Consider the following 72,089-nt stretch of genomic DNA (forward strand, 5'->3'; position numbering starts at 1 on the left):
AATTACTGAATTCTGTCTAATTGCTGCTGCTAGTGGTTCAATAAAAATTGCAAATAGTGAAGGGGAGAGTGGGCATCCCTGCCTGGTGCCCCTCAAGAGACAGAAGCTGGAGGATGTCTGGTCATTTGTTCTGACACAAGCTGTTGGGGAATTATATAATATTTTTAACCAGTTTATGAAAGAGGATCCAAAACCAAATTTGTGTAAAGTTGCAAATAGAAATTTCCAGTTAACTCTGTCAAATGCTTTTTCTGCGTCTAAAGAGAATATTGTAGTTTCTAGGTTTTTACTGTATGAGTAGTCTATCAAATTAAGTAATCTACGTGTATTTGTTGATGAGTGCCTACCTTTTATGAAACCAGTTTGGTCAGGATGAATTAAGAGGGGGGTTATTTTCTCCAGTCTCTTTGAGAGAGCTTTGCAGATTATTTTAAGGTCTAAATTTATAAGGGATATTGGACGATAGCTTGAGGGATATACAGGGTCTTTGCCTGGTTTTAGCAGGAGATTAATGTTTGCAGAATTCATATTTGATGGAAGTCTGCCCTTTTCTTTAATTTCCAACAACATTCTGTAGAAAACTGGTGCTAGAATCGACCAGAATTCTTTGTAGAATTCTGCAGGAAAGCCATCTGGACCTGGAGCCTTATTATTGTGCATACTTATCAGGGCTTCCTGGAGTTCACCTGGTGTCAGTGGTGAATCCAGTGCCATTGCTTGAGTGTCCAATAATTTTGGAAGAGTTATGTTGTCCAAAAACTGATCAATTTCTTTTTTAGATGGGTTTATTTGTGGTGAATACAACGTTTTATAGAAATCCCTGAAAATGTTGTTTATTTGTATCGGTTCATATAATGTGTTCCCAGATGAATCTTGAAAAGCACATATAGTTGTTTTTCTTTATTTATTTTTAGCTGGTTTGCTAGAAATTGACCGAATTTATTACCATGTTCATAATTTTGTAGGCGTAGTCTTTGTACTAAGAATTTTGTTTTTTTATCAATTATCTCATTTAATTCTAGTTTTGTTTTGCGTATTTTGTTCAATGTTTCCTGATCTTGGTGGGACGCGTAGGCTTCTTCTAGTGATTTGATGTTTTTTTCTAATTCCTGAATATTTTTGTTTTCTTTTTTCTTTTTATGTGATGAGAAAGAAATTATTTTACCTCTCATCACAGCTTTCCCTGCTTCCCATAGAACAGAAGCTGATGTTTCGGGAGTGTCATTATAGTCCAAATATGAAGTCCACTCTTTTTTAAAATATTTAATAAAGTCTTCATCTTTAAGTAGTGATATATTAAATCTCCAGTTTTTTCTTGGCGTAGTATTATTCTTGTGCATTAGTGTTAAAGATACAGGACCATGATCGCTGACAGCTATAGGGTGAATCTCAGTGTCTGAAATGTCGTTCAGCAATGAGCTGCTGACCAAAAAATAATCCAGACGAGAGTAGGAGTGATGGACATGTGAGAAAAAAGTATATTCCTTACTGGTGGGGTGAAGGGAGCGCCATGCATCGCAAAGACCAAAGTCGCTCATATACTGTTTGATTATATTTGTGGACTGCCAATTACGCTGAGTTCCCGCTGTATTGAGCCTATCCATGTCTTCATTTAGTCCAAGGTTGAGGTCACCTCCAAGAACAAGTGTGCCATCTAAGTGTTCAGAGAGTGCACTGAAAAAACCGTGAAAGAATGAGGGATCATCAACATTTGGACCATATACACTTGCAATACATAGCTTTTTATCACGTATAGATAGTTTAATGATTAAGAATCTACCCTCTGGATCTATAACTGTATCGAGTACTGTGAAATTAATATTTTTATGTATTAAAATTGCTGCTCCCCTTTGTCTAGAATTATAACAAGCTGAGAACACATTGGGAAACTCAGGTGTTTTAAGTTCATTCGAACCTCTAAGAGGTCTGTGGGTCTCTTGTAAAAGGACAACATCCGCCTGTAGTTTTTTGAGTTGGTTAAATATTTTTAACCTCTTTTCTCTGGAGCCAGCTCCATTTATATTCCATGTAATGAACCTCAGTGTACCCATAGATGTTTGTGTATAACTAGGGATGTATGCTGTGTGCGTCGCTTAGACAGGTGGAGAGAATACGTCACTTGTTCATAAATAAAGAGAAGGAGAGAGAGAAAAAATGTGTGGCGAGATGCTCCCTGAGTCTGACTTTGTGTATGCATAGTTACTAATATGAGTAGGCTTGGCTTAAGTGTGTGTGTATCTTATATGACTGTGTGCGCTGTCTGACTGATGTAAATGTGCTGCCGTTGAGCGCATGGTGCGTATGTGTCGAAATAAAGGATGTTTGTGGATGAGTGTCGAAGCAGGTGATCGAGGCAGTGAAAGGAATAAAGAAAGAAACCAAGGACAGGGGTGAGCAGCATAAAACCAAGAGGGGGAAAAGAGAGAGAGAAAAAAAACGAGAAGAAAAAAAACAGAAACAAAACGTAAACATTCCAATTAAATCACTGACGGAGAGTGACGGTGTTAATTCTGCTATGAAATCACACTTTAAGATGCGATTTGATACTGGTAAGTTAAACAGATGTTAATGCAAGTTAGTGTGAGTGGATAGGGAAATGGTGTAGCTGATTCTTATCTGGTGTGAGGTTAATACAGCCACGGAGTGATGTTGGGGTCGCGGTGGAGCTGTCCGTCCACGTACAGCCGGTCCACAGCGATGACAGCGCGGGAGCCCTTCTGGATGAAGCCGCGTCGGATTGGGAAGAGGACCCTGCGTCGTTCCAAGATCTCTTTGGGGAACTGGTCGTTCACGCTGAAGTCCGTTCCTTTTAAAAGAGACAAATGAACAAAGCAAACAAAAGGAAAACGAGCAACCACAACTCCAAATAACGTCCATGTTCAAAAAGGAGCAGGAAGAAGCATAAGCTCAATAAAGGACTACCGTATTAAACACTTTTACTAACCTCAGGCAGACGGACAGGCGCTCTGCAGGTGGGATTGAGCGCCTGTAATTGGTGTCTAGGCGGGCGATTCTGGGACCGACGCGGGACAGCAGGTCCTCAAACTGGCCGAGTGAATGACGGTGATAGCGCTGGAATCGGCCGTCATCCAGGCGCAGCTCCTGGAGCAAGTGGTGAAACTCACCAAACTGCTCACACCTCTGGAGGACCTGATGGACCCAGGTACGGCAAGGATGTCCTTTACGCCGCTACTCTGCTCTCCACAGTAAATAGAGAAGGGAGACTCTCTCTTCAAGCGCTAGCTCGACACCTGCCATCTTGCAAAGATACCGGTCTGGCAAAACTTCCTCCCACATCCCTCCCACATTTCCGGTTCACGCGCGTTAAAATATGATATTTTGGGGCGCGATGGATTTTTCTTGGACACGCGTAGAGGTGCGAATGTGCACGCGTCAAGTTAGGGGCATTTGGGGCTTTTTTCTCGCGCCCATCGCGTTCGGTGTGAACACACCGTAAGACTAAGGTCAAAATAAACAGACGACCCAACAATGGCATGCAGAAAACATACATACATGAGGTGATCAGGGGAAGTGGAGACACATGGGGGAACAGCTGACTGACATAAACCTAATGACAGGACCAGGAGAGGAAAGCTAAATACAATGAACAAAGAACACATGACACTGTCAGAATAAAACAGGACATACTAAAACTAAACATGACAACACAACTTAACAGACCTAATACATGATGAATAAATACAAAACCCCAAAACATAGCAAACCAGAGGAACAATAAACAATAACTGCCCAAACTAAAGACAGATAGGAAATGACACAAAACTAATCACATAACAAAATGAGACAAATACAAACATGAACTCAGAGCGCTGGGTCAGAGACCCAGCCTGTGACAGTCCCAGATGATTTTAAGCCTCTGGGAGTGCCCCCAAGAGGGTATCAGAATCAGAATCAGAATCAGAATACTTTATTGATCCCTGGGGGAAATTATTTTTTGTTACAGTGCTCCATTTTAAACCAACATTAAGACAAGACAGACAATACGCTAACTAAGAATAGTACAATATATACATATATATACATACATACATACATAAGTCACTTATAAATAAATATTTGGAAAAGAAACATGTGTAGTTGTAGCAGCAAACAGTGTGTTAAGTGGATGCGTTGTACAGGGAGATGGCCACAGGCAGGAATGATTTCCTGTGTCGTTCAGTGGTGCTTTTCGGTAATCTCAGTCTCTCACTGAACGAGCTCCTGTGACTGACCAACATGTCATGGAGTGGGTGGGAGGTGTTATCCAACATTGTCTTTATCTTGGACAGCATCCGCCTCTCCGACACCACCTTGAGGGAGTCCAGCTCCATCCCCACAACATTGCTGGCCTTACGGATCAGTTTATTAAGTCTGTTGGCATCTGCGACCCTCAGCCTGCTCCCCCAGCATGCAACAGCATAGAGGATCGCACTGGCCACCACAGACTCATAGAAAATCCTCAGCATTTTCTGGCAGATGTTGAAGGACCTCAGTCGCCTCAAAAAATAGAGACGACTCTGGCCCTTCCTGTAAAGTGCTGTGGTGTTTTTAGCCCAGTCCAGTTTATTGTCAATGTGTACTCCAAGGTATTTATAGTCCTCCACAATGTCAACACTGACCCCCTGGATTGAAACAGGGGTCAAGTGTTTCCTGGTCTTCCTGAAGTCCACGATCAGTTCCTTGGTCTTTGCCACGTTGAGCTGCAGATGATTCTGCTCACACCACGTGACAAAGGAGTCGACCACAGCCCGGTACTCCGTCTCATCATCCCTGCTGATGCATCCAACCACCGCAGAGTCATCAGAAAACTTCTGAAGATGGCAGGTCTCTGTGCAGTGGCTGAAGTCTGTGGTGTAGAGGGTGAAGAGGAAGGGGGAGAGGACAGTCCCCTGTGGTGCCCCTGTGTTGCTAATCACCTTGTCAGACACACACTGTGGGAGACGTACATATTGTGGTCTTCCTGTCAGGTAATCAACAATCCAGGACACCAGAGAAGCATCCACCTGCATCGCTGCTAACTTATCACCCAGGAGGGTCGGCCTGATGGTGTTGAAAGCACTGGAAAAGTCAAAAAACATGACCCTCACAGTGGACCCCCTATTGATGATCTACCTAATCACACGAGCCAAGGTGTGAGAACAGGATTTAATGAATCAGTAAAAAAAAAATGATTTGAATCGGGAAATCAAGTTTTTAAACCCACCCCTATTTATAACACCAACCCCATCCATAGCTTTGCCAGTTACAGATGGGACTTTATCAAACATCAGTGGTTCTCCAATATCACTGATTTCCAGCTAAGTCACAGTGCTTTTTATAATAACAATATCAATATCAATATACAATAACAATAACAACTGACATTTACCTGAAGAATGTCAACTTTATTATGTAAAGATGCATGTGCATTGTGCAAACTGGATATTGACACTGAATTTTGAAGAGCAGAAATCTGAAATTGGAAACAATATAAGAAAAAACAGGATTAAATAGCACACAGTTTAGATAATCCCTATAAATCACAGCTATTCCACCACAGCCAGAGCACCTCAGGGAATTCAAGAATTTATCATTTTCCAGGCAAAGTTCTAAGAGTAGACAACAATCTTCTCATTAAAGGCTAGTATGTCAGCATGCTGAGAATGGTTATATCTGTATACAATCAGGAGCCTGTCCATGCTTTATATGTTAGTAACAGAAGTTGATTCTGAATTTCACTGGAACCCATGGAAGGGTTGCAAGAATAGCTGTGACATTTGACTGGCAGCTAATTTTGGTTTGCAGCCTTGCCACTGCATCCTACGTTAATTGGAAATGAACGGGCAGGAGAGCACGGACTTGACCTGGGAGACATGGAAGATATTATGGATACGTATGTTGCGAGGCAGCTTCAGACAGACAGACACCGGGTTAATCAGGGCCTCAATCTCAAACGGGCCGATGAACACCGGGGACAGTTTCTTTGACTTAGCACGAATGGGAATGAAGCGTGAGGAGAGCCATACCTTTTGCCCAACTGTATAGTCAGGAGCAGGGATCCGGTGGCGGTCGGCGAGCGCCTTGTTGCACTCTGCTGTCCGTAGCAGAGCGGCTTGGGTGGCCCGCCAGGCCCGGCGGCACCTGCGGAAATTATGTTGTACAGGAGGGACAGTATGCTCACCCTCTACGGCTGGGAACAGGGGCGGTTGGTAGCCCAGGGAGGCTTCGAGTGGCGACAGTCCAGTGGCCGATGAGGTCAGGCAGTTGTGGGCGTACTCAATCCAGGGAAGCTGCTTGCTCCAAGTGGTCTGGTTGTGCGAGACAACGCAGCGGAGTGCTGCTTTGAGCTCCTGGTTAGTCCGCTCAGTCTGTCCATTGCTCTGAGGGTGGAAGCCAGAAGAGAGACTAACTTTGGCACCGATCTGCATGCAGAATTCCTTCCCAGCCCAAGAGGTGAATTGGGGTCCTCGATCAGAGACGATGTCTTCCGGAATGCCATGAAGCCTGAAGACATGGGCGGTGAGCAGCTGGGCGGTCTCCAAGGCCGGAGGGAGCTTCGGGAGGGCGATGTAATGAGCTGCTTTAGAAAAGCGATCAACGATAGTTAGAATAGTGGTGTTACCTGACGACGGTGGGAGCCCCGTAATGAAGTCCAGGGCTATGTGGGATAAGGGCTGCCCTGGCGTGGAGAGCGGTTGAAGAAGCCCGGAGGGTGGTTGGTTGGAACGCTTGTTCCGGGCACACGCGGCACACGCCAAAACGTACTCCCTGGCGTCCTTGTCCAAGGAGGGCCACCAGAAAAATCGCCGGAGGAAGGTGATGGTGCGGTGGACGCCTGGATGACAGGTGAATCGGGCAGTGTGGCCCCAGTGGAACACCTGGGCACGGACGGCAGCAGGGGGGCCCGGGTCGGGGTCAGTATCCTGGGCCTCTCGTACGAGAGCTTCGACCTCCCACGTAACAGCTCCAACAACACAGGCAGCTGGTAGAATTGGTTCAGGATCAGAGTCTCCCTCCGTACTGGTGAACTGATGGGAGAGCGCATCGGGCTTCATGTTGCGGGACCCAGGTTTTTAAGTGATAGAGAAATTGAATCTTGTGAAGAAGAGGGCCCACCTGGCTTGCGGGGAATTAAGGCGTTTGGCGGACCGGCTGTACTCCAGGTTTTTATGATTGGTCCACACAATGAAAGGGTGTTCCGAGCCTTCAAGCCAGTGCCTCCACTCCTCCAGAGCCAGTTTGACCGCTAACAACTCCAGATCGCCGATGCCGTAGTTTTGTTCTGCAGGGGAGAGACGATGAGAAAAGAACGCACAGGGATGGAGTGTACCTTCGAATCGCTGTGACAGAACAGCTCCCACTCCGGTGTCTGAAGCATCCACCTCCACCACGAACGGTTGCCTAAGATTGGGCTGACGGAGGATGGGGGCAGTAGCAAACTTCTCCTTTAGCAGGGAAATGGCCTCCTGAGCAGAGAGATCCCACTGAAATGGAACTTTGGGGGAGGTTAGTCTGGTAAGTGGTGAAGCAATCTTACTGTAGTTCTTTATGAAGCGTCGGTAGAAGTTGGCGAATCCTAGGAACTGTTGGACTTGCTGGCGGTTCGGTGGTTGGGGCCAGTCCACCACGGCCCAGACCTTCTCTGGGTCAGGTTCGAGATCTCCATGAGAGATCACGTAGCCTAGGAAGGCCACCGTGTCAACGTGAAATTCACACTTTTCCCCTTTCACGAATAGCCTGTTCTCCAGGAGGCGCTGCAGGACCTGCCTCATGTGTCTCTCGTGCTCAGCCTGGGACTTAGAGAAAATGAGAATGTCATCAAGGTACACAAAAGCACATCGATTAATAAAATCCCTCAAAACATCGTTAACCAGAGCCTGGAAGACCGCGGGCGCGTTGGTTAATTCAAAGGGCATGACGAGATACTCGAAGTGTCCAATCTGTGTGTTGAACGTGGTCTTCCACTCATCTCCTTCTCGAATTCTCACCAGGTGGTATGCGTTTCGCAGGTCTAGTTTGCTGAACACTGTGGCCCCCTGGAGTAGTTCGAAAGCGGAATTCAGGAGGGGAAGAGGGTACTTGTTCTTTACAGTGATCTTGTTGAGGCCGTAGTAATCTATACACTGCCGGAGTGTTTTGTCTTTTTTGTCAACAAAGAAGAAACCTGCCCCCACCGGGGAAGATGACGGACAAATTATTCCAGCTGCCAGAGAGTCATTGATGTATTTCTCCATGGTTTCCCTTTCGGGCTGGGTGAGGCAGTAGAGGCGGCCAGAGGGCAGAGGCGCCCCAGGGAGATCGATGGCACAGTCATAGGGCCGATGTGGTGGGAGAGAGCTCGCCTCATCCTTACTAAAAACTGCCGCGAGGTCATGATAGACAGGAGGAACTGAAGATAACTCTGGCGCTTTTGAAGGCTTCCCAGGGAGGGGTGAAGGGACAGATGGAGTGGCGGCCCGAAGGTAGTTCATGTGGCAGTCCGTACTCCACCCCATTATTTGCTCTTTCTTCCAGTCAATGTGTGGGTTGTGCTGTGAAAGCCATGGATAACCTAGTACGAGCGGGGTCACTGGAGCCTTAAACACACAGAGACAAATGTTCTCAACGTGGTTACCGGAGAGGGTGAGTGTGACAGGCAAGGTGATGTGCGTTATGTCTGGCAAACGGTGACCGGACAGGGCGAACACGCGGAGGGGATGAGGCAGTGGCCGGGTGCTAATGCTAAACTTGGAGACTAGAGACACATCAATGAAATTCTGTTCTGCACCAGAGTTAATTAACACAGAGAGGGAATGTGACGTCGACCGGAGGGTGAGTTTTGCGGACAGCAAGAGACGGGGAAGAGGGTTTTTGCCAGACAGATCGCAAACCAGTACCCTCTCGATTACTGGCGGGCGCCCCCTTTTGCCAGTGCCAGGCAGGCAGAGATGAAATGCCCTCTGCAGCCGCAATACAAGCACTCACCCATGGAGAACCGGCGTTGACGCTCCGCCGGAGTGAGTCGCGAACGCCCCAGCTGCATGGGTACCTCTTCCTCAGTTCTTTGTAAAATGGCGCCGGTGAGGTCGGCTGCCGTGCTGGATGCTCTGCCCTAACTTCCCATGCCCAGTATCCTGATAGCCAATGTTCAATCCATCGAGAACAAGCTTGATGACCTCAGAGCCAGAATCAAGTTCCAGAGAGACATTCGGGACTGCAACCTCCTCTGCTTCACCGAGACTTGGCTGAACCCAGCGATACCAGACCACGCCGTGCAGCCGACTGGGTTCTTTTCGGTTTACCGCATGGACAGGACAATGGAGTCGGGGAAGAAAAGAGGTGGTGGAGTATGTTTGATGGTGAACAACAGATGGTGCAACAGCACAAACATCTCCCCACTCACACGCTCTTGCTCGCCCAATCTGGAGCTTTTGATCGTTAAGTGTCGCCCTTTCTATCTCCCTCGGGAATTCACTGCGGTCATTGCCTGCACTGTTTACATTCCGCCTCACGCGGACTCGGACACTGCCTTATGTGAGCTACATGAGGCTCTCACACATCAACAAACACTTCACCAAGATGCCGCACTCATTGTTATGGGAGATTTTAACAGAGTGAATCTCAAACGGACATTTCACAACCTTCACCAGCACATCAACTGCCCCACCCGGGGCACGAGGACATTAGACCACTGCTACACCCCGTTCAAGAACTGTTACAAGGCTCAGCCCCTGCCGGCATTTGGAAAATCGGACCATTCCGCCATCTTCCTCATGCCTGCCTACAAACAAAGGCTAAAGCAGCGACCACCAATCAGGAGGGAGGTCGCTCGCTGGATGGACCAATCGGTGGCCGCGCTGCAGGACGCACTGGATGACGCAGACTGGGACATGTTTCGGCGCAGCTCTGATGACATCAATATGTTTACGGAAGCGATTGTGGGATTTATCGGGAAACTAGCGGACGACACAGCAGAAAGAACTATCATCCGAACGTTTCCCAACCAGAAGCCGTGGGTGGATAAAAACATCCGCGACGCTCTGAGATCACGCACCGCTGCCTACAATGAAGGGCTTGTCTCCGGTAATATGGACCTATACAAGGCTGCGTCCTACAACGTGTGCAGCGCGGTCCGAAAGGCAAAGCGGAGCTACGGGGAAAAACTAGAGTCACAGCTACGACAGTGCGACTCTAGGAGCCTGTGGAAAGGACTGCGGACTATAACGGACTATAAACGACCAGCTTCTTCAATGATGAATGCAGATGCTTCACTGGCTGATGAGCTGAACACGTTTTATGCTCGCTTCGACGCCGCAGCAATTAAACCAACAAACGGCTGTGCGCGCTCGGAGTGCACCAGTGAAGAAAATGCATTCGTCATCACAGAGCATGCCGTGAGGAACACCTTCAGGAGGGTGAACACCAGGAAGGCAGCAGGACCAGATGCAATCCCTGGCTGGGTCCTGAGAGCCTGCGCTGATCAACTAGCACCGGTGTTCACGGAGATCTTCAACCTCTCCCTGGCCCAAGCTGTGGTTCCCACGTGCTTCAAACAGTCCATTATTGTCCCTGTTCCAAAGAAACAACAGCCCACTTGCCACAATGACTACCGTCCAGTAGCACTGACTTCAATTGTGATGAAGTGTTTTGAAAGACTGATGAGAGATCACATCACTTCTTCACTTCCTGCCACCATCGACTCACTTCAGTTTGCTTACCGGACTAATCGTTCCACAGACGATGCCATATCTCACCTGCTCCACACATCCCTGAGTCACCTGGACACTGGCAGAGGGAATTATGTTAGGATGCTGTTCGTGGACTACAGTTCAGCATTCAACACAATAATTCCCTCTAAGCTTTTCACCAAGTTGACGGATCTAGGACTCAGCTCATCACTGTGTCAGTGGATCCTCAACTTCCTCACAGACAGACCCCAATCAGTGAGGGTGGGAAAACAAGTCTCCCCCTCCATCTCACTCAGCACTGGAGTGCCTCAGGGCTGTGTTTTAAGCCCCCTGCTGTACTCACTGTACACTTATGACTGTGTAGCCACATCAGACACCACCTCCATTGTCAAGTTTGCTGACGACACTGCTGTTGTGGGCCTGATCTCCGACAACATCGAGACGGCCTACCTGGAGGAGATTAGGAACCTGGAGACCTGGTGCCAGGAGAATAACCTCCTCCTAAACATCAGCAAGACTAAGGAGCTGATCGTGGACTTCACTACAAAGCAGGCGAGGAATTACAATCCCCTCATTATCAGTGGCACGCCAGTGGAGAGAGTGGACAGTTTCCGATACCTGGGTGTCCACATCACTCAGGACCTGTCATGGTCCTGTCACATCAACACCCTGGTTAAGAAAGCCCGTCAGCGTCTCTTCTTCCTCAGAAGACTTAGAGACTTCCATCTGCCACTGAAGGTGCTCAAGAACTTCTACTCCTGCACCATCGAGAGCGTCCTGACGGCAAACATCTGCACCTGGTTTGGGAACATCACCAAGCAGGACAGACAAGATCTGCAAAGGGTGGTGCGCTCGGCAGAACGCATCATTCAATCAGAGCTCCCTGACCTGCTGTCCATATACACCAAGCGGTGCAAGTCCAAAGCTAGGAAGATTATGATGGATCTCTCCCATCCCAACAATGGACTCTTCTCACTGTTGAGGTCTGGGAAGCGCTTCCGCTCCCTTAAGGCCAAAACAGAGAGAATGAGGAGGAGCTTCTTCCCCCAGGCTATTCGGGGCCTGAACCAGGTGTAGGACTGGACTCTCCCAAACACGTCACTATAAGACTGGACTCTCACACACGTCACCACATGCACCACCACACATTTCCTATAATCCTATAATTCCTATAATTTATAATCCTTATCTTTATAATCTCTTCTGCTATTTGCACATTCTTTACTGTAAATTCCTAAGTTAATTTGTAAATTTTTGTAGTAAACTGTAAATTGTAAATATTGTAAAACTTTTCTTCTGTCATTTAATGGTCGGGCATTGTACAGCTACAAGCATTTCACCCCCATCTCATACTGTGTATGGTTGTGTGTGTGTGACAAATAAAATTTGAATTTGAAATTTGAATTTGAAAGCTCTAGCCTCCCGTGCGTCGGGCTGGAGGTCCAGAGAAGCCGGAGGCTCTCGAAACGGCTGTCTTCGTGAGCTCCGGCGCGCCCGCGGGCGATCATCCACCTGAATACAAAGGAACATTAAGGCATTTAGAGAGGCTCATCCTTGAGCTCTTCACGGATATTATGTAACAGGGTGGTCTTCAGAGCTTCAGGTCCCCACTTGGTCTGTGCAGCTAGGGTTCAGAAATCAACAGAAAAGTCAGTCATGCTTCGCCTACCCTGCTTCAGATTAATCAACCGATAGCCGGCAGTCTCCGCACTAGAGACTTTGTCAAACACAGTGTTACATCAGTGTTAACTCGATGGATGTGGTACTGGTGGTTCACAGCGGGCAATGTGATTACACACAAGAAACGATATAGAAAACATATAAAATAGACAATGTCTTGATTGCATAGTTGAAAAGATCGCCATCTATGAAGGCTAAGAGCACTATTTGCATGGTCACTCATTCAGGCTGGGGTATATGCTAATATTATTTTTCTCCTACCTGTCAGTACATGAAGTTTTTGCACCATTAAGTACCTAACTAGGAATGAATGAATACTGCAGTATTATGTTGAACATTTATTTATGGGACATGTGCCTGTTGTTGCACTCTGAGTGTCCCTTTCACAGCTCAACATTTTTTAACCAGAGTATTAAAATAAATCACAAAGATGAAAGTACTAAGATTAGCGGCAGACAACTTGAGTAATACCATCCATCAAGAAAGCTGGCGTGACTGTGATCGTTACAGCTATATCTGTTAATTTGTTTGGAATGGGTAAATGGCAAGGATTACCAATAGTTTTTAAGCACAGTGCCAAAGCTTTGGGTCCCTCTAGTGCAGCAGCTTTTCACTGACTTTATTAATCACAGGAAATGTTTAGAACAAAGCACCACATATTTCCAACAGAAGTACCCATGTACATACATATTATTGTGCAATCTGAGTGCTTTATGTCTGGCTATTTGTATTGCATTAAATGCTAGCTTGCAATTAATTATACTATTGCAATTATACTAGTTAGGTCATTTTAAGTGGCTGTATCTGTAGCAGAGCTACAGAGCAATCAGCCTCTCCGATCCTCTAACCAAGGTTTCCTACCTGTCGCTTGCTCTGATTTCAAAACTAGAGGTAATCGTGCTTTGGAGGTTGTTGCACCCAAACTTCGGAACAGCCTTCCTGAGTCAATTAGGTCGGCTGACTCTACTAACTGTTTTAAACGACTACTGTAAACAAATTTTTACAGGTTAGCTTTCCCTTAATCTTTGCGCCTTTATTTTCGGCCATAGTTTGGAACTGGTTGTGTATATGTGAGTCTGTTGAAATGAATGTCTGACTGTGTGGTTGATTGTGTCTGCATGTTTTAACTTGTATACTTCAGTGTGTGGGTTTTATTCAAACTGTGAAGCACTTTGTAACCCTGTGTTGTGCTATACAAACAAAGTTATTATTATTATTTCAGATAGAAAATGAATGAGAATTTCCTACTTTCAAACTCGTAGTTCCAATGTGTTTTTATAGTCAGGAGTGCAGAAACCCATGAGCTAACAGCATCCATGAGACTTTGTCCTGTCATCTATAATCTGGGTGACAGAGAGCAGGATCACAGTGTCCAGCCCTAGTGATGCATTGCAAAGACTAGGTATTGATTAGCTCCTCTGGTTTGCATTGATACATCATGTCATCTTTGTTTTCAGAGCCCAATCCAGGACACAAGCACTTCCACTGAACGCTCACAAAATAAAAACCCATGGCACTAATAGTGAGCTGCAAATGTCTGCATGATGATGGATCAGGCCATCTGCACAGGCCCAGGACTGGACTGTGGAGTGCAATCTTCTTCAAACAATCCTGACAGGGGCGTCCATCATCACAAAGTCATGTGGATGTACCCGGTCCCTGATGGAACGAAGCCTGTTTACATCAACACAGCGACAGCAACTTTATTATTTTCATCCTTTTAAATGTTCCACTGTTCTTTACATACACAAGTTCATTATTGTCAGGTTATACATGCTAGGAGTCATTCTTTGTAATGGAGTCCCCATTTACAGGAACAAACTGCAGTCTATTGATACAATGCAGTATATTTACTACCTACAACATGCTGTAATAGCGGTAAGATAATATTACAGTCAATATTGTGGAGAACTGCACTGGCAGGACAAGCAGGGAGCTGAGTCCCCCGTCAGAGGCCATAAGAAGATTATTTGTAACCTTCACTAATTAATTATTATCTAAAGGTTTTTTAATTACATGGGTTACGCAGATAAAACCACTGTCACTTGTAACAGGAACAGGAAGTGATAGTCTACTGCAGAGAGACCCAACACCAGGTGAGGTGTTGTATGGTGTGTACTAGTTAAGTCTGTGACACCAAGACTTTCGCACAGTCTCCCAGTACATCTTTGGTTAGCAGACCATCTGGACTCGTAGAAAGCAGCAGTTTTGTTTAACTAGGCTTTTAAACTACATAATTACTTCACTTTCACTAATATTCCTTTTTTATCTTACCGTTTTGTTCTATAATGCTGTGCAGCTGCTTATTGCCCTTTATAAATAAATTTTTCTTACTTTTCCTTTATTTAGTAAATAATAAAAAATCAGAAATAAATACAAAAAACACAAGTAAAAGACAACACCGTGGGTGTGTGCATGTGGGCTTATTTTACTTTTCACTTTTTCATCAGCAGAGTCTGATGAATATGACAGAAGAAAGTTAGCTTCTAAAGGGAAAAAAGGGAATATTAATATTACAGGTAGCACTGTCACCTTATGAAAATGATTGTGATCAGTAAATGGAAGTAGTGTGTTGACTCTAGCATGAAGGAGGAGACAGGACACAAAAAACACCAGTGGGAGGCCATTTGTGTTTGTTTTCAGGAGCACTGCCTGATTTTGGCTCCTTTTTAAGTTACCTCTAGACCTAAACAGGAGGGACCAGGATCAATGAGCACATGGACACTTACCACATGGAGAACATTAGAGTTTGTGTGAAGCACCCACAACTTTGTTGTACATGTACGGTGACAACAAAGGGCTATTCTATTCTAGTCTAAGATACCACACTGTTCAAACTTAGTGTTCCTCACAATCACGGACTGACAATCACATTTTTCCACTTTTGTTAATCACTAGAACTATGCCACTAGATGCACTGATTTCTTTAAATTAATAAGAAAACTGTGGTGTAGTGTGAGTACTAGCACTTCTCCCAGTGTTTCAGTCATTTCTAGCTCAGGGAGTAAATAGTAAATGGACTACATGAGCAAAGCCAAGTGTTTTGTCTTATCCAGCCAAGCACATTTGTCTATGCTTTTCTAGATTAGTGCTTTCTATCCATCCAGCTGCATCGGAGAGCAACTTGAAGCCATAGGATATTTGGCATGTAGACTAGAGCAGCCGGGGAACGAACCACGAACGAAACCTTCCGGTTAATAGAAAGTAGATTAATAGTGCTTTATTTACAGATTGAAATTCACTTTCTGCACATTTAAATGCTGTGTCCATTACATTTCATGCCATTCTGGGCGAATGGCATGGGCGACCGTGGCTCAGGGGGTTGGGAAGCGTATCTGTAACCGGAAGGTCGCCGGTTCGATCCCTGGGCTCTCTGTCCTGGTCGTTGTGTCCTTGGGCAAGACACTTTACCCTACCGCCTACTGGTGTTGGCCAGAGGGGCCGATGGCGCGAAATGGCAGCCTCGCTTCTGTCAGTCTGCCCCAGGGCAGCTGTGGCTACAACTGTAGCTTGCCTCCACCAGTGTATGAATGCGAGAGTGAATGAATAGTGGCATTGTAAAGCACTTTGGGTGCCTTGAAAAGCGCTATATAAATCCAATCCATTATTATTCTATACAATGTAATGGGATCTGTCAGTGCACAGATAGTTTCCCAGTTTAAACCCCCAGTTTAGCTGCAGGCCTTCTGTGTGGTTTATATGTTCCCTGTCAGCTGAGTTTTATTTCTATTGTAGACCCAAGTGCTGGCTAAATCAAAACCCCTCACATTTCTACAGGCTAAAGCTGTGTGCAAAGACTAAAAAGTGCCTGTTACTGATGCCTGTGGTTGTGTCAAGCTCTCCCAAACAGATGGTCAGGACAGCAGTGGTCCTTAGGCTAATCAGAAAATGGGGAAATACCAGAGGAGAGAAGAGCGAGATATTAAAGGAACAGATTGAGTAAGCTGGCAGAGTGGGAAACACATCGAGAAAGTGTCCTATAATCTAGAAACTTCACAGGGTTCAATCTGGTTTATTAGAGCTTGCTTTCAAGTGTCTCCAACTTGATTTTGGTCTTCTCCCACCTAGGACTGAAGATGGTTTCCGAAGTGAGCAGACATAAAATAGAGGAGTGAGACAGAGGAAGTGAATGCAGAGCTACAGAAGAGTTTTATTAGACATGCTACAGAGGTAATGCGGAACACATAAGAGACACCGTGAGAGGGGAAACTCAAAAAACAGAAAACCAAGTTGAACCTCCGTTGTTAGAAAAAAATTTTATCCTTTAATTGCACCAGCTTGAGTCCAAATCCTTACATTCTGAACTACATTAAAAAAACAAAAACATAGCTTTGACGATAAAAAAAAAAAAAAAATGTATATACACCAGGATTAGTTCAGAACAAATGCCTATGAAATCAGGTTTGTGATTTAAAAATAAAAGAATTCAGTGAACACTTTGAATCGTGGACATCTTCCCCATATACACAACAATTAAAATGCTCTTTTTTGTTTATATGATTTAACACTAAAGGCACCGAAACTTTGGTCCAACTGAGTAGCCCTCTCAAGTACAGTGTCACATGACAATGCAATCACAGTGGACTCATCTTTTTACTGCTTCCACAGCATGCAACACTTATGTGAGAGCCTATCATCATGCATGCTTTAAAGAACACTGTCACCAACTATTAAACCTCACTGCTATAGAAAAGAAAAGCAAGGAAGGCTTCAAAATCACATAACAAAATACTTTACTACATTGTCATAGTTTCTTATGCATGGATTGTGCTAGAACAATCTTCCACTGAACATCCCTTTGGAATAAAGGCGTTCCAGTTAAACTGCATGTCATAGGCTACCAAAAACATTTTACCTCAGGAATATTCAGCTCTCCTGCTGCTAAACTAAAAAGGAAAATGTCATCTAAAATTGGAGAAGAAACACGGCTATGCCTAGTCAGAGGCACAGCTTCTAGACTGTTCTGTCTAGATGAATAGAAAACATCTTGCATTCTCATCAACTCATTAATACTAATGTGCCTCGGTAGGAGTTTGATAAATTAACATATCCAACTGTAGGAAAAGATAGTTGAGTAAGGCACACGAGTACTGTATCTTTTCATTTAAAAATGATTCACCGATTTACATCCAACTAACGTACAGGGGGACAACCAACCATTTCAAGGTTCTGCTTGACAAAAAAATATGGAGAGACACTTCAGAAAGAGCTGGGGAGATCCAATGTTGTTCTTTTTAAAGAAAATAAAAGGATATCAAGGAATGATACAATCAAGATAACTGATTCAATCTATGTGGTCCCCCTGGTGTTCAGACAATCTAGGAGCTTGAAATAGTTCAACCATCACAGTCATAGTGTCCGGAGCCTGTGGGTCACATTCTTAAATGGTGGACTTGGAGAACGAGACTCTCAGGTGCTGGTTGCCTCCCATGTTATAGTTGTGAAGGTCGATCAGTGCCTGGATGGCTTCCTCCACTGTTGACATCTGGATCAGAGCCATCTTGCGATCTCTTGAAAACACGAAGCAGAGACAAATGCCACAGATTAACTAGATGGATGGAAGTGGCAGGATGGAGGTTTATGGGAATCTTTAACAAATGTTAGCCTGGACTTGTCCAGTAGGTAGGACAGCTGTACATACTGGAAAAATTTGAATGCTTTCACAGTGCCTCCAGTGTTGGAGAAGAGCAGCCGCAGGTCATCTTCTGTCACATCTTGTCTGCCAAAGTGAAAGACACAGACTCTAATCATACATGATTTTAGCATCAGCTCTTTTCTCCAAGTCTAATCATTTAGCAGTTTTAATATAAACTGTTAACAATGAGATCTGTTCATTAGCCACCACACCAAGAACACAGTTAATCTCTTGCATTAACAGCTGTGCTAGTTAGTAGGAGTATTTCAGAAATCCTTCGGTGGCATGTCCTCTGTGTGATGCCAACTGACCATACCAGTACTTACGGGATATTGGAAAGGTGAAGAGTGGCAGAGGGTGGAAAGATGTTCTGGAAGTTCTTGGAACCTGGTTTCTTGAAACGATGAAGTGGGGAGTTGGCAAAATCCTTGGTCAGACCTTGATCATCCAGGCCGTCCCGAGGCAATGCCACCGTCTGGTGCTTGGACAGTGTCACCCGGATGATCTTCCCGTACATCTTTTGTCCATTCAGGTGGCTCATAGCTTTAGTGGGGGTAAAAGAAATATCAGTTGGATGAATGCTATGTATCAACAGATCCCAAAGTTTTTACATTCCTATGCCATTTTAACACAGTGAAATCTTTCAACACATCCACTCAGATGTAATGTAAGATGGCGGTGTGCATGGACGCAGCGGCTCGTCTGGGGACAGGTGAGAGTGGAAGTTTTGTTTGTTTTGCAAATCCAACATTCTGGCTGTAAAACTTGCAGCCAAGAGACCTTACTAAAAATCAGGGCAAAGTACGTTGTTTGAACTACAATCCTTGCTTGCAACAAGAGCAGGGTGATCTGGCCAAAAATATTCATCATGATATACATTTGAAAATTTGCGATAACGATATAACTGACGATATAATTGATGCGAGACAAAATACAAAATACAACTCCACAACTTTACTAGCGCAAAAAACCCATCCATTCATTTTCACTTAAACAAGCAGCTGTTTTTTATGTGCATTAAAGCTATATAAAAATGTAACAGTGCAAATGCAAATTCCTTGCTGAATGTTTAACCAAAGGGCATTTCCAGTAGAAATGGGCTGACACATCCTCAGCATAACCATGTATGATATCCACTAAAGTTAAAAAGAGGTGCTTTGCAACATTAAACTGCAGTGTGCCAAATAAAAAAGTCAAATACGTATTTTTCGGACCATAAACTTCACGGGATTATAAGGCACATTAAGCGAAACAAAGCAGTCAGATAAATCAAACTTTATTAAACTCATTCTTCTTGCTTCCTCCACTTCTGTACCATCGATTCATTAATGCTGTATTCTATCACAGCTGCTCTGTTCCCATGTTGTTGCAGTATATTAATGACTAACCTCGTATTGTGGATGGATTATCTCAGTTGTTCTCCTGACTGAAGTTTGGTCCGTTTACAGCATCTTGCCATGTGACTGCATTTGTCTCTAACCATCGGGAACCCTCATGTTAACTTTTATCGAGTGGAAAAGTGTTAGTGTTCGTCCTCCAGCTTCACTGTGTTTATGTTATGCTAACATAGCTGTGTCGCTAGCGATCACATAGCACATGATATACCAGCTAGCCCAACTTCAGTAACCCTACAAACGTCACTGCTGTTTAGTTTTGTCTTCATTTATGTTGGAAGTGATAGCAGAGCTGTACATTTGAATTTTTTCAGAAATCTCTCAGTCAGAACATGCTATATCATGTTTAGGTGGAAACTAGCAAGCTAACTTCCTGCTAACTTCTAAGTCTGTTAAATGTAATAAATTCTGTTTTCATGGATGCCTGGATGTTAAACTTAATTGTTACACATGATAAAACAGCAACACTGATCATTTTATTAAAGATGAAAGAATTTAGACAGTTTTTAACTCTCAGTGTGTCGCAGTGTTCGTTTGACTTGATGGAGTTTAGGACCCAGATTACTCCCAGATTTACGAGCACCTTAGTCCGACAAATACAGTAATAACGACGGCCCGCTTGCATGTTCTACAAAAAAAAAAAAAGTGCTTTGGTGGGTATCTGACGGACAAACACCAAACCAGTTCCACATCACTGAAGTTGCACCATTTTTACAAACTAATTCTGGTTCATCCGTTTCACTCAACGATCCGCTTTCCCCCTTCTCATTCTCCGTTGCCGCCATGTGCATATGAAAACAAATGCACTGCGCATGCGTGTTTTAACCATATTCTATCGCGATGTGTGTCCACATCTCCTCAGCCTTCAGGTCCAGACCAAAAAGGCTATGCAGCGCCTGTACCACCTACGACAACTGAGGAAGTTCAGGGTCTCTCCAAAGATCCTCAGGATTTTCTATACAGGCGCTGTGGAGAGCATCCTCACACAGAACATGACATCGTGGTTTGGGAACAACTGTGTGAAGGACCCCCCTAAACACACACACCTGCCCTCTCACATCATCTATAATTGACTGAGACAGGACTCTCTTCCAGACACTCTAAACCCAGGCACAATGTACATTTCAAATTCCTTTAATTTTAAATATGTTTATATTGTCTGTATGTGTATATATATATATATATATATATATATATATATATATATATATATATATATATATAGTATGTATTAGGGGTGCAACGATATTCGTATCGATATTGAACCGTTCGATACAGTGCTGGTGGCACGGCAACTCCTCCGGTTTCATATGCAAAACAAATTATTGCGCTAGCTTACGCAGTTCCGGTTCTACAGGCATTTAAAGGGTTAACAATAACAATGTATTGAATAATGACTTTAAAAAATAATATAAAATAGTGTGCAAATACTGATAACAGTGCAAATGTTTGCAATATAAAAAATAAATGAAAAATGTAAACATCTATGTTTAGTGAACTTTGCAGTGTTGCTCTGTGGCGCAGCTATGACACCGTAGCAAAGTTTACACACTGTGTCTACTTGATCCACGTCTGACTCCACGAACCCATAATGTTTCCACACTACTGAAGTTTTTTTTTTTACCTCTCTTTTCAACCATAGGCAGTCACTCTCCTCTCCAAATAACTTCTGCTTAACTTTCCGAGCTTCCCTTGGGTCTTCTTAATTGTTGTGACACGTGTTGGAAATGCAGAGAGGTGCGCTTGATTTGCCACACGGAGCAGCGCGAGAGTAAAGCACGAGGGAGGGGCTAATAATCGGCTCAGTCATTTTTAATGATCATTGAAAGCCCAGATCGTAATTGTGATTAAAATTCGATTAATTGAGCAGCCCTAGCTAAACGTAGCCAAAACGAAAGAGATGATCATCAAGATATGTACATTACATATCTCAATCAACAGTCATGGTAGTGTTTTAGTTTAAGGTTTTAATTATCTATCATTCTCACACAGTTGTTATTGTTATTGTTATTATTTTTATCAATATTTTGTAATTCATTTTGTATTTTAGTTTATTCAAGTGACTATTTTATAGCAACATGTCTGGCATGTATGATGTACAAGTGTCTGAATGTGGGGGATGAGCGAGAGAGATAAATATGAAGCCATCATACCAGCTCGGACGTCGCCCGGACAAGGACAGCAGGGTCAGGTGTTGAGGAACCAGGGCACCATGAATGGAAGTGGGCTACTGGAACGGCATCGGTGGGCAAGAGAAAAAAAAATAGGGCACTGTTGGAATGCTACTATGTAAGTAACCCCAGCGGAAGGGGTTATAGGAACAGGATGGCGGAACTATGGAATCGTCGATACCCAGCATCCACATTGATGGCAAATCAACTAGTACCTCAGTGTTCCAATATTTGGAAGAAGGGACTACTCTCATGGCTAGAGGATGGCAAGGGGGAGCCAGGATGACAGGTCAGGGGGAGTCATCATCACCCCCAACTGAGATTGGGTACCAAACCCCAAGTGCAATGGAAGAAGGATCATTGAGTGTAAGAGGAACTGACCTAATAGGATCATGGCCAAGCTTGAAACCTGGATCCAGTTCCTAAGACTAAGTGAAGTACCCTCAGAAGATCTACTAGATGATGTGAATGCAGCACTACAGACAATACCTACCGCCACCATAACCGAGACTAACCAGCTGATCTACACCACGGCAGCAGTGATCAGTGAGATGCTTAGCTACAAGTTGAACAGCCACAAGGAGCAGTACCCTCCATGGAGAAGGAGACTAGAAGTAAAGATCAAGGTAGCACAGCGGGAGGTTAGCCAACTATCGGAGTGGCAGAAAGGTGCAATAAAAAAAGGTGCTTAAGGAGTACAGCAAGCTGTCCATATCTGAGGCCTTGGAAGCTGCCAACAGAACCATCCAAGGTGTACTCCCAGTAACAGGGGAACAATATGAGAACAGTACCACCAAGGCTGGAGACGGAACAATATTGTAAGAGCATATGGGAGAAGGACGCAACCCATAACGCCAATGCTCAGTGGCTAGTGGATCTGAGGGCAGACTACAGCAATCAGAATCAGAATCAGAATACTTTATTGATCACTGGGGGAAATTATTTTTTGTTACAGTGCTCCATTTTAAACCAACATTAAGACAAGACAGACAATACGCTAACTAAGAATAGTACAATATATACATATATATACATACATACATACATAAGTCACTTATAAATAAATATTTGGAAAAGAAACATGTGTAGTTGTAGCAGCAAACAGTGTGTTAAGTGGATGCGTTGTACAGGGAGATGGCCACAGGCAGGAATGATTTCCTGTGTCGTTCAGTGGTGCTTTTCGGTAATCTCAGTCTCTCACTGAACGAGCTCCTGTGACTGACCAACATGTCATGGAGTGGGTGGGAGGTGTTATCCAACATTGTCTTTATCTTGGACAGCATCCGCCTCTCCGACACCACCTTGAGGGAGTCCAGCTCCATCCCCACAACATTGCTGGCCTTACGGATCAGTTTATTAAGTCTGTTGGCATCTGCGACCTCCCTGAACAGCGGCAGACATCCAAGAAATGGCCTCCAGTATGAAGAGTTGGACAGCACCAGGCTCTGACATGGCTCAAGTCTACTGGCGGAAAAGGTGACTGTGCTGCAGCAAGGCTTCTGACAAAAACATCTAAGTACTCCCATGTGACACCGTTGCTTATACAGATGCACTGGCTCCCTGTTGAATTCAGAGTCCATTTTAAGATACTGGTTCTGACATTTATAGCTCTTCAAGGACAAGCACCAGCCTACATCATTGAACTTTTACAGCCCTATGTCCCTAGTAGGTCCCTGAGGTCTTGTGATCAGGGCCTACTTGTTATTTACAGCATACAAGGCTGAAAACCAAGGGTGATGGAGCTTTTGCCACTGTGGCCGGCAGACTGTGGAACTCTCTTCCTCTCAAGATCTGCAGACTCAGTGGTCACTTTTAAAAAAACAACTAAAAACACATCTTTTTAGAAGTGCATTTTGTTAACTTTTGTCTCTTTTTGTTTTATACCTTGTGAAGCACTTTGGGGCGATCGTGGCTCAAGAGTTGGGAGATCGCCTTGTAATCGGAAGGTTGCCGGTTCGAGCCCCGGCTTGGACAGTCTCGGTCGTTGTGTACTTGGGCAAGACACTTCACCCGTTGCCTACTGGTGGTGGTCAGAGGGCCCGGTGGCGCCAGTGTCCGGCAGCCTCGCCTCTGTCAGTGCGCCCCAGGGTGGCTGTGGCTACAATGTAGCTTGCCATCACCAGTGTGTGAATGTGTGTGTGACTGGGTGGATGACTGGATATGTAAAGCGCTTTGGGGTCCTTAGGGACTAGTAAGGCGCTATATAAATACAGGCCATTTACCATTTGTGATCTTTTATCTAGAAATGTGTTATATAAATAAAATTTTACTTACTCCCTGAGTGTGTGGCAGTACAAGTGAACGAGCTGCTAGTTGATTAGAGACACATGGAATGGCTAATCGAAGGCCAGACAGTCCTGATCCCCACGGACCCCCAGAAGGGACCGGTCCCTTCCATCTAACAACCAATAATCTGCCTGAGTACCACATGTAAGCCTGTGTCAGGCATCATAGCGGCTAAGATGAACAGGTACATGGGTCAGTATATGGCACAGAAAGGATTTGGAAAGAATACCAGAGGCGCAAAATACCAGCTACTGCCATTAATTAATTCTTCCATCTTAAATATGATCAACCCATCTCTAATCGGCTATGTACCACAGGCTTTTAAGGTGGCTGTAGTTAAACCTTTACTCAAAAAGCCATCTATAGACCCAGCAGGTTTGTATCATATCTATCTAATAGATTCCAATTGGTACATGTAAATGGAGAGCCCTCTTCACACATTAAGGTCAGTCATGGTGTTCCACAGGGTTCAGTGCTAGGACCAATTCTGTTTACACTAGCATACATTTTCACTGCTATGCAGATGACACCCAGCTCTTTCTATCCATGAAGCCAGGTAACACACACCAATTAGTTAAACTGCAGGAATGTCTTAAAGACATAAAGACCTGGATGGCCGCTAACTTTCTGCTTCTTAATTCAGATCAAACTGAAGTTATTGTACTCGGCCCTGAAAATCTTAGAAATATGGTATCTAACCAGATTCTTACTCTGGATGGCATTACCTTGGCCTCCAGTAACGCTGTGAGGAACCTTGGAGTCATTTTTGACCAGGACATGTCCTTCAACGCACATATTAAACAAATATGTAAGACTGCGTTCTTCCATTTGTGCAACATCTCTAAAATTAGAAATATCCTGTCTCAGAGTGACGCTGAAAAACTAGTTCATGCATTTATTACTTCCAGGCTGGACGACTGTAATTCATTATTATCAGGAAGTCCTAAAAACTCCCTGAAAAGCCTTCAGTTAATCCAAAATGCTGCAGCAAGAGTCCTGACAGGGACTAGAAAGAGAGCAGATTTCTCCTGTATTGGCTTCCCTTCATTGGCTTCCTGTTAAATCCAGAATTGAATTCAAAATCCTGCTCCTCGCATACAAGGTCCTAAATAATCAGGCCCCATCTTATCTTAACCTCTTAAGCCCCAAGGGAGTTTCTGAGCTTCCTGCTCGAAAATGTAACGCCCAAATTTAATTTATTATTTCTCTGCAGTTACAAACTCTGTCCTTACAATATTGGTATCAAAATAAAGCTAACACTTGGGAAATTTCATCAGTGGTGTAAATATTGAAGCAGATATTACTGTGTCAAAGTTACTGAGACTGGAACACAGAAAAAGTAAGTAGATTTTATCCTCACCTAATTATTTCTTTTTAATTTTTAGCATATAACCCATTGAAAAATATGCCTCAGATCACATTTGGTTCCAGAAATTCAGTAACCAACATATAAACATCATCTGTGCAAAGATTTATGTTTCTAAAGTGAAACAATGAAAAACTACAGCCCTGTCAATACATGAATATCCAGACGTTGTACAAAAATGTCCAATTTTGGCACACAATTGGACACCATGCCAGTTGATTTTTTTTTTAGCATATAGTTAGGGCTGGACCAAGTGACCCTGAATCCTCCCTTAGGTATGCTGCAATAGACGTAGGCTGCCGGGGGATTCCCATGATGCATTGAGTTTTTCCTTTCCAGTCACCTTTCTCACTCAGTATGTGTTAACAGACCTCTCTGCATTGAATCATATCTGTTATTAACCTCTGTCTCTCTTCCACAGCATGTCTTTATCCTGTCTTCCGTCTCTCACCCCAACCAGTCGCAGCAGATGGCCCCGCCCCTCCCTGAGTCTGGTTCTGCTGGAGCTTTCTTCCTGTTAAAAGGGAGTTTTTCCTTCCCACTGTCGCCAAACTGCTTGCTCATAGGGGGTCATATGATTGTTGGGTTTTTCTCTTTACCTATGAAGCGCCTTGAGGCGACTTTTGTTGTGATTTGGCGCTATATAAATAAAATTGAATTGAAAATGCAAGCTCCATGAACGCACACAGCTGTGGATTCCAGCTGCATTCGTAGTTCTGCAAAGACTCCCATAGAGTCGAGCTTTTCAGTTCAATCAGCTGCATTTCGATGTCCTCTGTGTCCAGGAAATTAAGGCAAGACAAACCCAGCTGCTCATTAAAGCTTTCTGGTTTGATCAGAAAAGAAAACATTGGTCCATACGCCTGTGAATTCTGTCTCGAGTCTACGGATGTATCTGTATATTTCCATGGTGCCGATGCAGCGCTGAGCAGACAGCTCCTGAAGCATTTGAAGTGTTGGAATGTGGAAATTTCAACATCGCTTGAAAAAACTGCCAGCTAGCAACGTCCCTCTCACCAGTTGGCTAAGTTATTTTTAGCCAATTACAAGTTGAATCTGGTAGTTGGGGTTACCGTCATTAAGAAGCAGCACAACTAATGTGTCTATGCGAGCTAATTTGTGATATGCACCGCTGGCCCGGCCTTTTATTTTTTTAATGCACCTGCTCAGATTAACTCACTGCGTGACGTGCCCAGGGCTGTGCTGGGACAAAAAAATCAGCCTGGGCATTTTGACTAGAGACTGGCCCACCAAGTATTATAGGAAAAGCCATAAAGCCTTTGAATGAAAACAAACGCTGTTGTGACAGTGATGTACAGTCTTGTTGGTATATGTATGATTTCTATACATTTTACATCTGATAAAAACTTTGGTTGTAAGATTCAGATAATTATTTAATAAAAGTGAGACATTTTAAGTGAGAATAACAAAGAAAAGTATTTCTTTGTGCCCCCCTCTCCCTGTTAATGCCCTACCTGGCCCCTGGCAAAACTTTGCAAGATCCGCCCCTGCACAGTTACCAGCTGTCAGCTACTTAGAAAAGGATCCTGGTGTTATTTGTCTCTCAGAAACAGTTCATAACTTCCCTTCAACTCACTCATGTCACCTAAAAGGTAAACCTGTTTCTCCATCACCTGTTCAGCTCTGATGATCCAGTAAGGACATCTCCTGGTTTCATCTTCATGTTTCCCTCTCACCAGATAACCAAACCATATCATGACCAGCAGCTTTTTTACAGCTGTGGCTCCAGCAAACATCAGCTGATACTAGAAATTAATATTAAATAAATTCTAACAACAGCTGATCAAGCTTAAACGTGCTGCTGTTGTTTAACGCGACATGCGCTGGTTTCTTCTTTCTGGCGCAAAGTGGGCGATAAATAAACACGAGAGAAAAGCCGATCAGCTGATCATTGATCAGTTTCATGATTGAAGTAGAAACAGGAGAGAGAATGAGAGAAGAAGAGCCAGTTATGCAGCGTAAATACACAGAATAACTCCAGCTTTGTGTCTTTTTCTATTCTAGCTGAAGTACGGGACAAACTGTGTTCCTTTTCAGCTCAATACAAAACGTAATATTTTCTCTGAATACGTGACGATTCCGTTTTTTACGGGACGGTTGGCAACTCTACTAACTAACCTTATGAATAAACAGCACAGAGGCACTAATCATAGCAGCACAGGAACAAGCTCTGAGCACAAGATCCATAGCGGCTGGGGTCTATCACACCAGGCAAGACCCCAGGTGCAGGCTGTGTAAAGATGCCCCTGAGACAATCCAGCACAGAAGTGCAGGGTGTAAGAAGCTAGCAGGCAGGGCATACATTGAACGCCATAACCAAGTGGCCAGCATAGCATACAGGAACATCTGTGCCATGTATGGCCTGGAAGTCCCAAGGTCAAAATGGGAGACGCCCCCAAGAATGGTGGAGAATGGCCGAGCTAAGATCCTGTGGGACTTCCAGATACAGACAGACAAAATGGTGGTGGCTAACCAAGCTGGAAAATTACCAAGTGCTCAGAGAAGAGCTCAAGAAGATGTGGAGGGTGAAGGTAGCAGTGGCCCCAGTGGTAATCAGAGCACTTATTGCAGTGACTTCCAAATTAGGCGAGTGGCTCCAGCAGATCCCAGGAACAACATCGGAGATCTCTGTCCAGAAGAGTGCAGTCCTAGGAACAGCTAAGATACTGCGCAGGACCCTCAAGCTCCCAGGCCTCTGGTAGAGGACCAGAGCTTGGAGGATAAAGACCGCCTAAAGGGGCGAGAGGGGAATGCATTCGATCTCGAACAAAGCACTAAAAGGATTTTGTTATGTTAAATAGATGGATACTTTATTGAGCCCATAAGGGAATTTTTTTGTGTCACAACAGCATGATAAAGTAAAAATAGTAGAGTCTACAATACACAACAATAAACAACACAGTTAAAATAAGAGTGTCACAGGTGTCCAATAAGGGCCTTATATTATGAGATATAATTCCTGCAGTATACAACAGTGACAAAAAACAATGAAAAGTAAAAATGGTTTAAATAGTAAAGTAAAAGTTGGTTAAAAAAAAGTAAATGTAAGACTGGCGTTGTGTAAGAGAGAAGTGTAAGTTGCATTTAATAAATAAAATGTAGACTATAAATCTGCCTTAGAAGTGTGGAGTAGAGCAGGTGCGATGGGTTATCCATGGTGGAGCACAGTCCCGTCTCTCAATGACTCAAATGCCTCCAAGTTCTGATTTATGATGCTTCCAGCTTTGCGGATTACTTTATTGATCCTACTGCCATCTCCGGCACTGACGTATCACTGCAGACCCCACCCACCCTGGCAATGGACTGTTTAAAATGCTTCCATCTGGTAAGCAGTATAGAAACATACAAACATGCACCACCAGACTGAGGGAGAGCTTTTCCCCCAGATCTGTGAAATACATCTAAATTCTATTTGTGACTTCCTGCACACATAGATAGTGTCCATTCAACTGTTTTATAGTGCACCTCAAATCAACTCCATGCCTTTTATTTGCTAAACTGACAATGACATAATGAAGGAATTGCCCACACCTGGCCATGGAATCGACTTTGAGTCAATTAGCTAATTACTTTTGGCACGTGTTAAGGAGCAAAAACTCTTAAACCCTTCACCCAATTTCAATGTGGATACCCTCAAATGGAAGCTGAAAGTCTACACATTGTCCATATCGGTTATATAACTGTAATTGGAATAGGTTTCTGTAAACACGTATTTTTTAAAAAACAAACACACAAAAAAAACAACAACTTGTGTCTGATGTGTGCCGAGGTACCAAAACAAAACTTCGTTATGTGTGAACATATAATAACAATAAAAGATGCTTGCTCTTCTTCCAGACTTCTCCACATAGTTCCTCACCACTCCTGCCCAACCTTAAAGACGTGGTCGGCAATCCAGGAGACAGGAGAAGTGGTGATACCCACCCCGAGCAACTTCTCACTTGAATTGTTTTTCCTTGGAAAGACAAGTAATATGATTCTCACAATGCTACCAGTTCCACGCATGTGAAAGCGAGCATGTTGCAACAGGCAGATAACAGCATCATCCACCCCCACAAGAGGCTGGTAAGTGAACCGAAGAGTGTTGATAGCATGTTTCACCTGGAAGCTAAGTCGGGCAAGAACCAGTCTCTCCAGCACCTTGATGACATGTTAACGTCAAGGTAACTGGTCTGAAGTCATTCAGACCTGATGCGACCAGGGTCTATAGCTTTGCTTTGGTGTAGTCCCTACACTTACGCTCTTAGCTGGACACCAATCACTAGGGATGGGTAGCGGTATCTGGTGCCATTATGGCACCGGTTCTGACATAACCGGTAGTAACCAGACCGAAAAGCAGCGCACATTTCAGTGCTTTTTTTTTTTTCTTGAGATGTCATACACTTTGGATTCTAGCCAATCATTTTACCTTTCCAAGGATAGTAGGCGGTACGGTACGTATGTTCTTTTAGAGCAGAGCTACAGATTAAAAATGGTCAAAGCAGTCAAAAGTCTGGCTGTACACAGCAAGAGATGCAAACTCAGCAGCCTGCAACAAGTGCTTTAAGGTGATAGCTGCAGAAAAGGCTAACATTGTTATCCTTTTACAAAAAAAAAAAAACCAAACACAGCTAAACATGAGAGGTTTTAGGACAAAGTTTGTGTTTTCCATTGTTTAAGCACCGGTTCCAACCAAAGGAGGTATGTTGTATCAACAGAAAAGGCTAACTTGGTTATCATTTTGCAGAAAAAAAAGAGACTGCTAAGAGGTTTATGGACAAAGTTTGTGTTCTCCATTCTTTAAGCACCGGCACCGTTTCAAAAGTACCAGTTTGGCACCGGTATCGGATAAAACCTAAACAATACCCATCCCTACTATCACAGTCCGGTATGAGGACTGGCAGCAGGGGACCCAGTACTGACCCTGTTAAGATAGAGAGTCAGTTCATTGTTCGTGCTGTGTGCAGGCTACTGCCAATTTATCTGATTGAGGGCATCAGCTGCATCTCTCCACACCTCTTTGGTGTTATTCAGATGGACTTTGGTCTGTATGCATCTACACCTTATTAGCCCCACATTCAACTCATTCAGCAGGGCCTTCTTGTCAATGTTGATCCAGGACTTATTGTTGGAAAAACAGCATACAGTCCTGGCTGGGATTCAATTCAATTCAATTTTATTTATACAGCGCCAAATCCCAACAACAGTCGCCTCAAGGCGCTTTAGGTATCTTCACAGAAATGTATGTAGTCAGTGATGCAGTTGATGTCAACCCCATGTGGATCACAGAGCATGTCCCTGGCTGTAGTCCTGCAGGGGCTCTGTCTTCCTTACCTTGCCTTCTCACAGATTTGTTGGCAACAGGAAGTCTTAGAAATGGAAGAACTGCGCGTGTCCATCGTTATAGCAACACAGCTGAGCGTCCCATGACGTAATTAGTATGTGACGCGCACGCTACAAAGTGGACATCGAGGCGACGATATGCCTGCTGCTCAGTCTGTGGACCATGGCATTGTTTTTTCTAGCCATTTCCTTTGTTGCCAGGTTTTAAAAACGGCGGTTTTGATTTTCATGAATGAGACACTCTCGTGACGCCACTGACTAGCCAACTGGTGGCATGCAGTCTGTTGACGTCACATTTTGGGATCATTTGGAACCATGGCCAAGTAGGTGCTAAAAAAAGGACCTGTTACCTGGTACTATGACCTAATGGCAAACCCTGAAAACTGTGACGAGCCAACCTGAATAGGTACTAATTGAAAAGGGGCTTAAGTGTCCTGTATGATGACACACAGAAGGACTCTTTATTTTTTTTATTTTATTTTGTTTTTGCATAAATGGATAACAGTTTGCTGGTAAATTGCAAACTGCATCCAGGACAAATAACCATGTTACAATGCTAACTTCATCTCTTTTAAAGTAAATGGCCTGTAAATGGCCTGTATTTGTATAGCGCTTTTCTAGTCCCTAAGGACCCCAAAGCGCTTTACACAACCTGTCATCCACCCATTCACACACACATTCACACACTGGTGATGGCAAGCTACAATGTAGCCACAGCCACCCTGGTACTGGGGCGCAAGTACCTGCAGAAAACATGCAGACACAGAGCTAGCCAATGAAAAAGCTGAGTGCATGCTGACCCAGAACCATGTGTAACAAAAGGATGAGGAAGTCAGGCTTGAGCACTGTAGCCTCTATTTCTACCTATACGTGTGTTTCTATCGGGCGATCGTGGCTCAAGAGTTGGGAGTTCATCTTTTAATCGGAAGGTTGCCGGTTCGAGCCCCGGCTTGGACAGTCTCGGCCGTTGTGTCCTTGGGCAAGACACTTCACCCGTTGCCTACTGGTGTGTGTGAATGGGTGGATGACTGGATATGTAAAGCGCTTTACTAGTCCTTAGGGACTAGTAACACACTGGTCCTTAGGGACTAGTAAAGCGCTATATATGGTAAATGGCCTGTATTTGTATAGCGCTTTACATATCCAGTCATCCACCCATTCACACACACATTCACACACTGGTGATGGCAGCTACATTGTAGCCGCAGCCACCCTGGGGCGCACTGACAGAGGCGAGGCTGCCGGACACTGGCGCCACCGGGCCCTCTGACCACTACCAGTAGGCAACGGGTGAAGTGTCTTGCCCAAGGACACAACGACCGAGACTGTCCAAGCCGGGGCTCGAACCTTCTGATTACAAGGCGAACTCCCAACTCTTGAGCCACGATCGCCTCATTATAAATACAGACATTTACCATTTCTACAGTGACATCACTGGTTGCCATCTTTGCTTTGAGTTCTTATGTAAAAACTAAAAGACAGTGTGTATGTGTCCTCACGATATGCATTTGTGCTGGTGTGTGGGACTGTATTCTAATGTTTATATTGTTAGCTGCCAATTATACAAGCCTGCGTTTCAGCTCATTTTACTGAGTAAAAAAGTAACAGAATTACTTTCTCTGGCAAGTAATGACTGTGCTGCATTATATTTAAGAAAAGTGTAATGATCAACACAGGACCAAAATATTTATTACACAGCATACTATGGGACTTGCACTACAGACCAGTCAGACATCCATATAACAGAGATATCCACTTACCTAGCTGGGCCTGATTGGACTCAGACATCTGTATGAGAGCACTGTCCTTCTTGTTGTAAAGAATTTTCACCCTCTGGACATCACCATACACTCCTGTGACAGACCCAGAAGCCAGCAATAGGAGAAGAGGTTGGGACGAAAAAAAGCAGGCAGTTAGAAAAATCTCAAGGTTTCACAGGAGACAAGGATATTTAAAAACAAGGTACAGCAGAGACGACAGCATAGAAACACAGGTTTATTTTAGACTGTAGAGTGTGAGGTGTATGAAAGTGTGTGAAAAAACAGATAAAGGATAAAGAAGAAGCACCCTCTAAGCAGAAACGTTATCAAGCTATGTGAGATGGCTAAAAATAAAAACAGCATGCAAAAACCAATGGCTTAGACATGCATTAACTTCTTACTAAGTAGTAAATTTTAGGGCAAAGTAATGACATGACATAACCCAAACCAATTAACAGGCGGTCAATGAGGATTCAAAATGACCAAATCTACAATCAGCAAACAAATATAGAGAAGCTTGTAATGCTAACAATGACAATATTAATAATAACTATGATAATAATAATAATAATAATAATAATAATAATAATAACAACAACAATAATAATAGTAACAACAACAACAAAAAGTCAGAATGAAAGTAGAATAGAAAGAGTAGATACAAGAAAGAAAAGTAGAGCTAAAGAAAGAAGAGAGAGAGAGCTAACGATAACATACCGAAGAGGGTAAACAGACTTTGGGGCGTAACCATCTTTAGAGGGAGAGAAGAGCAACAAGCAGCGTGAGACAGGTAGAGAGGTAGAAGAGTCGGAGCGGAGCGGAGGTAGAGATGGACAGATCGATCCAGAACGGAGGTAGGTAGGAGGAATGGTGGTTTTTGTTTTTCCCCGGAGAGTGATGGAGGTGGTGGGTCATGGAGGAGGGGAGCAAGCGGTGGATGAGGGGTCATGGAGGGGAAGAAGGGTTGGTTAATATGGGAGGAAGAAAGGGTGATTGAAGGTTATAAATTTATAAAATCCCCACCAGCACACGGAGTGAAGGTGGAGCAGGGTAGAGAGAGAGAGAGGGGGGGGGGGGGGGGGGGGAGAGCGAGAGAGAGAGCGAGAGGGAGAGAGAGAGAGCGAGAGAGAGAGAGAAATCAGGGAGGCAAATGCAAATTTGGGTAAGGAAATTTAAAAAATGAGGAATGGGGAGGGACAAAAAAAATAAAATACAGGTCAGTACACTGGAATAATGCAAGTAGTTTGGTCAGAGATAATGGCTTGGATCAATGTTGTCTTTGGAGAAAATAGAGCAAAGTTAAAAAAAAAAACTGGCTTTCATCCTAGACAAGCATGGGATAAAGGTACATTCATCTCAAATCATAATAATATTCAAACTCATTCACAACAATGGGACAAATAGAACATGCAGCAGCTGTGAGAAAACTGAATGTCTTTCAGCAATGGTGTGACACGAGTTCACAAGGAGATTAGATAGCATGCAGTATAAAAGGCAACAAAATCTTGCATGCAAGAGTTGATGTGAAGGCCACTTCAGTATAACATGGCATTCACACAAATCCACAAAGCTAAAAGAAAGCATGAGCACAGTATCTTAGCATCAGGGCTTTAAGTGGTGTAGATACTGTCCAAAGGCAGAATAACACAACCATTCACAGAGATGAGCAGAGCAGACAAGTCAGATGCCAAATCAGTTTAAACACACAAACCAAAAACAGAAGAAAAGGGATAAAAGAGCAAGCAGCAGGTGTTTGTTCCCAGGGCTTAGACACAGTTAGGAGACCACAGAATGATTTCATATGAGCTTTCATATGAGCTGAGGAGAGGTGAGGAGAGCTTAGAGAGAAAAAGAGAAGACAGACAGTTAGCAGAGTTAGATGCAGTTTGACAAGAAAAGGGAAGGTTTGATTATCAGAACAGGAAAGAGGGGAGAGGGTTCGGGTGCCTATGAAATAAACGTCAAATCCTGCAGTCACCAAGTGGACCAAAAAAGGAAAAACAGGGGGGAAGAATAAGTTCTTGCTTTTAAGAACAACACAAAATTACAGTAAAGAAATGTTCATAGGAAAAGTATTTTATAAAACTAGACCTACAACAGGAGCCCAGATGTAGAACATCAACTGCTCCACACAGCTCAGTGATTACAATGAAAATGATGTCTACACACGCTGGTTAGGAGGTAACACATATAGGCAACAGGCTATCTGAATGCGAACAAATATTATACAATCAAAGGAACCTTTGGGAAACTACAGCTTACATAAAGGAAGCCTTGTTTTTCCTGCAGTTCTAAGACTAGAAAGTTCATGAAAAGCAAACTGTGTGTTCAGTCTGTGTGTGTCTCACACAAAAGCAAAGTAAATTATCAAGATTAACAGATTCAAGTGTCAAACATGAGTTTTTTTATACACATCTTTAATGACAAGCACAAGAAAACAAATCTGGAAATAGAAAAACTGACCCACAGCGAGCAACAGAAAAAACAGGAACAGATGAATGGAGGTGGTGTGTAGGAGCGGTGGAGTTTTAATTGTAGACTTTCCATTTTACTGGTGTTACTGGTGTCAGTATTACTAACCTCTTCATTGAGGTTGCTAACCAGCAGGACCCCACTGGAGCCTGTCTGCCCAGCGAGGGCCACCCTGCCCGCTGCAGCAGCAGCAGCTGCCGCCGCACTCAGAGGGTTCAGAGCTCCTGACGGGAAGCAGACAATCACGGAGTGGAAAATCATTAACGATGTTGATGATGGTGACAATACATCATGGGAAGAACACAGTACAACCCTCTCAAACCCTGCATGTCTGACCACACAAAACTGTTTCTTTGTACCATACACAAAGACATTTTCTACTGTCTGATACACTGGATGCACTTTATCATTGTTTTCCAAAAATGATCACAGTAACTGTAACAAATGCAGTAATGCAGCCCAGACACACTGGGTTGTGTTTCTCTTCCTCCTGGGTATCTATCACATGCGAGGTGAATGGTGTTACCCTCTTAAAATAATCTCAAAATAAGAATGTGGACATGTAGTTGTAGGAATAGTAGTTTTTGTTTCACCCAACCAACTCCTACCAGTGGCGTTTAGAAGCTGTGATTTCGCACCAATAACCAGGGACACAGTTCAGCTTTGGAGCCAATCAAACTGAGGGCAGATCACAGACTGTTGTTCTACATAGAGATTGAAAATGTGACGTCACTCAGGGGTAAAACCGCAAAGGATTCTGGGAACTCGTGGCAAGAGGTACTAGCGCACGCAGGCTTTCAATTGAAATCAGTTACACAGCGATAAAAAGAAACACAAAAATGGCAACAAGCTGTTGTATTATTAACTGCAATAGCCAGTCACATGACAGCCACGGGAAGCCGACGGGTAAAGAGATCGGTTGTTATCAGATTACGTCGTTGAAGAGAAATTGTTCGAGCCATGTTTCCGAAGTAACAAAGACGCGACTGGATTGCAGCCATTCAAAGACCAAATATAACGTCCCAGAACCCTCCAGCTCACAGGTTAGTCTGCTCCAAGCATTTACACGAAGGTCAGTCTGCTGTTGTAGTTAATGTGTCATTTTTCTTAACATAATTGGTGATATAGGTTACAAGCAAGTCTGGCGCTGAACAGAAATTGTCGCGCTATGCTCCTTTATTTATTGTGCATAAGTAGTGAATTGTCCTGACACAATATTGCGTTTCGCTTCTGTTATTATGGTACATTGACAAAAACATATACTTTTATTCACAGGATAAAACAGTTGTTTTGTATCACTAATTGTCCAGTACGATTACAGCATACAATATTATTGTCACTGCTACATTTCTGTGATGCTACCAGAAATTATTTCCACTACTAATTAATTACCATTGAGCTCAAATGTTATATTAATAAACGGTTAACGAATGTGTATTTATGAAGACGATTTGTGAGACTGGTAAACTTATGATACGTACGATGGTCTTTACTTTCTACACGGTGCATTTCAAGGTCCTGCACCCATCCGTCGGTAAACTGTACCTGGGCTTGTTGCAGTGACCGGAAGTTACTAAACTTCATGAGTGTATGCACTCACTCCAAGAACCGTATAATTATAAATATGAGCGTGGTGAAAGTTAAGGCAGCACGCTAACGTCTTTTGTCCCTCTGTGTGCTCGTAAGGATCTAACACTTTCACTCCTTTGATTTTTTTCCTCGTATCTTTTCTTTGACTTTTCATCAAGTCTGTCTTTGTACGGACCGGCATTGTACACGTTTTGTACATAACATTTTGGGGGCCAAAGAAAGAGCAAGAATTTATTGGAACCGAAGAATGAACGTTTTGCGGTGCTGCAAATGCTTGCGTTGCAAGACAAGACAATAAGACAAGATGGCGCCGAGTATGGCAGCCTCGTCGCGAGCTCCCCCAAGCAACGGCTTTCTTCTGTGTTTAATTTTACTTTTCCTTTATTTTTTCACGAGCAGCACTTGTCTCCTTGTGTACGACCGACAAACCTTACTGGACATAAAAGACGGTCTTTCTTATAACTTTCCGGAGTTCAAGTTTTGCAACACGGACGCTCCGTTTGCAGACCCCCCATTCATCTCACCTGAGACGCCTTTGTTCTCTGGCCCTGGAGGCCGCAAACGCCGACGCAGAGGGAGAAGATCTGGCGTTCTGGTTCGACTGAGACGGCGCACTTACAGACCACCGTTACCCAGTTTATTACTGGCTAATGTGCAGTCTCTGGAGAACAAGCTGTGCGAGCTTCGGGCACGGATCTCATTCCAGCAAGAGATGCGGGACTGCTGCGTGATCTGCCTCACAGAAACCTGGCTATCGGACAAGGTACCGGACTCCGCAATACAACTACCGGGGTTCTCCGTGCACCGCGCGGACAGGTCACAGGATCTTACTGGGAAAAGCAGAGGCGGTGGTGTGTGTTTCATGATCAACAACAGCTGGTGTGATTATGCGAACGTGCACCCGGTCAAATCCTTCTGCTCACCGGACCTGGAGTACCTGATGATTAAGTGCCGGCCATTCTGGCTACCGAGGGAATTTACAGCAGTGATTATTACGGCTGTTTACATACCCCCACAAGCCGACACTGACCGTGCACTCAGGGAACTGTACAGCGCGATCAGCAGCGAGGAAACCGCACACCCAGAGGCAGCGTTTATCACAGCCGGGGACTTTAATAAGGGAAACCTGAAGAAAGTCTCACCCAAACTCCACCAACACATCCTTTTCAACACACGTGGAAACCGGCTACTCGACCACTGTTACACCTCTTTCCGGGATGCGTACAAAGCCCTCCCCCGCGCCCCATTCGGCCAATCAGATCACTGCTCCATCCTGCTCCTGCCCGCCTACAGGCAGAAGCTGAAACAGGAAGCTCCAACCCGGAGGGCGGTGCACTGTTGGACGGACCAATCGGAGTCTGCGCTGCGGGACTGTTTTGATCACGCGGACTGGGAAATGTTTCACGTGGCTGCTAAAGACATCGACGAGTACACAGACTCAGTCTGTGGATTTATCAGGAAATGCGTGGAAGATGTCGTCCCATCCAGAACAGTTAAATCCTTCCCAAATCAAAAACCCTGGATTAACGGAGATGTTCGCGCGGCACTGACGGCACGGAACACCGCCTTTGCCTCCGCGAACACATCGGACTACAAACACGCACATTACCAACTCCGGAAGACGATCAAAGCAGCCAAACGTGAGTACAGGGACAGGGTGGAGCAACAGTTTAACAACCCTCGGAGTATGTGGCAGGGACTAAACACGATCACAGACTTTAGAGGGAAAACCAGCACACCGCAGACCACGGCCTCTCTGTGTGAGGATCTAAACGTATTCTACGCTAGATTCGACACAGCGAACACCATGAGACCGGACAGTGTGCGCACCGCGGATGACATCAGTGCGCACACTGTGTCTGAGGAGGATGTGCGGAGGTGCTTCAGGAAGGTGAACGCACGCAAAGCTACTGGTCTGGACGGGATTCCCGGCCGCGTCCTCAAGTCATGCGCGGCTCAGCTGGCTGGAGTGTTCACGCACATCTTCAACCTTTCCCTCTCTCTGTCTGTAGTCCCAGCCTGCTTCAAAATGGCCACCGTCGTCCCTGTACCCAAATCCTCCACCATCTCCTCATTGAACGACTGGCGACCTGTAGCCCTGACCCCCATCGTAAGCAAATGCTTCGAGAAGCTGGTCAGGGACTTCATCTGCTCTGCACTACCCGACTCACTGGACCCTCTACAGTTCGCATACCGCCACAACAGGTCCACTGATGATGCCATAGCCCTGACACTACACACTGCCCTGTCACACCTGGAGAAGAGAGACACGTATGTGAGGATGCTGTTTGTAGATTACAGCTCAGCATTCAATACCATCGTTCCCTCGAAGCTGGACAGGAAACTGCAGGATCTAGGACTGAGCAGCTCCCTCTGCAGCTGGATCCTTAGCTTCCTGTCTGACAGACGCCAAGTGGTCAGACTGGGCAGCATCACCTCATCCCCCGTCACACTGAACACTGGTGCTCCACAGGGGTGTGTACTGAGCCCTCTCCTGTACTCACTCTACACCTACGACTGCACAGCCACTAACAGCTCCAACATCATTGTGAAGTTTGCGGACGACACTACAGTGGTGGGTCTTATCACCAACGGTGATGAGACGGCTTACAGGGAGGAGGTCAGCGCCCTGACCCACTGGTGTCAAGACAACCATCTCACCCTCAACGTCGCAAAGACAAAGGAGTTGATAGTGGACTTCCGGAGGTGCAGAGAAGTACACACCCCCATCACCATCAACGGCGCTGCTGTGGAGAGAGTGAGCAGCTTCCGGTTCCTTGGTGTACACCTGGCTGAGGATCTTACGTGGTCAGTACACACAAACAAAACAGTGAAGAAGGCGCAGCAGCGCCTCTTCTTTCTCAGGAGACTGAAAAGATTCGGCATGAGCCCCCGCATCCTCAGGACCTTCTATCACTGTGCCATTGAGAGCATCCTCACTGGATGCATCAGCACCTGGTATGGCAACAGCACCGCCTACAACTGCAAAGCTCTCCAGCGAGTAGTGCGGTGCTCTGAACGGATAATTGGAGGTGAGCTTCCCTCCCTCCAAGACATCTACAGGAAGCGGTGCCTGAGGAAAGCGGGGAGGATCATCAAGGACTCCAGTCACCCCAGCCATAAACTGTTCAGACTGCTTCCATCAGGAAGGAGGTTCTGCAGCATCCGGTCCCGTACCAGCAGACTGAGAGACAGCTTCTTCCACCAGGCCATCAGACTGCTGAACACGTCATAGACACCTCAGCTTCACTACTGGAACATTCAACATTATGCACTCCACACTGTATATAAATGCCACTTGTTTTGCACATATTCAACTCTGTATATTTTATATATTTTATTATTATTATTATTATTTTATTTTTATTTTTTTTACTATTTAATTTGTAAAAATGTGTATACACACACACACACACACACACACACACACACACACACACACACGTAGGAAAATATTTAGTATACACATCCAGAAATGCATACACTATTATATATTGTACATATATTTATTAGTTTCAGGTTGGCCATTCTTGTATTTTGCTCGTTTGTGTTGTTGTGTTTGCACATCTCTGTTGCTTGTGGGGCTCGCACACAAGAATTTCACTCGCATGTGCTGTGCCAGTGTGCCTGCACATGTGATGTGACAATAAAAGTGATTTGATTTGCATGCAATGCGCGAAAGTCACGTGGTCTGTCAATCTCTATTAGACCCTGACACAAGACAGAGGTTATATTGAATAGATGGAACAACTTACTTATAGCGTTACAAACATTACCTACGGTAGTTAACGTTCTATTTTGAGTTTCCTTTACGGTAATTCAACACACACTCACAACTTGACCCATGACACCTTAATGACTCCCATGATGACAGGGTGGGTCAACAACTCTCAGGATTACCTCCTAGGTGAAAACTCCACTACGCCATTTATTCTCTTTTGCTTATCCTCATCATGACCGCAGAGGAGGAGGAGTCTATCCCAGTTACCATAGGGCGAAAGGAAGGGTACACCTTACACAGGTCACCAGTCTGTCGCAGAGCTAACACAGAGAACCAAACAACCATTCAGACTGTGGGCAATTTAGAATTGGACTGGTAATCTGGCATAACGGGCCAATGGACCGGCCTGAAGAGCTGTTGCACCAGCTGTACGAACACTGACAGCAGCCCATTCTTTCATTTAGACACTGTACTACCCAATCAAATCTCTTAATGCGATCAGCCCCTCCCCTACCTTCATTGTGACCTCACACAGCTGGTACAAGACGTGAGGAAGAGACAATATGTAGATGGTATGATAAGCTATGTACATTAGACTATACGGCAAGATTTAAGAAAGGGCACTAACTCACGTACACACGAAGAAACTTCATCAATTGGTTTAAGTCTAAATAAGGGAACCGAGTCAGTCAGTGGTACCAAGTCTCATGTTGTGGTGGTGACGGTCCAAGAAATGTGACTGGTGCAAAACCAAGCTTTTACCTACTGCAGAAACTGTCAGAAGCTGACACCGTGTGGATGCAAACCTGAATCTGTGGTCTTACCTGCACAGAAATGTGCATGTGCAATATTTGAGACCACACACATTTCTGCAATTACACAGATTTGGGGGTTTAAATTAACCCTTTAAGACCTACCATAGACCAAGTCCGCCAGAGCTTATATTATATTTTTACATGTTGTGGAGCCATTTTTGGGAGCATTTCAAGTTGCTATACATCAATACAACCATTATAGCCCAAATTCTAATAATATGTCTGCATTAAGTCCATAGTAACTACAGAAATTGCAAAAAAGTGCAATAAACTACAAAGAATTTGAAAATCGTCTTTTGTTTTTTTAAACATATATTTCTAGTTAGAGAAATTTAAGAGGCTCATCCCTCAAAACTGCAAATACAAAAAAGTTGCACAAACTAGTTTCCCACCACAGGAAATTTATTTTAAGTGTCTTCATAGTTTTATTTTTGAAATACACCAATTTTCATATACTGCAGGAAAAACAAAAAAACAATCCTATGATGCAAATTTGCAAAAAAAAGTAGCATATGCATCAAAACTACATACTAAACTATTTCCAGCAGTGCAATATGAGTCCTCAGCATCCCAGAAATGACACAAAGTCATAAAGTCAAACATAACTTTTAAAAAGACCAGCATAGGCTCATGAGGGCCCTGATGGTAAAAAACTACATTCCCGCGAAAATGACGTCACTTCCGGTTTCGGGCAGGTCATGGTGGACATGCAAAAGTTCGCGCTGACGTCTATTCCAACGTAGGAAGTGTTATGAACAGCTGATCGGATCGGCAAAGCGTGTTTCTGGAATATTATGTTTTTGTTGCTGCAAGTGCTTTTTATGCAGTTTTTGCAAAGCTTTATGTGGAAGGAAACTGTGACCGAGGACAAGCTGATGGCATAAGATGTAAGTACAACTCCTCTGGTTTCATATGCAAAAAAGATTATTGCGCTAGCTTAAGTGGTTGCAGAGCTACCGGGATTTTAAAAAAGTTACGCAAAACGGAGCGTGCCCGCTCCGACCGGCTTTAAAGGGTTAAACAGACGAGCTTTTTATTTTGTGTATTAGATACACCCTTGCTCTGCTCAATCTCCACAGAGAAAATGACAAAGTCAGTATGAGAAGAGGGACACCTCAGTGTCAACCATGTTCATTTTATTTTGTGAAACATACTGGGACTAATTCCAAAGTATGACTGGGAAGTGAGTGAGCAATTTAAAAATGTAAGTGGCTAATCGGATTTTTCAAATTAATGGTTCCAGAGAGACAAATATTTCTGGTGCTTGAATCCACTTTTGAAAGGATGTAGAGTTATCCGCAGCAGGAACAACAGGCACTTTAAGATCCTTCCTAATATCTTTTCTTCTTGCCACTGTATTCAAAAAACCTGAATCCTACTGACCAGCAAAGGAAAAACAAACAAAGAAACAGCTTACTTTTAAAGAGGTGATCTTATGATCAATTGCGATCAAGTGCATCCAAGTGTATTACAGTACCTAGCTGCTACTTAACCACTCAATTCCTATGGAAGCAGTAAGGGTGTGCTTAGTTTTTGACAGGCCTGCTTCTATGTATATTTTATGTTAAATAAATGTCATCTACTGTCGTTCATCAGTCTATAAAGCATTTCTAGCAGAAAAGCACTGAATAAGAGCCGGTCCTTATCTAGACTGTATTTAGCTCATTAGCCTGCTGCTAAGGACCAGATTATGTTAATTATGTGCAAAAGAGAAAGTTGTTTTTTTTAGTTGTTAGTTTAATTAGTTCATGTGGTTATCAATCTGAACTTAGTTTATCTGATAATTTACCTTTTTTTTTTGTTTTTAAAAAGGAGGGGAAAAAGTAATATTTACAAATGTAAGTTGAAGATGCTCGTGTGAATTCCCGTCACACCAACCTGATTTAGAATGCAGAGTGAGAACAAACAACGTCAAGTTCAAAAGAGGAAAGATAAAAGTGGGATCTACCTGGGATCTTACCGAGGAGAGAACTGGAGTCTTTGCTGAAAGCAACGGCAACTGTGGGGTCAAAACTGGGCTGGCCATCACCAGCTGGCAGCTCAGGTCGGGTGTAGTCGCGACTCTTATCATTGTTGTACTTCACATTCAGGTTGACCAGCTTGGAGAAGTCAATACGGAGTGTGCAACAGGAATTGTAGATGTTCTGGCCATCCAGTGCCTAGGAGGAGGAAAATGACATCTGTGCTCAAGAACTGAAAAGGTCGTTACACCATTTGTATTATTGATGGTAGCAGCACGACGCCGCTTCGCTGAGTCTGGCACATTGACCATTTAACCATTAGCCATATTTTATGATTAACGTAGCTGCTACTGGACTGTGGTTAGATAAAAGATGAACAGCAGACTGAATACTGAGCCATGACAGAACAGATTACAAATCCATGATCATGCTGGCTGTGGGGGGAACTGTAGATTCAATTCAATTAAATTTTATTTATATAATCACAACAACAGTAGACCCTATGATAATACATACAGAGAAAAACCCAACAATCATATGACCCCCTATGAGCAAGCACTTTGGCAACAGTGGGAAGGAAAAACTCCCTTTTAACAGGAAGAAACCTCCGGCAGAACCAGGCTCAGGGAGGGGCGGGGCCATCTGCTGTGATTGGTTGGGGTGAGAGAAGGAAGACAGGATAAAGACATGCTGTGGAAGAGAGACATTAAGATAAGATGGGGCCTGATTATTAGATGAACTCTGCAGAGTCCAGAGCATGGATAACTAATGCAGGCAGGGCAGCCTGAGCTTTCAGGCCTGAGGACCAGAGGTGACGGCCTGAAAAACTGCAGACTGAGGGAAGCTGAAAGCAGATGTGGACAACACAGTAAAAAGTAACTTTTCTACTTTCACAGTAACTTACAATCTTTTTGACAGTAAGCGCTCAGGTTTTTATATGATAAAATAAAAAAAATCTGAAACTTAAACACTTATTTTGTTAAATATAACTTATAAATGGGAATATTGGATGAAAATTAACAGGCCAAGTTTTTCAAGATAAGACTTCATCACCTTTACTTATATTGTTGCAGGATTGGGGGGGTGTCAAAAATGATATAGAGTATTTTCCTAAGACTCATATAGAGTTTGAAAATCTAGTACTGGGACAATCCTATTAGACATGCAAGAAAACATGACCATACCAGTTTGGCCTGCTGTGCACTGACAGGATCGCTGAACTGCAGAAGAGCCTGGAACTGATTGTTCTTGGTGAACGTGATTATCTTCATGACTGTGCCAAACTTGGAGAAAATCTGTCAAGACAAAGAAACTGGAGGTTTCTTGTTCAGCCACAAGCAGCAAATACTCTTTGTTAACTGCTGCCTACCTGTTGCAGTACGTCCAGCGTTACAGGGTAGAACATGTTATCAATAATGATGCGCAGCACAGGACTGGAAACTGCAGCCAGGACCTCCTGTACCTCGGACCCTGGTGACTGGGCTGCTGACACTGCTTGCAGCACGGCCTGGGTCCGCTACACCCGAACACAAGCACAGCACACAGCTATTAATGTAGATGGCAAATATCAAACAGGCACCTTCTACGGCTGTTGTTTTTTTTGTAATGATTCCAGATATTTCCAAGCATTTAATGCAGCCAAATAACAGCATGCATTTGCAATCAAGCAGTGATGAGGCACACGAGTTGAAAGCACGTTTTAAAAACATGAAGCTGTGCAACAACTAACATATCAGTCTGTTAGTTTCCACTAACCTGATTAGCAGCATCAGTTTTGAGTTCTTTGTGATTGGAGTACTGAATAAACACTTGGATGTTACGGATAAGGGGAGTTACTTTGGAGTAGTAGTTAACCATAGTGACAGCTGCCTCCTCTGTCCCCATCTCCAAAAACGCCTGAACGTTAGAAGAGAAGGCAAAAGAAGAAAGAAAGAAAAAGCTGAATTTGTTGACTCACTCTTACTTGGTTATTTTAATAATGAAATTCAACATGTTGCAGTTCGACTGCGTTTGGAACAATTGTCAGATGCATTTACAGGCTGGTGTCTAAGAATGGCTTGTCCTGTGTGAATTTATCTGCGCTTTCAAATTGAGCCTAACAACTGTTTTGGATGAAATTATACAAATGCTAAACAGCCTGATTCACTTACCTGATTCTTTCCCTTCAGTGTGAGAATATTGGTTACTTTGCCAAAGGGGAGGCCGAGGGCAATGACCTCAGTCTCTGAGGCCTCGTTTGGCAGCTTCCTAATGTGGATCACACGAGACGGCAGGGCCTCCTCCACCCTTAGCTTCTTACTATCACTGCCATTGGGAGCCCCATCTAAGATTTCAGGAGAAATGCTGATTAACTGAAAGGTGCACTACAATGACACACTGGGATCTTAAAGGTAAAGCTCGTGATTTTCTGCTACTGTCAACAAATGTCGAGAATTAGAAACAATGAGGCAAACTTAAAAAAAACAAACAGAACATTTCCTGCATCAGCAAGTATGCTAGGATCCACACAGCACTGTGACGATTACAATGCGCTAATTTTTTGTGATGGATTTAATTGTGGAGACAAAACTGCAATGCAGTGAGTGAAAAGGATTATCCAACGAGTTGTTCAAGAACCAAGGAGGAAGTGTGGAGAGCGACAGGAATCAGCAGGTACAACTGTTTCAAAGAAGACCCAACTGAAAAATCTATGGAAGCTAAAGCTCAGAGTTCCTAGAAGGGGCCAACAGATCCTTCAGTTTAAGACTGTCCGTGTGGAAGACTGGGCCAAAATCACTCGTGTAACTAGTTTCTCCATACAGGAGCCATCTTGAGTATTAAATAGCATTAAATACATTTCAGTAAGCCTGTTCAATAACTTTTTCCCAGTTCAAATGTTCCAAGACAGGACTGGAGCTGTTCCAGAGACTGAAAGTGTGGCTGCGTACAGCGAGGAAAAGAACAGTTGAGCTTGTGTCCAGATAGATCCTTGTGAAACAAGGAAACTCCATCAGAGTATCGAAAGCTGGCATACAGGGAAGTTCAACTGCACAAGGAAGCTGGCAGATATGCTTAGGCCGTGTCACAAACTCAACAGGGGCGGTGTGGGAAGTGGAAGAACATCAGAAAAACCTTCATGCATGGAATGATAACATTTAAACAGAGAGGAGGGATATCCTCCATGTCTGTTCCAGCCACTGGCTATGGTGTGTAGGTGCCCTCCTACTAAGGAGCGTGATGTTACCCACCAAACAGCTCTCTCCACCTAAACTCATGCAGCCTACTTCACCTAATCCTTAGGTCTGCTGTATCGACTGGCTGCATGCAAATTCCATCAATCCCCTCAGAGTTCATGGGCGGTTGGAACGAACTCACCACTGTTACTGCTCATGCCAGAGTTGGAATTGTTGTACATACTCAGCTCATCCGATCCTCTCTGTGGAAGGAAAAGAAAACAGCATCAGGCACTGCTGAGAAAAAGACTTTCCTGACAGGCCCTTGAAGACAAAACATCACACTAATGGTTTCGCTCCTCTGCCTGTGTCAGTTTAAATTGCTAAAAGTAAGATGTAGGGATGTGTCATCTCACCCTGAGCTATACAAGGTCTCTGAAGGCCTGCTGGCACTGCCAGGCACCCTCTGCTCTTAAACCCTGACTGATGGGGTGGCAACCAACATAGCTAGGGACCCATCTCACACACAACTTTCTAATAGTTTCATATCCCACCTCCTTGTGGAGGTGTCGCCGAATTTGAACTGTTTGTTCTTCTGTCACTTGCAGGCTCAGCTACAGAAACATGGTACAGATAAATTCAAAGGGGAAAAGTAGCCCGAGTAAGGCCAAAATGGTGAGCACACAAGTGTCACAGCCAACAGGGTAGGACTAATGGGTCTTCTAACAGCTGGAAGCCCACTGGTCTTTGCCTCAGACACTGAAATACTGATGAGATAAACTCATTTCCCAGGAGCACACTATCAGAACAATCTGGCAGTTCAGCCTTTACACACCTTAATGTACCTGGCACTCAACAAATAAGATTAGCTGCCCGGAGCAGCTAAACGCATTCACGAGCAAACAAGTGTGAAATGTGGAGTAACTTTTCCACATGCATATTTACTGGAGCAATATAAGGAATATAAGGTTTCAGGTTCACCCATTCTTATCCTCAGTCTGAATAAACACACTGACACAATAACTGGGAGGCACATGTCAGATTAAAACACGGATGTTTTCAAGTGGAACTTGTTTAATAGTCAAAGCACATGAATCCATCTGTTAACCGATAGCAAATAAGTCACACACATATTTTTCTTTCTTGCAACACATTAGAGCTTCAGATATGATTATTCAGAATTTAAATAGAAAACAACATTAACACTTATTCATGTTTATGAATGGACTCCATCATTCCCTGAATTAAACATCATCTACAGGTTGTGGATGATTAGTGGTTAGTTCAATACTGCAGGATAAAAGTTCTATTCCTAAGAAAATGTAATATTAAGCTCAAACAGCATGCTCTTAGGAAACAGTATACATACAACAGTCATTACTAATGCAGCTTCTTCCTTGCCATAAGGGGTCACCACAGCAAGTAGCGTCACCTCTTTGATTGGGCAGTTTAACACCAGATGCCCTGCCTGAGTTTGAACCAACAACCTTTCACTTGTCAAGCAAACTTATTAACCACTACACCTTGGAGCTACGCTAATGCAGCACACACACAGACAAAAACAAACAAAAGACCACCTGCTTTATTTTTGGTGGTCTCCAAGTTTTATATACCCCCATCTAGGGATTGGAACCGAGAGCCGGTTCTTGTAGAGAACAGGAGTCTGTTTCTACCTGTTAATTACTCCCAGGAGGATTAAGTAAAGTGCTGCGTTACTTGTTTTCAGTTCAGTTTATTTATACAGCACTAGAGCTGGCCGATATATCAAAAATTTATCGTTACCGAAATTTATGACTCTCATCGACGTCATTTTGCCCATGTCGGTAAATTCGGTATTTAAAAAAAAAAAGAATGTGCAGGTTGGCGATGTTCATGTCCCTTTAAGACTCTACTACCTGTAACAAGACGAGACACGGGTGAACAAATGGAGGACGATTTAAATGTTGAAGCAGCAGCGACGGAGGTAGAGCTGGTGGAGGAGGAAGAGGAGACGCTTGTTAACAAAAAAATGTTCAAGCCCTGCCTAATTTTAACTATCAGTGTTCTATTGAAGTTTTTTGCAAACAGCACTATTTAATGTTTTTGTTTAAGAGTTTATAGTTTTCACTAGTCACATGGCAGTGCTTAGTATTTATTATAGTTTTTTCTGTGTTCAATTGACATTTGTGTTTGTGACATTATTTGTTTACAAGTTATACAAGTTATAGTACCTCAAGGCCTTAGCAGAGATAGGCCTTTGTCCATGATGGCATTACATTTGCACAATCATTGTTTACTTTGTGAATAGCCAATGTGAAACATATTTATTATTAAACTATTTTGTTTACAAGGGATACACATTTTTTAGAGAGCATGGTTACATATTGTATCCTACACTTTTTATTTTGTTCAGTTAATAAATCTTAACCACTAAAAGTACTTACTACTATTGTCTTCATTTATTTTCAGTGACATTTTACAGTCCTTTAAAGTGGTAATAATATAATTGCAATGAATAGGTCTAGGGGGAATAATATTATCAAAATAACTGGAGGAACTATGCTGCCTGCCACAGCCCCATCAAATGAAAAAAAAAAAAAAAACGTTTGTTTTTTTGGCACTTGGGGTGGTTATCGTCCATTTATCGTTATCGAGGTTAACTGCTCAATTTATCGTGATATTGATTTTAGGCCATATCGCCCAGCCCTATACAGCACCAAATCACAACAGCAGTCGCCTCAAAGTGCTTTATATTGTAAGATAGACCCTACAGTAATGCACACAGAGAGAAACCCAACAATCATATGACCCTCTATGAGCAAGCGCTTTGGTGACAGCGGGAAGGGAAAAGTGTTCTGCATGTTTAAGTATGCACACATGTAAAGAAACTCACCTTTACACCAACTGCAACATCACTGATGCTGAAAGAAATAATTTTGTTTTCACAATTAAGGGATTTAAAACATCAGAACAACATAAAACAGAAACATACAAAACAGCACTAGATATGAGTAGATGTCAGCGTATTCTCATGACACTCCAGTCCATAACACATAGAACCAAAGCTGCTTCTTAACTCCACACTGTGCACGGACTGAATACATGGACCCTTTATGAATGTTATTACAGCCGCTTATACATGCAGTCTATTTCCTTTTCTGTGCTGATAAGTAAATAGCTTTGCCAAACGTGTATTCTACGCCTACATGACCTACTGCCTTTCCATCCACCCGCCTCCCCATGAGCTCACTTATGATTCATAACATCTTTAATTAACGTTCACGTTATTCTCGCTTCGACCCCAATGAACAGATACTATAAATGACACACTGTAGTACACTTGTAATACTAGTAACTCAACTCAACGTGATACGTCAAGTTTAAGTTTGATATCAACAGGAGGCATAGCTTAACTGTTTCTATGCTTTAACCGTAAAACTCCACAAAATAGGATGTTTTTAATCGGAAGTTAGGAATACTGATTTAAAGTAAGGGCACGTTTCACTCTCTTTACCTTTTACATACACTGGTTATTTAAACGCAGTCAGGTGCTACACAAAGGAGCAGTGGTAGTGTAGCATGTAGTTAGCATAACGGTTTGCTAAACTTTATTAGCCGAGCCGGTAGCAAGCTACTGTCAAGTACAACTTAGGAAAAAAAAGAAGCATTTTTCCCTGAAAGCGTCGCTTTATATGAGAGGCTTTTAAATAACAACTAGAACAGTTCATAAGAAAAACAGCGACTCGGTGCTAAGTTAGAAAAGCATGCTAACATTAAGCCGTTCCTAAATAGCAAAGAAAAATGCGGCGCTATGGAAACCCGCTAACACAACATTCCCATTTCCCCCGTAGCTCTCTCATAAAATGACGTTATCACATAGTTACAGCTCTGCTGCCGTAATATGTGTGAAATGCCGTGTAGTTAGCTTCACTGATTTAATATTACCCGTCCATTTCTGTAATAATCTCGGCGCCTCCGTGTTTGCTCCTGTTTTTCTCCCGTTTATTCCGACACTGCACACAAGCTACCATGCAAGTGAAATCAAAATGGAGGCGCTGTGGCCCGAGTCGGTGACGCAAACACCCGAGAAGTGCCGAAACTGTGAACGCGCCGCTTCGCTGCAGAGCTCCGTTCACTCCAATGGACCGTTTGTAGTTAGCAACATACGTTCTAATTAGGGATGGGTATTGATAAGATTTTAACGATTCCGATTCCATTTTCGATTCTGTTTAACGATTCTGTTATGATATTTTGATACCACGGTAAGCATTTACGGGATATTGTTTTATACAGGAAAACTGTTACTCAATAAGGCTCATCTACTAGTTGTTTTTCTCTTTCTCTGTGACCCAAGAATTAATGTGTAGGACTCACAAGCTGGTACCCCAAGGTCGAAAACACCACAGAGATGAGACCACTTCCTTACTCCCATCCTCCCTTCCTTATCTCTTAGAAAAAGGCTCGTTAAAGGCTAGGTGGTTTGTCTCAGAATTCACTAATGAAAGAACTCTGTATTTTATGTCTAGGAGTGTATTTTGCTGGGATGATCATAAATTATAGCTGAACTGATAAACTACACAAGGGATACTTTGCTCAGAAGGCAGGAAGACGTTTCCTTATTTAGTCTGTACCGGTTTGAACTGGGAAAGCTGACACACGAACCTTTTTTTTCTCTATATAAACTGCTGTGTATCAAATAAACCTTTGAGTTGATTCTGGGAAAGCAATCTGAACAGTTTCTGTATCACTTTGTTCTCCTAGCTGCTCCCGATATCGTAACTAACCCCGCTGAACGGCATACCTGAGTGTTACTTTGAATAATTAGGAGTCTTATAAGGAAAGGACAAACTCTGCTTATCGCTCACGCCACGGAGGAAACCCGGGAAGGCAATTTCCTTCAATTTTGGTGTCAGAAGTGGGATTCCTGACAGAAGGTAAATATGCGTCTTTCATATTTATATAAAGACCTATTATACCTCTCTCAGTGATCGATCCATAAAGAAACGGGATATGCTGACGAAGTTTCACTTAGTGATCCAGAGAGATACACTGACTGACTTCCTCAGTCCCCGAGTAAAGTAAATTAACCCTTGTGTGGTGTTGGTGGACACAGGAAGTTGCCTGTTGTCTTGAATATTTTAATTTTGTTTAAAAAATAATAATAATTAATTGTTTAATTAAACGTACGTTAAAAAGTGAGAAGTTGCTCACTCAGAAAAAGTGACACAGGAAGTCGCCTGTTGTCTTAAATACTTCTCGTTAAGTCAGAAGTTGCTCAGAAAGAGTGACACAGGAAGATTGCCTGTTATCTTGAAACGTACGTTAAAAAGTGAGAAGTTGCTCACTCACAGAAAGCTAGTAAATAATTAAATTTAATTTTGTTAAAAAAAAACAAAAAAAACAAAAGAAAACTGAAAACGGGTCTCACAGATCCGATTACCATACAAGGGTTAAAAGCAGTAAATTAAAAGCAGAAAGACACAGGAAGTTGCCTGTTGTTTTACGAGAAGTTGCTCGTTAAGCGAGAAGTTGCTCGCTAAGTGAGAGTTGCTCACACAAACAAAAAATTGCTAGCAATAAATTTAAAGTAACCTCAGCTGTGCCGCAGCGAAAATACTAACATAAATCCTTCAAGCGTGTAAACCCCTCTGGAAATCACTGAACATGGGTCAGAATAATTCAAAGACCACAGACAAGTCCGATAAAAAAATCAAAATTACCTGTAAAACCAACAAAAATTAAATTTAAAGTCTCAAACAACAGCTCAGTACGACTCCCATTTCCAGTTACGTGTAACCCACGTCCACGAATCGGCGAAGACTTCCATGATTACGTATCCAGAACATGCGGAAGTGCTTATGTGACTGACTTTGTTTACAACTTACGGACTATAAGTTCAATGCATTCTAATTTATTTCCGGAGCCTTATCCCGAACGATTATCGCCAGAAAACAGGTCAGTAGAAATGTTGAATATCATTTGTGATGAGAAAAGTAGTCTGCTTAAAAAGTCCTGTAGAAAATATATGATAGAATGCCGCGACGTGATGCATCAAATGTTACCGCTATGGAAAAAGGGACCGGAACCAGGTGTAGATACTTTTACATCAAATAAAACTAGTGCAGGCTCCAGCATAGAAAATAAATCTACCGCGGGAAAAGCTAGTCTTGCATGCTCAGCCATTCAGCCCACAGCCCCGCCGCCTTACGAAGATGAGACCGAATTAATAGTTGCTGCAGCAGCCGCATGCAAACAACGTCAGCGCTTTGATCCAACCAGCTTAAAAGACAGTGACACAGAACCTGAATCACATGCAACGGATCTTAGACACCTAATTGAACAAGATCAGGAAAAACAATATATACGCCGCGAGGAAGAATTAGCAGAACATAGAAAGAGAGAAAAACTTTTGAAAGAAGAATGTGAGGAACTTATGAAAAACAATTTAGACGTCTATGAAGAAAAACTTTTGCATCAGGCAGTGTCCACAATAGACACCCACATGAAACGCCACGATATCGTAGCTAGAGGTTTAGAGGTAGCTAAAGAAATACCTGTTACCCGAACTTTAATAAAGACTTATCTAAAAGGAAAAAAGGAAAAACAAAGCCAGAATGACAAAGGTCCTCACGCCAACACTCGCGGTAGTAAACAAACAAACCCAAAATCTAGTGACGTCAATGACGCTTACCCCTTTATGATAATAGGAGATCAGTGTTGTATTCAGCCCCCTAAAATCTCAGAATTAGTGACAACTATTAAAGAGCTTCCCAATCCTCTTAAAAATCCTACAGCCTTTGTCTCTGCACTACAGAGAAGTACCAGATATCACCATTTGGGTGGTCCGGATTACAGGTACATATTGTGTCAATGCATTCCTGGAGTAACCGAGTCACAACTCATAAGAGAGATAGGTGAATTAGACCCAAAGCATGATAAAGCATCCACAACTGCAGAGTTTTTGTGGGTAAATAATGACAAAGTCGCCGATTTCTTTAAGAATCTAAAGAAATTCCTGCTCACAATGTCCAGAGACAAAATTGACTTAAATGCAGTAACTATGTGTAAACAGAAGCCTGATGAATCTATCCTAGTATTCATAAAACGCTTTATGCACTGTTGGACTGATGAGGCATGCATGCCAGAGGATGGTAATGATCAGATTTTCATCACCACCTTTTTGAACAATATCCACCCTGAGTGCTCTCAGTTGCTAAAAGTGACAGCTACTGATAATCTCTACGAATTGAGTAAAGATGCTTTCTTAAAGCTTGTACAAGTGAAGGCCAGTGCAGACCTTTTTCCTACTATCACAAGAGCTAACAGTGTTAAGATGATGTTGAATTTTGATGTTCAAGGCTCAGAGGAAAGTGAGAAATTAATGTATGCAGGACTACCCGCTCCAGCACAGCAAGGAAGTTTCAGAGGACGGAATGGTAAGAATAGCGATGTTTGTTTTTATTGTGGAAGGGTAGGACACTGGTCCAGAGAGTGTCGCTTTGCAGCCACCAACAGGGCACACACGCCTCAACCACAGAACGCAGTACAAGTTCCCGCCACTAGGCGTCAGCAGAGCTCTTCCAGTCAAGGTAACTGGCAACCACAAGAAACATGCAATAATGGCCCCACATCTAGGCCGCAGCCTTACAACCCACATTATAACCCACAAGGCAGACAAGCTAGAGGTGCAAATTTAGCTCAGTTTTCCAGTAACCGCAGACACCCAGAGCATGAATCAGAATGGGAAAGGGTGCGTTACAATTCTCACCATGATCTTTTCCCATCACCTGATAATCCCCGGCTGGGTCGCTACTAGGGAGGCCCAGGTGAGGATGAGGGACAGCAGTGTGAAGCACTACACACGATGCTGCATCTGCAGCTGTCCCCTAACACAGAACATTTGCCCATGCTACAAGTAGAAATAGATGGTAAAAAATACCCATTTTTAGTGGATAGTGGAGCCACTAAAAGTTCACTGTCTGGGAAATTCTATAATGGGCCTGTGTCCTCTGTGTGCATCAACACTATGGGAATTAATGGAACTGTAGTGCAATGCCCTAAAACTCATTCTCTAAAGACACGTTGGGGCTCTAAACCAGATGAAATCACATATCATCCATTTGTAATTATTCCAAACTCGCCTGTGAATTTATTAGGCAGAGATTTAATGGCAAAAATGAATTTGTGTATTTCATTTAACACAAAGGGTGAAATGTTTGCTGATACTGATAACAGCTATGTTTTCTCTGCCTTATGTACCATGGAGAAGGAACAGCCTCTGTGTCAGCTGGACGGCTCAGCAGAGAATGAACTCAACACCTTTTTGTCTGGTATTCCACGACACACACTGTGCCAAAGACGTGTTCAAAAACCACTGCCAGGTAATCCCATATCTGGGAGCCACACTTTTGTTTCTCTCACACTGTTCAACAACATGATAACTGCTCACACAAGTGAAGGCCAAACAGTGGTTTTGTCACATAACTCAGACATAGGTTATGACATAACTACACCATGTCGTCACATAGATCTAACCTATCCTATCCACTGTACTATTTCTGCACTTACGTTGCCAGCTGAATACCAGAATATGACATTGTGGTCTAAAGGTGAGAATGATGTAGGATTTATTGACTGTATACCTTATCACGCACAGCTAAAAAACAACAAGCCAGTATATGTCAAGCAATATCCCATTTCTGCCGAAAAAGCCTCAGCCCTAGATGTCATCATAGGAGATTTATTGACTACAGGAGTAATAAAGCCTACAGTATCTCCATATAATACTCCTGTCAATCCTGTGCCAAAGCCTAACAAACCTGGCGTATGGCGTTTCACACAAGACTTAAGACAAATTAATGCAGTCATTATCCCTTTGCCACCTCTGGTCCCAGATGTCCCCAGCATATTGACATGTATTCCATCCACAGCCACACATTTTACCGTGGTGGATTTATGCTCTGCCTTTTTCTCAGTGCCTGTGCATGAAGATACACAGCCGTTATTTGCATTTACACATAGAAATAAGCAGTACACTTGGACTCGTCTGCCTCAAGGCATGATAGACAGCCCTGCTGCTTTCTCAATGGTGATCCGTGCTACCCTGGACAGCTTTACTCCTCCTGAGGGCTGTACTCTGATCCAGTATGTGGACGATCTCCTCCTCTGTGCTCCGAGTGAGGAATTGTGTCAAACTGCTACACACATGCTTCTCCAGCACCTCCAAAAGACTGGCCACAAAGCATCTGCAAAGAAAATGCAGTACTGTCAGACTTCTGTTCAATATTTGGGATTTACACTGTCTCACGGAAAACGTTCCATGACTGCAGACAGGGTCAAAGCTGTGACCTCCGTCCCTCGTCCCACAGAAGGAAATGTTGTCCTTCCTGGGCATGGTGAACTATTGCAGACAGTGGATACCAGACTGTTCTTTTCATGACCACATTCTGCGTGACTGTTGTAAAAAAGACAAGCCTCCTCGAATACTGTGGTCCACAGAAATGACTGCCTCTTTCAATGCATTACAGGGAGTGCTGACCTCCGCCACTCAAAGGTGCTGCCTGAATTGTTCAGGGATGCCGGCCTGCCTGAGAGCAGTAGCAGCTTGCTCTATCATGATAAGGGACTGCGAGAAGCTTACACTCTCACATGACACTATTCTACACACCAATCACCAGGTCACGACCATTCTAGCAAACATAACTACACAACACATGACTGCACAACGTCGCTCAGGTTATGAAGCTACACTGACCTCCACAGCAAACCTCACCATAAAAGCAAGCAGCACACCCAATTCGCCAGCACATTTATTGATCCATATGCTGTGTTCTTCTGACCGACAGGATGGCTCAGACAGGCTTGATGTTCATGACTGCATGACACGTATACAGGAATCCACAGCACCACGTCCAGATTTAGAGCAAACACCTATCCCAGACTCAGCCACGGTTTATGTGGACGGGTCCTGTTCAAGGCCGAGTGACAACTCATTTCTTTGTGGCTATTCAGTGGTAACAGTGCCTGACATCATACTAGAGGCTCACTCATTACCATTTCACTCAGCACAAAAAGCAGAGCTCATGGCTTTAATACGCGCCTGTGAGCTACATTTGGATAAGCATGTGACAATTTACGCAGACAGCCGCTATGCATTTGGCGTTGTGCATGACTTTGGCACATTGTGGAGACAGAGAGGATTTAGATCTGCTGATGGAAAACCGATTGCTAATTCTGATCTTGTGCAGAGACTTTTGCAGGCTATACAGCTGCCATCGGCCGTTGCAGTTGTAAAAACGAAAGGACACAGTACAGCTGACACAGACGAAGCAACAGGTAATGCCTTAGCAGACGTGACAGCCAAGGCTGCAGCTGCATCGCAGCTCCCACCTCCACAGGAAGTATTATCTGTGCCCCTACAGCTGCCACTTGTTACACTCCCAGACTATTTCGAAACAAATGTTGATTTAAAATTCATACAAGCGCAAGCATCTGCCTGTGATTACACCTATTGGGAGAATAATGGCTGTACCTTAGATGACAGAGATGGCCTATATAAAAACCTTGAGGGTTTGATTGCCCTCCCATCTTCCCTGCTGCCAGTCCTTGTCCGACATTTTCACGGTGTGAGTCATGTCGGACAAGGAGGGGTAATAGGGGCAATAAAATCAAGATTTGTAATTGAGAAAACATTGCATGCAGTAAAAAGCATATTAGCAACCTGTCTAACATGTGCACGAACTAATGTAGGAAGACCAAAAGCGAAACATCAGCATTTACCACAACCAGATTTTCCATTTCATACATTACAAATTGATTTCACACACATGCCAGCACAAGGAAGCATCAAGTACTTACTGGTAATAGTGGATCAATTTAGTAAATGGGTAGAAGCTTATCCAACCTCAAAAGAAACTGCACAAGTAGTCTGTCAAAAGTTGTGCAATGAAATAATACCCAGATTCGGAATACCTCACCAAATTAACAGTGATAGAGGACCTTCATTTACATCAGAAGTAATTCAAAAGTGTACTAAAACTCTAGGAATAGACTGGAAATATCATGTGCCATACCATCCTCAGAGTTCAGGAGTTGTAGAAAGAATGAATAGGACCATAAAAAAATCGCCTGACTAAAGCAATGATAGAAACAGGAATGACCTGGATCAAACTACTTCCTCAAATCCTCTGCGAGATTAGAATGACTCCATCCGCAGCAACCAAATTATCTCCATTTGAAATAATCATGGGAAGACCGTTTCCAACACCATGGTCAGCCTCCAGAGGGGCACCGCTATTGGAAGGGGACATAGACACTGCATTGTCTGACTATGTTCATAACCTGGTAGAAACACTGAATAATAACTATCAGAAAGTTTGTCTCTCCCAGCCTCTCCCCTCCACAGATCCAACCCACAAGTGGAGACCAGGGGACGCGGTGCTAGTGAAGTCACTAAAACCAAGAACACTCGGGGAGGCCGCGTTTTCCAGCCCCCAGACTGTACTGGCAGTGACGAGAACCAGCATCCTTACGGACGGACAACCTCAGTGGATTCATGCCAGCAGGGTTAAGACCAGCCCAATCGGACCATCTCAGGCGTCGGATCAAGCAGACGACATCTCCGGCGAGCCAGCGCCCGGAACTAGAGCAAATAAACACACACGGGTAGATGACATCTCAGGCGAGCCAGCGCCCGGATCCAGTGCACACACGCAATCACTGATTAACACACAACGTCTGAAAGAGCCACAGCAAGGTACTAGAACATCCAGCAGGAATAGAAAGCCAAAAGTACCACATGATGTCTAACCTGATAAAGCTAGACTCACTCCATCCTGATAATGAAGAAAATGAAATGCCCATTGTCATCATACGGCGCTTATTCGATGTCTCTCGAACCTGGGACCAGGCCAGAAGACGACTGAAGAACTGTTTTTCTTATATATTTAGGTTATTCATCATACTTATCGCATTAACCTTAGGATTTTTCTTTGCTATTTTGTATTGTAAACTGCAACCATGTTCACATTTCTGCAGGTCATATTTTGCTGACGATACTTCATGCTCTATTTTGCGAGACACCTACTTAATGCACTCTTCACGTTCCCTAAAATCAGTAAATGACAACATAGACGCCACTAATAAACCATTTTATGCACCCTCTAGAGTAGGAGTCAACTCCTGGTATGAAAATGCTAGAACAGCTGCTCGTGATTTAGGAAACAGCAATTGTTATGTCTGTTCAAAGGGTAATCCAGAACAGGTTATAGTGGGATACCCAATCTCAGGTTTTCCCCTGACAAAGATGCTATTCAAAAATGATGAAAAGGGGCCCTTAACAGTAACCCTGATTGAAGCGGTGCGAGTAGAACTAAGTCCTTTAGATTGTTTACTCATATACACAGGACAAGTCTCTAGTAAGGATGTCAGCATGATTAACGACTCTACCCACCCCTGTAACCCAATGAAGCGCCCCGAAGACCGCACTGAACCTCTCTCGCCCCCAAAACAGGTGCGCCATCACCCAAATATCTTGATGACATGCATACACCGACCAAAACTTGAAAACATAAATTATGACGCGCAAAACTATACATTTTTTTCTGACTCTCCAGGAGCACGCTGTAACGAAACATGGCTAGCAGCGAGTGTTGACAGGACACAACATAGACATATGTTTTTTTATCTATATGCATATATAAGTACGCATTCAGATAACTCCACAATCCTGCATTCGCCCAACACACTAAACGACTCGTACTGGGGAGGCATATTAAAAGGCTTTACAGCTTCGCGCCTGACCAGACCAATCCCACATGCTTATTGGATGTGCAATAATACCCTTAGAGTGGCTTTACCTGTTAATTGGACCGGTACCTGCGGTCTAGTAACTTTAGCTCAAGAACTACTAATACAACAAACCTCAGATCTGCCTGTATCCAGCAGACGTACAAAACGCTCCGCTTACTCACATAACGTTTACATAGATGCTATAGGGGTTCCACGCGGGATACCAAGGGAATTAAAGGCACAAGGGGAAATATCCGCAGGGTTTGTCTCACTAATACCGCATATACAGGTAAACAAAAATGTAGCCTGGATCAATTATGTTTATTACAATCAGCAAAGACTTACTAATTTGACCAATACGGCCCTTAAGGCTCTAGGAGAACAGATGTCTGCTACCTCTTTAATGACCATGCAAAATAGGATGGCCTTAGACATGCTGTTAGCTGAGAAAGGAGGTGTTTGCGCGATGTTCGGAGATGTTTGTTGTACTTTCATTCCCAATAATACCGCCCCTAACGGTTCATTCACACAAGCTATGAATAAACTTGAAGCATTGCAGATAGAACTAAGAGCCAATGCAGGTCACGGTCAGTGGATAGACAAGTGGCTGCAGGACACGTTTGGAAAATGGAAGGAACTAATTGTAGCTTTTGTAACCATTGTAGCATGTATTATTTTGTTTTTGATGATTATTGCCTGTTGTGTGGTACCCTGTGTACGTTCAATGATAACCCGTATAGCTACTACTACAGCTACTTCAATGTATTTGCAATTGGCACAAATTGACCCAGATTATGTGTCAGATGTCATCAATGATGATCCTGATGTATGTATTGAGCATTAGATTGTGAATTACTCAATCGTCAAAGAAGAGACTGACGTTTTCTTCTTTTTCTTTTCTTCTTTTTAAGATTTTGATATTAAGCTCACTCGAAGGCACATTTATGATTTGTTTCACATTTATGATTTGTTTCACATTTATGATTTATCTTTATATTATGTTATTACATTCTGTCTTTATACTATGTTATCATTACATGATAAAAGGGGAGAACTGTTATGATATTTTGATACCACGGTAAGCATTTACGGGATATTGTTTTATACAGGAAAACTGTTACTCAATAAGGCTCATCTACTAGTTGTTTTTCTCTTTCTCTGTGACCCAAGAATTAATGTGTAGGACTCACAAGCTGGTACCCCAAGGTCGAAAACACCACAGAGATGAGACCACTTCCTTACTCCCATCCTCCCTTCCTTATCTCTTAGAAAAAGGCTCGTTAAAGGCTAGGTGGTTTGTCTCAGAATTCACTAATGAAAGAACTCTGTATTTTATGTCTAGGAGTGTATTTTGCTGGGATGATCATAAATTATAGCTGAACTGATAAACTACACAAGGGATACTTTGCTCAGAAGGCAGGAAGACGTTTCCTTATTTAGTCTGTACCGGTTTGAACTGGGAAAGCTGACACACGAACCTTTTTTTTCTCTATATAAACTGCTGTGTATCAAATAAACCTTTGAGTTGATTCTGGGAAAGCAATCTGAACAGTTTCTGTATCACTTTGTTCTCCTAGCTGCTCCCGATATCGTAACTAACCCCGCTGAACGGCATACCTGAGTGTTACTTTGAATAATTAGGAGTCTTATAAGGAAAGGACAAACTCTGCTTATCGCTCACGCCACGGAGGAAACCCGGGAAGGCAATTTCCTTCAGATTCGATTCTTTATCGATTCTTATTTTTAAAAAGGAGAACACTAAGGTCGATTAGCTCAGAACTTTGTTTTATATCTTCTCTTTGAACAAGATAGAAATTTAGGAGTAATTTAGGAGTATGGCCTTAGAAACCCAACAGTGAGATCTTAAGAGATCCAGCCTACAGCTCTTCAATGGGGTGTCACAGGGTCCCCAGGAAAAAAAATTGTAAATGTAAAATAATAAAATAAATATTCTTCTGTAGCAATAACAAAGTATAACATAAATTGTTCTGTAGCAATTACACAAGAATATCCAGAAATGTCCCTGCCTACAATTAAACACATTCACTTACCAAAGTGAAATCGGGGCATCTGCTGTGGCAAATGGGTGCAAACTTTTGACCACAAACTGAGTCACTGCTCGGTGACATTCGTCTATCCTGGCCTGAAAGGAGACGCTACCGGTAGACTGCAGCGAGAGCTGCCAGCATCTGAGCCAGACTCTGTCTCATCATGGTCACTAAATGCACAGTAATGGCAGGTTTGTAATAAGGCAGATCGCGCTAACATAATATGGACTGTTAGTTGATTATTTACCTGCTGCATTAACGGGAGAGGACGTGCAAACGTTACCGCTGCTGCTGGGTTGAGATTCACGAGTCGAGCGGAATTAAAAACACGACATTCATTTAAGGTCATCGTGTGTTTTGTGAGCAAATGCTTTTGCATATTCGTAGTGTTTCCTCCCTTAAATGAAATATCTACTTTGCAAGTATTCCAAGTTGTCCTGTTGTCATCCGTTCTCGTAAAGTATAACCAAACTTTTGAGCATTTGAGCCGCTTAGGCGCCGTGTTTCCTGCCAGGTAAATGACGCTCCGCAACGTGGTGACGTCATTCGGGGCGACTGGAGTCGATAAGAGAATCGTTTGCAAAAATGGCAAACGATTCCAAGGAATTGAAACAGTGGGAACCGGTTCTCAACAAGAACCGGGTTTCGATACCCATCCCTAGATCTAATGACATATTATCATTATCATTATTATTATTATTGTTGTTGTTGTTATTGTTATTGTTGTTGTTATTATTATTATTATTATTACGTTGACAAACACAGGGGTTTGGGATTAACCTTTAAAAGGCAGGATATTATTCGCACTTCTAAATTACCTTGTGCATTATATTACTGGATTATCCAGAGATGTTAGATGTGGAAAACACATAATATCAACCACAAATAACTGATGACTTATAAACTGCTTGTTCAAAAGGCCGCAAAGTTGGACATTTTGTTGGGTTGCAGGCCAGTCTGTGTAGTTTCTAAGGGCCACAACCACAGGGGGAGGGGGGAGCAGGAACATGACTTTCTGTGTTCAACACACTGTGGTTTTAGTACTTGAACATATAAATTAAAATCTGTTACATTTAAGCCCTTGTCAGATAAACCTCTTCACATGAGAAGATTTGAAATCCTAAGAATCTGCAGACTTTGCAGTACTTCTGAGGGTTGGAAAACTAACCTCTGGTTAATCTACACAGAGGTTGGGCAAGATTGAAACAGTGCCATCATAACATCTCAATGTTTTGATTACCCTAAAGTTGCATAAATGCCTCTTAAAGAATACTAGGAGTGGTGCTCAAAATGAAAATACAGAAAACTGGACATGGAAAAAGTGTACAGGATAAAAGTGTGTATAGTTTATTGAATCATTCTGAATAAAGTGGACAGTTTCTTACATCAAAGTTGTGTTTGAGCATTGAAGGAAAAAAATGTCCATCCCGGTTTTCCCTCCAAGGCACGAGCGATAAGCAGAGTTCTGTCCTTTCCTTCTAAGATTCCTAATTATTTAAAGTAACACTCAGGTATGCCATTCAGCGTGTTAGTACGAGCTCGGGAGCAGCTTGGGAGAACAAGAAAACAGAGACTGCTTTAGGTTGCCTTCCCAATCGACTCAAAGGTTTATTTAGTACATAACAGCTTATATAGAGGAAAAAAAGGTTCGTGTGTCAGCAAGTTCTCAGTTCAAACCAGTACAGACCAAATAAGGAAACGTCTTCCTGCCTTGTGAGCAAAGAAGTATCCTTTGTGTAGTTTATCAGTTCAGCTACAATTTATGATCATTCCAGCAAAATACACTCCTAGACATAGAATACAGAGTTCTTTCATTAGTGAATTCTGAAACAAACCACCTGGCCTTTAACGAGCCTTTTTCTAAGAGATAAAGAAGGGAGGATGGGAGTAAGGAAGTGGTCTCGTCTCTGTGGTGTTTTCGACCTTGGGGTACCAGCCTGTGATTCTTACACATCAATTCTTGGGTCAGAGAGAAAGAGAAAAACAACTAGTAAATGGGCCATATTGAGTAACAGTTTCATGTATGATATCACTATAAAACAATATCCTGTAAATGCTATCATGGTATCAAAATATCACAACAAGCATATTTAGAGACTTAGACTTAGAGCTTTTTATTGTCATTGTGCAGTTTCTTGCACAGCGAAATTGGGTAGCTGGACCACAAAGCTGCTAAAGTAAGAAGAAGAGAAACCAATATACAACGAAGGTGGAAATAAATAATAATAATAAATAAATAGAATAAAATAAAAAGCAGTGTATATGTATACATATGTGAGTGGAACTATATACATGGTGTATGTGTAGGAAACATTGAAACAGACTGGGACCAAAATAATTGCACATGAGCCAAAAATATTGCACAGAACATGGAAAGACTGAGATGTTGCACATAGATGATCAACAGCAGTGTCAGGGTGGATGTGTTGGGGAACTTTACACACTCTTAGTTTGCATTAAGAGTTCTGACAGCCCACGGGAAGAAGCTGTTCTTTAGTCTGTTGGTTTTGCACCTGATGGATCTGAGCTTTTTTCCAGAGGGCAGGATGTTGAAGAGGTCGTGGTTAGGATGGAGGTGGTCCTTTATAATTCCCCTGGCTCTGGAGAGACATCTTGAGCTGGCAATTAAGTCCAAGATAAATACCAACAGTTAACTTTAACCTGACCTGCTGGCTTGACATAATAGATGAGAACGTGCTTGTTGTTTGTTAGCTATGGGTTATGTGTTTTTAATTAGAACTAATTGCTATTGCTACTTGCTTGCCAACTTTAGCAGAACTGCAACATCATTTATCATTAATAATAGCTACTTTTTGTTACCTAGAAGCCAGTGTTTTCTCTCAACATTAAAGTGATGTTTTAGCTCACTATTTTAACACAAAACCTATGAAATGTCCAAATTGCCTCTAATTGTTTCAGGTTAACCACTGACTTTCTAGCTATGTTTAAATGCATATTTTTTGTAATTGAAGTCTTTATTTGTTTTTAAGATTTAACAAAACAAAAACGATAGCTTCCAATCCCATGGTTAATTCACATTTGCATAGTTACTAAATATAAATACGAACACACACAAAAAAGGGACAATGAAATCAAATCAAATTCCGTTATTGAGTGCCTAAATAAACATACAACACAACAAACATAACATAACTGCACTGCCAAAATAAAATCAATCAATCTCAGCCAAAAACACACCCCCATGATTTGTCAAAACCCTCCATATCATCATTAATCCTAGCCAAGAATTTTTCATATGACAGCATTTTCAGCATAAATGCATATTTTAGATCATATTTGGTAGTCACGGCCAAATGAAGCTTTCTAAAGCACTGAAACTTGTATCGAAAAAGCATTCATTACTGTTATGATCTACCCTGGCAGATCACAGAGGAGCCAAACGTTGAGAAAACAAAGCGTGGAATGTAACTTGATTTTAACAAAAAGTGAGCAGTTTAATATAGCTGGTGGGAAAAGCACAAAACAAAGGGCAAAGCGAACCTATATGAAACTAAAGACTAACCTAAACTGGGTAAACTACCACAATCAGAATACTTTATTAATCCCTAAGGAATTGGGGCTACAGCTTCTCCAAGACAGTAACAGTGACAGACTAATTAAATAATATTAATGTACGATGTTTACAAAATTTAAGAAATAAGCATTAATATATACAAATCGATTAATTATAAACAGAGGTTGGCGTGGCTTGTACCGCTTGGAGTGTTTTCACCTACCTGTTCTGGTGATCCTCGGATGCTTCTCCAGCCCGGTTACCTGCCTCAACTCCCCCTGACCGCCCCTCCTCAGAGCTCTCTGTATCGGGCCTATTAAGTAAGGACAGTTGCTCTCTTCAGCTATTCCCTCCAGTCAATAATTCCTGCCCTCATGTTAATTATTGTTCCTCCGTCTCCTTGCAGACCCTCCACGGTTCCTCCGTCCCTGTTGGTTCCCCTCTTTATTTCCCGCACCTGTCGACATCTTGCCCCTCACTATTTTCTATCCCAGCCTTCCGCTCTTGTTGTGGCTCCTCGGGTTAAATAAAGTTTTTCTGAGCTGTTCACCAGTGAGTCTGCTTTTGAGTCCTTTCCCTGGGCAAACCGTCAGGTTATGACAATCTTGGACAACATCCGCCTCTCAGACACCACCCTAAGGGAGTCCAGTTCCATCCCCACAACATTCCTGTCCTTGCGGATCAGTTTATTGAGTCTATTGGCATCTGCAACCCTCAACCTGCTGCCCCAGCATGCAACAGCACAAAAGATAGCACTGACCACAGCATACTCATAGAAAATCCTGAGCATAATCATAATGTCTAGAATTAGACATTAAAAAATCTGGACACAAGTAACATGGAAACATGGCGTTAAATACAACAGATGACCTTTTTTGTCTTATTGTGTTCTTGTTTGTATTTTAAACAAGAACATAATTGGTTTCATGCCTTTAAAAGGCAGCAAACTCAAAATGCTGGGTCAAAAGACCCAGTCCATGACAGAAGCTTTTCAACACAGTCCTCTTTGGTGGCATCTGGTGGCCAAAAATATGAAGAGAAGCTTGACTCCCCACTTTAAAGAGTTCACAATTCTTTCTGATATTGGGCTACCATTGTGGTGCTTTGAATATGTTTTTTTTTTGGGCTAAAAAAATGTTGTGTCTATTTGTTTAATTCCTCGCAGCGCTGATAATGATAAGTGGAAGAGACTGGATGGATGGATATCAATAAACTTTCCTTGTTTAAACATGTGTCATGGCATGGTCTCCCTGTCCTTGTGACTTCTTGATGTTGGTAAATTTAACAGATAAAAAAAAATTCATATACATACAACAATGTACAGATAACATATTTATACTGAATCTCAGTATAAATACATACTTCCGGTTGAGTGAACGCTGGCGCAACTTGCTGCCGCTACTCACCGCTAACTCTGTCGCTAACTCTGTCGCTACCGGATTCCTGTCCTGTTCCTGTCTCTGCGGCCCACCGGTGTCTCTGTTTCTGTCAAGTTGTTCTAGTCCGTGATGTGGCCTCTCAGGATTTATGCACAGTCTGTGTGGGTCTGGATCTTTATGTCATCAATCTACTGACTCGGCACTGGGCTCCATCAGTATACAGCTGATGAGCTCCTCTGGCTCCGCTTCTCCCTGGCTGCTCCACCGCTGGCTGTTCTTCATCTCCACACGGACATTGCCTTCCTCCATTGCTGAAAGTACATACATCGGGGCTCCCGTCGGTATTTCCATCAGCATAATTCCAAGCCAGTAGTCCACCTATGGTCGCTGTCAACGGAACCCCGGCAGGTCTGTTGACCACAATGTTTTGGCTAACCTGCCTAGGTCGGCTAACACTCTCATCCAGTCTGACAGTACTTTCGTCAACTTTGGCCTGCTTAGAATCCGTTGCTTACGAACAAAGGACATCTCATCCAGGATCTCATAACAGACCGTAAGTTGTTCTGGACTTAACCCCTCCAACTGCACAGCTGACGAGCTGCCAATCTCGGATCATCTATTTCTCTCCTTTAATGTTCTCATGACTTTCTCCATAATTAACAATCCTCGTGTTATTTCTTTCCGGAATATCAAGAATATAAATCTTGATAGCCTGTCTCTACTCTCTCTAGCTGCTTGTCTCTAAACAATCTATTCAAGATGATCTAGTATTATATTATAATAATGGATTGGATTTATATAGCGCTCTTCAAGGCACCCAAAGTGCTATACAATGCTACTCTCGCATTCACACACTGGTGGAGGCAGCTATGGTTGTAACCACAGCTGCCCTGGGGCAGATTGACAGAAGCGAGGCTGCCATATCGCACCATCAGCCCCTCTGACTAACACCAGTAGGCGGTAGGGTAAAGTGTCTTGCCCAAGGACACAACAACCAGGACAGAGAGCCCAGGGATCGAACCGGCAACCTTCTGGTTACAGATGCACTTCCCAACCCCCTGAGCTGTGGTCGCCCTAACCGTAGGCATAGTCTCAGTAGTATTTTGAATTCTCTTGCTCCACAAAAAAGAAAACCAGCCTTACTATTCATAAGGAAATATAATAATCATGTTTTGTTTTATCAGGAATGTATCAATCAAACCAAATCTGCCTATTACTCTACCATTATCTGTTCAAGTGAGGACTCCACCAAGACCCTGTTCTCATTATTCAACCCCTTTTACAGGCCACCTGATTTTCTGCCCGCTCATCTCTATTCATCTAACTTCTGCGACTCTTTAATGCTATTCTTCACTTAAAAAATTCATAAAATACACCCAGACTTGCTCCCTAATGCTCAATGTAGTTCCTCCGTCTTAATTCCCCCCTTCTCATTTCCTTTCTGTTTTTCAACTTCCGTCTCTAACTGATATTGCTGATCTCATCAGCAAATCAAAGCCTTCTACCTGCCAGCTTGATCCTATCCCCACTATCCTTGTCAAAGCCTGTCTACCCCTCTCCTTCCCCTCATATCGAACCGGCGACGACCTAAAATCAACTCTGACTTTTTAACTGATTTTTCTAACTTTCTCGCTGAAATCCTACTCTTATCTCCAAATATACTACTGCTGGGCGATTTTAACATCCACATGGACAACACATCAAATTCAGCCACAAGAGATTTTAAATCCTGTCTGGAAAATTTTGGCTTACACCAATATATGGACGTTCCCACACACTCCAAAGGACACATTTTGGATCTTGTTTGCTGTATTGGTTTCACCCCTAAAAATTGTGCTGTATTGGACATGCCTTTTTCAGACCATAAATTAGTTTTATTCAATGCTAGTCTCCCAGTATACAAAAATAAACAAAACCGCTCAATTACTTTTAGAAATATTAGGGGCATTGATCTATCAGCTCTTTCCCATGGCATTAATAACTTACCTTCCATTGATGCCTCAGCTTCCATAGACGACCTGGTATCTCACTATAACAATGAACTTATCAACCTATTAGATACCTTAGCTCCCCAAAAAACTCGAACTGTTTCTTTATCTTGCTCTGTGCCATGGTACTCATCTGAACTTCGCCACCTTAAAGCTACTGGATGCCGCCTGGAACGTCTCTCCAGGAAAACAGGACTTACTTTGGGGCGACCATGGCTCAGTAACCGGAAGGTTGCCGGTTCGATCCCCCAGCTCTCTCTGTCCTTGTCATTGTGTCTTTGGGCAAGACACTGTACCCTACCGCCTACTGGTGTTGCCCAGAGGGGCTGATGGCGCGATATGTTAGCCTCGCTTCTGTCAGTCTGCCCCAGGGCAGCTGTGGCTACAACTGTAGCCTCTACCAGTGTTTGAATATGAGAGTGAATAAATAGTGGAATTGTAAAGCGCTTTGGGTGCCTAGAAAAGTGCTATATAAATGCAATCCATTATTATTACTATTCACAAGGATATGTATCTCAGTCATATACAACATTATAAAGAAGCTATTCATCATGCTAAATCTGCTTACTACACCTCTGTTATTGAATCCGCTGAAGGAAACACTTGCACTTTGTTTTCTACATTGCATAATATTGTTAAACCCCCAGATACCTTTGCCATACATACACACTCTGCTGCAGTTTGCAACAAATTTATGGACTTTTTTTACACCAAGATTGAGAATCTTTACCAACACTTGCCCTCGTGCTGTGATGTGGTCAATTGTTCTATCTGCATTTTTTGTCCTTCTCAGCTGTCATTCTCTCTATCCAATTTTGAACTTCCCACAATAACTCAGCCATCTTCCATAATTACTAACTTAAAGTCATCATCGTGCAAACTTGATCCACTGCCGACAAATCTTGTTAAACTCTCATTCCCCTCTCTTGCCCCACTGATTGCTAATATCGTACACTCCTCTCTTATATCTGGTTCTGTTCCATCTTCTCTTAGAACTGCAATAATAAACCCAATACTGCAAAAGAATGGTTCAGATCCCTTCAATCGAAATAATTTCAGGCCAATTTCAAATCTCCCTTTTCTAGCAAAAATTCTTGAAAAGATAGTGGCTGCACAGGTTCATCATCATCTTACTGGAAATAACTTGTTCGAACAGTTTCAGTCCGGCTTTCGTTCATGTCACAGTACAGAAACAGCTCTAGTAAAAATCACCAAAGATCTTCTGCTTGCAGCTGATTCTGGACTTATATCCAGCTTCCTCCAGGTGGTGCTGTTGTTGCACTTCTGGAGCTAGAGTCTGCGCAGCAGTGACTTGAGATGGAGTGGCTGTGTCATCACCAGAGATGGGCAGTAACGCGTTACTGTAATCCGGTTACTTCTTTCAGTAACAAGTAAAGTAAGGGATTACTATTGTAAAAAAGGTAATTAGATTACCGTTACTTTCCCGTAAGCATGCTGCGTTACTGTGTTACTAAAACCGTGATTTTTTTGTGAGTGTCTCATGACAATGACATAAGCGAGTGCGACGTTCATGACAACAGCTGTGTGCAGATCATCAATGGATCATATATCGAGTGCGGATAGAGTATGAGCGTGCAGCGTTTAAAGCGTGGAAGTACTGACCTTACTTTGAGTTTGATTTCGTAAAAAGTGAGAAAAACATTAGTGTCCGCTGTGCGTGGGAAGAAAACTTCTTTTTACAGCGAAAAAAACCCTAAACTTCTGAGCAAGCACCAAATACGCTATCACGTAATGGGAAATTCACAGACAAACTCACGGATTCTTCCACTGACTGCTGCGACACACCTGCACCAGGGCAAACCTCCACCTGCTATACAGGTGAAAATAGAGCAACATGACCGCTGAGTCTTTGAGTTATTTATTTTCTGCTGTGTTTCACTTGCATTTATTTGAAAGAGTGAGTGTAAACACAAAAAATGTTTTATTTTATGTGCTAGAATGTGCAGAAAATAGGTTTAAATGTTAAACAAATTTCTTCCAGTCAGAGAATGTTGCATATAATTAAATTTTTGCTTGATGCATAAAGTTAAAAGATTAAAACTGATAAAACGAGTTTTAAAAAGAGACTTTTCCATTTGATTACATTTTGTATGATGGATTATGTAGAAAAAGTAGAATTGGGCTGAAAGATCTATCGCTTTATCACCTCTTCAGGTTGTAAATCGTGTTTTTAAAAAGTAACTAAGTAACTTATTACTTTTGAAAATAAGTAATCACTAAAGTAAGGGGATTACGTTTTTGGGGAAGTAATCAGTAATTAGTTACTGATTACTTTTTTCAAGTAACTTGACCAACACTGCTTGTTACTTCCAGGATGATTTTAGTAGTCTGGACAGCAGGCTCCAAGGAAAGATTATTTTTAATGTTATTGCTAGGGACACATGTAAGAGCTATTTGCACTAACAAAAAATAATATTCAGACTTCTGCCTTTATTGATTCACAAAAGGTTACACAGTGAATGTCCACAATTTGTACTTCAATTGCAGGAAATTTTATTAAACCAATTTAGCAAGAGCAAAAGCAACATCAAATATTAAAACAATAATCAAATCAATTAAACAATACTTATAATTATAACTAACCCACTCTGAGCAAAAGCTGATTTTGATTTTATCTGTTGTGAGGAAAGGTTGGAGAATGGATGACCACAACTGAATTCAAAGATGCACTTATTCTCTTGCTCTGAGTTAATGATAATCACCCAACAGGAAATCAGTTGGGGATTCAGTGGAAATATGATGCAAACCAAAATCCTTCTTAATTAACTATCTAACATGGCAAAAACAAGCAGATGAAAAGCCAGAAATTCACAGGTTAACAGGTTGGACTGCAGTCCCCCCTCTAGCATCTCTGCTGGAATTTTCAACTGTGATCCAATCTTCAGAACTGCTGATTTGTATAAAGTTTGACCTTAACATCTGCTAATCCAGCTAAATACACTCTGAGATCTACTTCCCAGTGAGCTGTACTAGCTTAACTGTTGAGCTAACATTAGTCTAACAGCCTGCCTGCTTGTCACTCCAGCCAGCTTGGCTCTTTCTCCTCCACATCGTCTAAGATGTGGGTCAATATATTCTTGTGCTGGTCGGCACTAGCGCCACTAGTGCCACTAGCAGTGAGAAGTTGAAGATTCTGCGAGTTGGTTACGCTGCACCATCAAACATAGCGGTCACTGTGAATAAGCAGCAGCAGCTGGAAGAGATGGACAGGTTTGTGTACCTGGGTTGCACTCTCAGCAGTGACGGGGACATGGAGCATGACGTCAAGTGATGAATTGGGAAAGCATGGGCAGCTTTTCAGTTCAATTCAATCAATTTGCCTTTCAACGACTATGACCTATATGGACAACCACCGCACTGCCCTTACCAACCAAGTTGCGGCTCCTGAAGACCATTGTTATACCGACGGCACGGTACACAGCGGAGACTTGGAAATCGACTGCAAAGATCAACCACCATCTCAATGTCTTCCAACAGCCCAATATGCTCAAGATTACATATCAGAATTGCGTTACCAACAAGGAAGTATATCACTGTGTAGAGGAGTAGAGCCGCTCCATGTCCAAGTCACCAAGCGTCGGTTTAGATTTGCCGGTCACATCCTTCGGCTACTGAACCCGAGACCCACCTGCGTCATGTCCTGTGGAACCTGAGAAATGGAAAGAGACGGTGAGAAAGACCCAAAATAATGTGGGGGATTACGTTCCTTGAAGATTTATGCTCAGTCGAACTGTCATGGGATGAAGCAGCAACCGCTGCGATGGACCAAGTTCGATGGCATTCTCTTGTCGCCCGATGCACTGATCGGCGCGGGATGATCTAAGTCTAAGTAAGAAAGTCTGGTCAGCATTATTCTGGATTCTCCTGATGCTCACCACCATCGATCGTCTTCATGGTCCTTTCAAAACAAGAAAATATTGTAATGTTAGCATAACAAAATGTGCTTCAGTGTCTTGCAAGTGATGTGAGTCATGAATGAATGAAGGAGTGATAGTTGATCAGAATACCATGACTGCTAAGGTTCATTGTCAGTCTGCTGCCAGAGGGGACAGCAAGCCTACATGCTTGGCACAGTAGGCCAGCTGATGGTGGCAGACCGAGCACTTATTTGTGCTTGGTCTTATTTGTACACACTAATAATGTGTTCTTATATTTGTTCTAAACCTATCTTTGTATAAATAAAAAAAAATCCCCTCTCAACCCCGCAGCCTGTCTTTTATCCTCAGGTCCTCTACCAGAAGCCTGGGAGTCTGAGGGTCCTGCACAGTATCTTAGCTGTTCCTAAGATTGCACTCTTCTGGACAGAGATCTCAAATGTTGTTCATGGGATTTAGGCCACTCGCCTAGCCTGGGTGTCACTGCACCGAGTGCTCCGATTG

The 72,089-nt window shown here is 43.0% G+C and overlaps 1 protein-coding gene across 7 annotated transcripts; it reads right to left on the bottom strand.

The window, feature by feature from the left end:
• Nucleotides 1-16,567: 16,567 nt before the first annotated feature.
• On the bottom strand, nucleotides 16,568-50,034 carry LOC308386244 (polypyrimidine tract-binding protein 2-like). Of its 7 annotated transcripts, XM_080865660.1 has the most exons (15): nucleotides 49,917-50,031; nucleotides 48,865-48,892; nucleotides 47,888-47,961; nucleotides 46,195-46,255; nucleotides 44,991-45,163; nucleotides 44,596-44,736; nucleotides 44,210-44,356; nucleotides 44,025-44,135; nucleotides 42,828-43,038; nucleotides 34,862-34,977; nucleotides 32,999-33,032; nucleotides 32,282-32,374; nucleotides 18,288-18,504; nucleotides 17,968-18,045; nucleotides 16,568-17,836 (listed from the first exon to the last, which is right to left on the bottom strand). In XM_080865660.1, the coding sequence occupies exons 4-15, from the start codon at nucleotides 46,232-46,234 to the stop codon at nucleotides 17,707-17,709; spliced, it is 1,491 nt and encodes a 496-aa protein (XP_080721786.1). In that variant the 5' UTR covers nucleotides 46,235-46,255; nucleotides 47,888-47,961; nucleotides 48,865-48,892; nucleotides 49,917-50,031; the 3' UTR covers nucleotides 16,568-17,706. The 7 variants fall into 7 exon arrangements, 6 of the variants coding, with proteins under 6 accessions (XP_080721786.1, XP_080721784.1, XP_080721783.1 ...); XM_080865658.1 differs by lacking the exon at nucleotides 47,888-47,961 and having other exon boundaries at nucleotides 42,840-43,038; nucleotides 49,917-50,033; XM_080865657.1 differs by lacking the exon at nucleotides 47,888-47,961 and having other exon boundaries at nucleotides 49,917-50,033.
• Nucleotides 50,035-72,089: the final 22,055 nt, after the last annotated feature.

The sequence above is a fragment of the Rhamphochromis sp. 'chilingali' genome (assembly GCF_963969265.1).
Source record: "Rhamphochromis sp. 'chilingali' genome assembly, chromosome: 18".
In the NCBI taxonomy this organism is placed as follows: domain Eukaryota; kingdom Metazoa; phylum Chordata; class Actinopteri; order Cichliformes; family Cichlidae; genus Rhamphochromis; species Rhamphochromis sp. 'chilingali'.

What these genes read in the sequence shown, in the direction of transcription:
- LOC308386244 (XM_080865657.1), bottom strand. Translation starts at nt 50,002, where the DNA reads ATGGTAGCTTGTGTGCAGTGTCGGAATAAACGGGAGAAAAACAGGAGC. An exon ending in TCTCCTCGGTAAGATCCCAG is followed by an intron (nt 34,978 to 42,827) that starts GTAGATCCCACT and finishes GCTTCCCGTCAG; the next exon opens with GAGCTCTGAACCCTCTGAGT. An exon ending in AAAGCATTCAAATTTTTCCA is followed by an intron (nt 17,837 to 17,967) that starts GTATGTACAGCT and finishes CGTGTTTTCAAG; the next exon opens with AGATCGCAAGATGGCTCTGA.